A 72089-nucleotide genomic window follows, 5' to 3' on the forward strand; every position below is an offset into this window, starting at 1 on the left:
AACCAAAGCCTGACCCAGACTTGGCACTGAATGTCGCTCCACCAAACGTTCTGCATCCAGGTAGCGAGTCAGTTGCATCAGTCCAGAGACAGTCATGCTTCCCAGCTCAACATCCTTTTTATCAACGTGTCCCCAAATCTGAATAAAGAAAAGCATTTCCAGTCGAAGGTGAGGGTCAGGACATAAATGAGGATTGGCGAAGACTTTAATCGTCCAGCCTGTTATGGCCGGGTGTGCCTTGTACAGTGTGCTTTGTGGCATGTTGGGCTGCCACGACTTCACCAGCATCAACACTGTCTCCACCGTCTGTTGCCACAGCCCCGTCACAGTCACGTCGCGACGTGCTAACCCCTCCAACGCGGCACTGGCAAGAAACAGCTTTCCAATCATCATAGCACGTGGTTGGGTCAAGTACAACGTGTATAATGTCAGTATGCCAGTTCCCAGCGTACGATGAAAATGTTCGTCACTTTGGGCTGAGATTAAATCATCCCTGAAGGTGGAGGACATATGGAAGGTTTTTCTGGGATCCTCCATTATTGCGGGAGTAGTACCGACCAGGACAACCTTCCCTCAACCGCTCAGGAGAAACACTTATTGGGGTTATATAGGGCGGTGTGAGGGAGGGGGAAGGGGAGGGAAGGAGGGTATGACGTCACTTGACAGGTACAGGTCACGGCCCCTACACTTACCCACACACAGGGTCTTCACTCATCCACGCATTCTCACCTTGCTTCCTGATACATGATGAACTGGATATCTTTTGACGAATTGGCCACAGCTGGGTATTTAAGTCACTTCCATAAAATGTGGCAGATACGATCAGTTATCGTATTTTCCCACATATATTGCGCATTCTTTATTTGGCATGTGATATTTATGGAAAAAATTACTGTTTAACTCATTTATATTCGACATCCACCAGTTATGAGGGAAAATAACTTTGCATTAACTTATTTGAAGTGGAAATACACGAATGTACTAATCTACCAGATCCTTTCATTCACTAGTAGCCGATCAGCTGTTTTTTGTTGTCATCTGCTGATGCTGTTAGCGTGATGCAATCGCTCCGTGCTGCACGTGTGTGCATATCTAACCCCCAGAGTGCTTTGTTTGTTCATTGTTTATTATGTGTTTATGATAATGCACACTCATCTGTGTGCGTTATTGAATTCTTAAATAATAAGTAGTAAGGCCATCAAATGATTTTCTTCTGATTGTTTAGTGGCTTTGGTACCAGTCACCACATCCCGTAGGCCTGCCTCACACCATCACCTGCGTGGTATAACGCGTAGCCTGATTTTGGACACAAATATTTAAAGGAAGAAGTGTGCATATTATGGCGGAAAATCTAACTGTCCATTTATTTGCCAGACGCCTCAATCCCGTAAGGGATGACTACAAACAAATCGCCTCCATGTCGTTGTGTCCAGCGCCATTTCACTGCCCTGCTCCCAGGTCACACACCCCTCTGTCATATACTTCACTACTCCATCCATCCATCTCATCCTCGGCCTCCCCCTCCCTCTCCCCTCTTCCACCGCATTTGGATTAGCTCTTCTTGTTAGCCTCTCGCTCTCCATCCTCTCCACATGGCCAAACCACTTCAGTGTATTTCTCCTAACGCTTTCTATCACATCCACATGCACACCACAACGCCCTTTCACTTTCTCATTTGTCAGTTTATCTATCCACGTAACTGCAGATGATCCTGTCAGATAACTCATTTCCTCTGCTCTCTTTCTTGACTTGTGTCCTTCAAACAAGGAACATTGAATATATAGCTCTGGCTGGCTACAAACATACCTGGGCATAATTCAATTGTCTTGCAGTAGCCAGATTGGAGTGTATATGTGATATCTGGAGAGTCTGCTTTACTATCCTTGTCTTACTCTTGTTTACTGCAGAAGCTGCCTGGCATGAGTCAGCCCGTCTGTTGCAGTATTGTCAGTTTTAATGTTGTACAGCTGACGGTTAGTAACACCTTTTCAGTTCCGATCACGATAGCAATATCCCATATTTCACCACCTCTAGCTATACACCCCCACCCTCCCCTTCACCCACCCCGAACCACCCTGTTATGTTATCCTTGTCTTATTATTCAGACCTAGTCACACGTGCACCATCCAGCCTACTGTAGCTGTGCTCTTTAATTTTGTTCACACACACACACACACACACACACACACACACACACACACAGTTATATATCTATATATTTTTCAACATATTATCCTGACATAGTTATTAGCTGCAAAACGTAACTCTACCAAAAGAAAAATACAATATTATACAGTGAGTATAGCGGTAACAGGGAGAAGTGTCGGGGAAGCGCCTGCCCTAGGGTGGAGTGAGGAAAAGGCTTTCCATGCCTCGTGTCTAGCTGGTCAGCTGAGCTCAGTAGAATGGAGACATGTGGCAACGCTGGCATTTTTCCCTACTATTTCTTTAGGTAGCGCGTAGTACTGCCTGGAATTAGTCCAGTCATCATCTGGAATGTATCTTGTCTCACAAGAATCCACCAAATGCTGTGCACTCTTTCTGATAATGAATTAAATTTAATGAGAATAAAAAAGGCTTGCTAAAATGGCTGCCACAAAACTCCTGAAATCAGCCCCTCACCTTCTGCTGCTGTCACCAATCTGATGACCATTGTTGGAAAGTTTTATATATTGGCTTCAACAGTTTATGGGCGTCTATAAAGTGAACTGGACACAAGATTACACTAAATATAGGTGTAAATATTGATGTTTACAATAAGAAATGTTTGCTAAAAATATATAAATAGTGAAGCCTTAGATATGACATACAGGAAACACCCAAAGCCAAAATCAAAGCATACAGTCGCAGAGACAAAGCGGCCTGGATGTGGAGTGAGGTGGGATGGGTGAGGTGAGGTGGGATGGTGGAGAGAGAGAGAGAGAGGGAGGGATTACACAGGATTACACAGGAAAGCAAACATCAACAGACCTTATGGTCCTTTCGAGGCTGCTTGTTACAGAGAAAACTATGACTACCAGATCTAACTCTACATGCTGAAGGATAAGGATAGTAAAGCAAGAAGGCTTCCCCCACCACCAAACCCTCCAGGAAAAAGTGAGAAAAACCACCATGCAGCATGGAAAAACTGACTTGGAAATTTTATAGGAAACACTGGAAAGGAAAAGTCACATTCTATAATACTTTATCTATAAGCTACCCGATTGAGTAACCTGAAAGAGAAAGTAAACAAATAAAATAATAATTACGGCATGACATTATAAACCGGTACATTGAGTTAATGGGAAGTCTGTGGACATAACGTGGAAGCTACACACTGCACAGTGTGGATGTTTAGAGGTGGTGCGGCAGCCTTGCCTGGTACTTTTAAGGTAGGCAGCAGTCAATCAGGCCCTAGTTCCGTTCGCTCCACTGAGACAAGGAACTGTCCCATGTGGGATAAGTACACAAGTTTCATCCTGAAGCAGTGACCCCTGGTACATTAAAAAAATCCCGATGGTGGTCACTTGACTATAGTCTGACAAATCTAAACGTAGGGTTTTGGTGGAGTCAGCGCCTCCCTGCACTGTTGCCACGTTTCCGAGCTGACCTCTCCATCAGCGATGACCTTGACACTGTTTCCCTCTTGTGATCTCCGTTTTTCTAATACCCCCTATACCCCTGCCACCAACACCCCCTATACCCCTACCCCCAACAACACCCGCTATACCTCCACCACCAACACCTCCTATAAATATAGACCCCCACCATCAACACCAGTATAATAATTAGCCGTTGATAATTGCTATACTTTTATTGAGAGCATACATTCTACCCTATTGCTCAAACTCCCTAATCTTACAATCCCATCTGTCTTAATCCTTCCCACTGCCTTCGTTCCTAAATCCCTTAATTGATCTATTTTTAACCTAAGTGTCCCCACACCTTTTAAACCATTTACCTCTCTGTCACTATTCTCCACCATATGTATCAACTTGTATTATATTGTGTATAGAACTTTCATACTGTATGCTGTACTACTGTATAATGTATAAGAATACCCACTGTTTAGTGGAAATAAAGTTTTATTATTATTATTATTTCTCTCTCTCTCTCTCTCTCTCTCTCTCTCTCTCTCTCTCTCTCTCTCGCTAGATTTTGTTATGTGTCATCCATGGTTTTTTACTTCCATTTTTATGTATGGATTATAATTTTGACTTTATTTCCGCACCACCCTTGAGGTAAAAGTCACGGCGCGTTTTTTTTTATAGAGGTTTCCCCAATAGGCCTAAATCCTGTAGGGGGTTGGTGACCTCCCATAGCGTACACACAAACACGTGTCGCGTGAGTGCTGCCACCCCAGAGCTGTTTGATATATTTATTTTAATTATGAAAGGATCGCCTCTTCCCACTTTTATCCCTTCAAATTTTCTTGAAATTATACTTGCTAAATTAATTAGCAATGTTAGAAGTGTTGGGGAAGTAAATAATAATTAGAATATTTTTAGAGCAACACTGCCAAATTTTTATGCCACGTTTCTCTATTATCGTATAATATAGTATGCAGAATAGTTTTATTCTTCCTTGATACATGTCAGCACTTTCATTACAGTTATATTAGTATGAGTTATGTTTATGTATCATTCCTACTACACAAACCACAGGCGTTATACATCGTAGGGTTAGGAAACATGGCAATAGTGTAGGGAGGGGGTGACTCCACCCAAACCCTATGTTTAGATTTGTCAGACTATAACAGGGACCCTCAGTGATCCACAGCCCATCACAGGTCGAAAGTGAGAGTAGTGACCGTTAACTCAGGGTTATCTGTGCAGATCCTAATCTGTGCTTACTGTGTATTACCTCATTTGCTTTGGATAAATCGAAAAACGTATAATGATGTGACGTGACGCTACGTAAAGTTTACAGGGTGTCCTGTAGATACGTGGAGGGAGAAGGGGAAAGGGAGAGATTCAGGAGAAGAAAGGGAGAGAGAGGGAAACAGGTAGATAGAGAAAGGGGGAAGAGAGGAAGAGAAAAAAATAGATGTATGAAAAGAGAGGAGAGAGGGAGAAAACAATACGACATGGAAGAGATAATGCTGATGGCTACACCTTACGGGATTAAGGCACCTGAGTATAGGCAGATCTGATAGACAATACACACACACACACACACACACACACACACACACACACACACACACACACACACACACACACACACACACACACACACACACACATTCTCTCTTTCAGTTAAATCTATCTATGTATCTATATCTGTCAATCTATCCATCTGTCTATCTATCTTTACAGTATATATGCTGATATCCACCTAGAAAAAGGAAACGCGAAATATCCCGAGTGCTTTCATGTAGTCACATCTTCAGGGAGGAGCAAAGTGAAGGAGGTGGAAGCCAAATGGTTTCCTGTACACCAGGAAACCATTTACTACGCTGGGTGGTAACCATATGAACAAATTATGGCGCCTGGTGGTTTAGTGGGTAATTACGGCGCTCCAATCGGATTTAGCCGGTGAAGGTTTATATCCAAGGGTGGTTGGGGTTTATTGCTCACGTAATGCCACTCAGGGATGGGTGAGGCTGGTCACTGTCATCTTAAATGTCAGGACCAACTTGCCTAGCCCCGGGCTCCTACATTCCTCATTGGGCAACGTTGGATTGGAAGATGGGTGGATGGATGGATTTATTTCTAGTTAAATAAATATAGAATAAATAGTATTACGTACATAAAACATAATTGTTTAAGTATAGCTTTATGGCTAAAAGTGAATTATATACCGTACGATAAGCACAACTGAGGAATGTCGTAGGATTAAGTCTGTTAAGTATGACTGTGTCTTTGATTAATTCACATGGCTACATTTGAGAGAGAGAGAGAGAGAGAGAGAGTTGGTTAGGCCCATGAGTGGCATTTCCCATCGTCGCACCTTCTTAATCTTTCTTAAAATTTTCTCCTCTTAGCCCTCCTTATGGTCCTTTCAATTTATCCAGATCGTTTAGGCGTTGTCCCTCACGGGACTTCCCCTACGTGCGACGTTGCCAATTATCGGATTAGAGACAAGGGTTAACCCTCACTCCCAGCTCAGTCTCTCTCTCTCTCTCTCTCTCTCTCTCTGCATATAAAATCAACATTTTATGGAGATTTATTTCTATAAAAAGTCTATACGGTTTTATGGATTATTAGAATTTGAGGAAAAGCCTCCTGACTTCGTCTGTCTGTCTGTCTGTCTGTCTGTCTGTCTCTCTCTCTCTCTCTCTCTCTCTCTCTCTCTCTCTGCATATAAAATCTGCAGTTCATGGTGATTTATTTCTATAAAAAGTCTATACGGTTTTATGAATTATTATAGTTTGTTCTGGTGACTTTTGTGTAATGCAGGCTTGATTGAAGGAAGAGCAAATTCGTCTGACTGTTACTTCACTCACGTTGGTGGCCTTTGCTGTTCCAGCAACAGCTTTTGAGGGAACAATTATAGGTCCCCTGTTTGCCTTCTCTTCTAAAAAATACTTATTTACGCTGTAAATAAGTTCTTTTTCTCGACTGTGGAGCAGACGAGGGTGAGTAGTAGGGGTAGGAGCTTATCTTTGATGGCGGTCAGAGAGGCAGTGACCTGCGGATTGACACCTGACCTACCCTCACTGACTCACCTACAAGCGCGACAACGTTGGAAAGCAACGTTGCCAAGTGTTGAGGTATTTATAAAAAGTCATTGTTATTATTAAAAACAATAGGCATTTTCTTACACTATATAGCCATATTAGAGAATTTTATATATATATATATATATATATATATATATATATATATATATATATATATATATACTGTAAATAAATTTCATTTAGAAGTAGTAAATAGCTGACATGAGACAGAGAGGTGTGTTTTGGTAAAGATTCGGCAGAGTCGCTCGAAGGGGAACTCCCGTGAGGGACAACGCCAAAACGATTGGATAAATTGGTAGGACCACAGTGTATATGCTGATTTGTAAGGTTTTGTACATGATAGAGAGAGAGAGAGAGAGAGAGAGAGAGAGAGAGAGAGACTATATTCACACCTTTCAACTGTTTCAAAATACATAAGGATGGGAGAGAAAGGACAGGGTACGTTTCTTAGACGTCTTTTGGTTATACTAAGTGGATGGTTTAGAGAAAGTGAAATATAAAGATGAGACATTCTTTGTTTCTTGGCGTAACAAACAGTAGTTATATGTGTTGGCCTGAAGTTGTGTATTTAATTCTGTGAAGTATCTTGGTGCCACATACTCCCGCTCAGGTGGTGACACTGTCAGGTCGCCGCCAGGTAGGTCTCGAAGACGTATTCTAAGTTGTATGGGAGGTTTCGTAGCACCCCTTCCCTAGCGATTTATTTTGCACATTACACGATACTGTCCTGTTATTTGCCGTTGATGCAAATCCTGTTGATAATAAAGCCACACAAACAATATATAAGAGAATGTTAAAGTGTAATATGCAAAATAAATCGCTCACCGTACCTTCGTCTCAGATCTCACGCTCTTGTTCCCGCCACTCACAAGAATCTGAACAGAAAGTGTATTGATTTGTGTCGAAGGAAATGAGTTTTGCGTATAGTAATTATCCTCACTTGATGTGTTCATTATTGCAGTGCTTAATGGGAAGGATGAGGTGATGGTAGTAGGGTCTGTTGAACAAGGAGGAATGGTGTGTGTGTGTGTGTGTATAGATGGACTGATGGACGTCCAGAAGATGAGAATAACCAAAATATTCCCAGACAATACAATCATTAAACAAAGTGTGTTTACATGTGCATGAGAGAGGCATGTCTAGACCTCTGTGATAGTGGTTGTGTTAGTGTGTTGTAGTGATCAGCGATAGTGCTGTGCTAGTGATCCGTGAGTGTGTGTGTTGTGGTGACCCGTAGTGACCCGTGATAGTGTGTGCTACCTTGTGTGAACTAGTGCGTAATGGCTTCCTCGGCAGAGAGCTGTGTCCCCACTGCAGGTACTGAAAAGGACTACCTTGAATTAAAGGAGGAACTTCTCGAACTGAAGCGGGAGGTACAAATTCTCAGGCAGGAGAAGGCACAAATGAGGGAATTGTTGGAGGAGATGTTGGAGGAGAAAGAGAAAAAGGCTGAAGGTTGGACACTAATTAACAAGGGTGCAACGAAGTTCACTCTTAAAAAGCAAACGGAAATTAATACAACTAATACATTCGACACACTACGGGACGAATGTGAAGGGAAGGCAGAGAGGGAAGTAGAGGAGAAGGACGGTGAGAGAACTTCCAGTACAGGTAAGTATAAACAGAACAAGAAAGGTAAGAAAAATGTTGTTGTTGTTGGAGACTCCCAGGTGAGATATCTGAACAGGGCCATGTATACTCCACTCGCTAAACATGTGTGTCTTCCAGGGGCCAGGGTGGCTAATGTGGTAGATAAAATTTCAAATATCGTAAAGGAAAGTGGTGACAAACCCACTGTGTGCCTCAGTGTAGGAGGCAATGATATTAGTAGCCGTAAGAGTGAGGTACTGTGGAAAAGGTACAAGTTGATGTTAGAAAAGGTTAGGGAGAGGGGAGGAACCCCTGTAGTGCTTGGTGTTTTACCAAGGTGGCGGGTTGGAAGGGAATGGTTGAGCAGGGCAATAGGGTTTAATTGCCGCCTTGAAAGGTATTGCAAAGATAATGCAATACCTTTCATAGACAGCTGGGACCGGTTTTATGGACGAAGTGCCTTGTATAGTTGGGATGGGACTCATCTTAGCAGGCAGGGAGTTACTGTTTTAGCTGGAATGATAGATAGGGAGTTTGGAGGGATTTTTTTCGAGATTGAGAAGTAGGTGTACAGGAAGATGCAGCAACTACAGTCAGAAATCATTATTACCATGTTTGGATAGATGCATCGATACTTGCAAAATTAAGAACAAAAGTTCAACCAATAGTGTAGATACATCCACTCAGGCACCTCAAATTGAGCAGGCGATGATAGATGATAGAACAAGCAATGATAGAAGGGCGATAAGCGATAGTACAAAAAATTGTTATATTAGTAAAGTAAAGAGTTTCCCAGTTAGTAATAAAATAAATAACAGTAAATGCCAAGGTAAAGGCATAACTACTCGTAATAATCTGAAAGTGTACTACACAAACAGCCGGAGTTTACGTAATAAAATGGATGAACTGAGGGCTTTAATTTGTACAGAGAAAATAGACATTGCCGTTATTAGTGAAACTTGGATGAATACAGACACTCGAGAATTTTTAGCAGAATATCAGATAAAAGGCTATAATATTTTTGTGTCAAACCGTCAGGGAAGAAAGGGGGGAGGGGTAGCTATTTATGTAAAGGATTCATTAAACTGTTACAATAAAGCAGACATTAAAGTAAATAGGGACACAGAAAGTGTCTGGGTTGAAATTAGTAACAATAGGGAGAAATTATAGTGTTCCTCCTCGTAACATAGGGTTTGGGTGGAGTCACCCCCTCCCTACACTATTGCCATGTTTCCTAACCCTACGATGTATAACGCCTGTGGTTTGTGTAGTAGGAATGATACATAAACATAACTCATACTAATATAACTGTAATGAAAGTGCTGACATGTATCAAGGAAGAATAAAACTATTCTGCATACTATATTATACGATAATAGAGAAACGTGGCATAAAAATTTGGCAGTGTTGCTCTAAAAATATTCTAATTATTATTTACTTCCCCAACACTTCTAACATTGCTAATTAATTTAGCAAGTATAATTGCAAGAAAATTTGAAGGGATAAAGGTGGGAAGAGGCGATCCTTTCATAATTAAAATAAATATATCAAACAGCTCTGGGGTGGCAGCACTCACGCGACACGTGTTTGTGTGTACGCTGTGGGAGGTCACCAACCCCCTACAGGATTTAGGCCTATTGGGGAAACCTCTATAAAAAAAACGCGCCGTGACTTTTACCTCAAGGGTGGTGCGGAAATAAAGTCAAAATTATAATCCATACATAAAAATGGAAGTAAAAAACCATGGATGACACATAACAAAATCTAGCGAGAGAGAGAGAGAGAGAGAGAGAGAGAGAGAGAGAGAAATAATAATAATAATAATAAAACTTTATTTCCACTAAACAGTGGGTATTCTTATACATTATACAGTAGTACAGCATACAGTATGAAAGTTCTATACACAATATAATACAAGTTGATACATATGGTGGAGAATAGTGACAGAGAGGTAAATGGTTTAAAAGGTGTGGGGACACTTAGGTTAAAAATAGATCAATTAAGGGATTTAGGAACGAAGGCAGTGGGAAGGATTAAGACAGATGGGATTGTAAGATTAGGGAGTTTGAGCAATAGGGTAGAATGTATGCTCTCAATAAAAGTATAGCAATTATCAACGGCTAATTATTATACAGGTGTTGATGGTGGGGGTCTATATTTATAGGAGGTGTTGGTGGTGGAGGTATAGCGGGTGTTGTTGGGGGTAGGGGTATAGGGGGTGTTGGTGGCAGGGGTATAGGGGGTATTAGAAAAACGGAGATCACAAGAGGGAAACAGTGTCAAGGTCATCGCTGATGGAGAGGTCAGCTCGGAAACGTGGCAACAGTGCAGGGAGGGGGTGACTCCACCAAAACCCTACGTTTCGATCTGTCAGACTATAGTCTTAGGAGCAATTTACAGATCTCCAAAATTAAGTAGAGCTGATAGTAAATACCTCTGGGAGGAAATTAGGAAAGCATCACAGTCCAGCTTAGTAATAATTGTTGGGGACCTTAATCTGCCAAGGATAGATTGGAGAAATCAGACAGGAGATGCAGAGTCAGAGGAATTTCTAGAGGTAGTACAGGATAATTTCCTTTATCAGTATATCAGGGAGCCCACCAGAGGTAATAATATACTAGATTTGGTTTTAGCTAATAAAGAAAATATCATTAGCGATATAGAGGTTGGTGGACGACTTGGTAATAGCGATCATGAAGAAATTAAGTTCAAATTTATTTGGGATGTCTGTTCCACTGAAAATACCTCCACCGTTCCTAATTTTCGTCTAGGAGATTTCGATGGCTTAAGAGCTTATTTTCGAACGGTATTCCACAGGGAGATTAGCTATTTGAGGGAATGTCAGGTTAGTGGGGATCCCCAGGTCATAGGTCAGGCGCAGGAAGCACGTGGGGACGTCCGTCAGGTGTCTGTGAGGGGGGAGGTGGTAGATAGGAATGTAGTCCAGGTGACGGAAATTAACTCAGCTCCAGTACCAAACAGACGTTCGACCAGTGAGAAGTATAACGAGTTAATAAATATAATATACGGAGGCCAAGATAGATATATTCCTTCAAAACCGTTTAGAACTAACAATTCAGAACCAAGATGGTTAAACAACAGATTAAAATCTCTCATAGGCCAAAGGAAAGGAATATATAGAAAAATATATAGAAAAATAAAACGTGGAGACGAACACTTACGTAACCGGTACACAATTTTAAATAGAGAAGTAAAGAGGGAGATAAGAAAAGCAAAGAGAAGTTATGAAATTAAGGTTGCAAGTGAATCAAAAGTAAACCCCAAGGGTTTTTATCAAATGTACCGAACGAAAAATAAAGATAGGATAGGACCACTCAGAACAGAATCAGGTGACATTACCAGTGAAGATAAAGAAATGTGCTCCATCCTAAATAATTATTTCATATCAGTATTCACCAAGGAAAATCTAAGCCTGGTCCCTCAAGCAGCAAATATTTACCATGAGAATACGGAAAATATTCTTAGTAAAATAACCATTAGTAAGGAGGACGTATTGAAAGAAATTAACAAGTTAAAACCTCAAAAATCGCCAGGTCCGGACGATATATATGCAAAAATTATAAAAGAAACCAAAGAAGAATTATGTCAGCCACTTTTAACGTTATTTAATGACTCTTTAAGTTCAGGAGAAGTTCCAGAGGCGTGGAAAACCGCAAACGTAGTGCCCATCTTTAAAAAGGGTGATAAATCAGCTGCGTCGAATTATCGTCCGATAAGTCTAACGTCAATAGTAGGAAAAATGTTAGAGTCAATTTTGGCAAATAAGATTAGAGAACACTTAGAAAGATTTAATCTTATAAACGAAAGTCAGCACGGATTCAGGCAAGGACGATCCTGCCTCACAAATTTGTTGTCATTCTACTCGGAGGTCTATGAGGCAGTAGATAGCGATAAAGCTTACGATGTTATTTATCTGGACTTTAGTAAAGCTTTTGATAGGGTCCCACACGAAAGGTTAGTTAGAAAGGTTCGAGCACACGGTATAGACGGCGATATCTTAAAATGGATAGAATCCTGGCTGAAAGGACGAAAGCAGAGAGTATTAATAAATGGAACTAAGTCGGACTGGGGATTAGTAACTAGCGGTGTACCACAGGGTTCAGTACTCGGTCCCTTATTATTTATCATATATATAAATGATCTAGACTTAGGAGTCAATAGCAGAATCAGCAAATTTGCCGACGATACAAAAATAGGGCGTATCATTAACTCGACTGACGATTGCCATTACTTACAAAAAGACCTCGATACATTGTCCAAATGGTCTAAAACTTGGCAAATGGAATTTAACGTTGAAAAATGTAAAGTACTTAACGTAGGCAAGACCATTGGTGATACTAAATACAGCTTAGATAACAAAGAAATTAGCAAATCGGAATGCGAGAGAGATCTAGGAGTTATGATTAGTAACGACCTTAAACCTAGGCAACAGTGCATTAATGCGAGAAATAAAGCAAATAGGGTCCTAGGATTTATTTCGAGAAGCGTGAGCAATAGATCATCTAAAGTAATACTGAAACTTTATCTAGCATTAGTAAGGCCACATTTAGACTACGCAGTACAATTTTGGTGCCCTTACTATAGAATGGATATTAATTCGTTAGAAAATGTACAGAGAAGAATGACTAAAATGATACATGACGTCCGGAACCTGTCATATGAAGACAGACTGAAAAGACTAAATCTGCATTCGCTAGAGAGGCGTAGAGTAAGGGGAGACTTAATTGAGGTGTTTAAGTGGATGAATGGTATAAATAAGGGAGATATTAGCAAGGTACTTAAAGTGAGCATACAGGATAGAACTAGAAATAATGGTTTCAAACTAGAAAAATTCCGTTTCAGAAAGGAAATCGGTAGAAATTGGTTTGGTAATAGAGTAGTAGACGAATGGAATAAGCTACCTAGTAAAGTAGTTGCTGCCTCTTCCATTGAGAGTTTCAAGCATAGGCTAGATAAGCATATGACAAATAAGGGGTGGATATAGAATAAAGAAAATATTATAACCAATACTAATTCAAAAATAAATTTTCTTTTCAGGTTACACTATGATAGTCTCTATTCTCCTTTCACACTTTCCTGTAAAATGTCCACGCCAGTTTTTCTATACGGCGTGGTGTTCTTTCTGACTTTTTCCTGCCGGCTTCGGCTGGAGGGTTTGGAGGGCGGGGGAGAGCCTTCTTCTTTGCTATCCTTATCTCATTCTAGTAGTTCAGTTACTCTTCTAGGAGCTGCCTAGCATGGGCCAACCGGCCTACTGCAGTTATCCTCTCCTTATGTTTTTATGTTCTTATGTTCATTTGGTGCTAAGTTATGAATACAACAATGAAAAGGTGACATACATGGCACCTAGTTGATATTGTCATTCAGTACGTTATAATTGCTTGACAGCTACAGTGTCATCTGGAATATTCAAACAGTGAACATGGATGACTGTATATGAGTGAGTAAAAGGTAAATTACGGAAGTAGTGAATAAGTAATGTGATGACACACAGTGAAGGTGAAGTTGATCCAAGACTACGACTTACCTGGTGTAGGTGGCGGCGCCCTCCAGGCCTGTATCTGATGCTGGAGGCTGGGCAGGCGTGTGAAGGAGTCCTTGGTGAGCGGGGTGCGGGTGAAGGGACACTGGCAGGAAGTCAGCAACAACCTCAGCAGTGTGGCCTCGTCCACGGTCTGCCCACAGGCTACCAGCAGCACCGGCCTCTCCATCACGGCCTGCGTCAGGCTGTCCACAAACTGCTTGGGATAGTCCTCTCTGTGCTCATCCTCAGCCGTGGGCTGTGGCAGGTGTTGCAGCGGCCGCCCCAGTGCGGACGAGTGTTGTTGCAGCAGCGCTAGGGAGTGTCCATGACCATGGAACAGTGCTGAACACACCGAAGGTCTGTCCCTGGACATCACAATGGCTTGTAATACAATATCGATTTTGATTAAGAGCCTGGCACAGCTGTTGGGATGATTTAACTGCAGGTCGAAGAGGGTTGTCGTGATGGTGGTGGTGATGTTGGCGATGGCGTTTGCAGCCACCGCTGCCAGGCCGCTACAGTTGTATGCTGTCATGTTGCATCCAAAGATCATCAGTTCATGCACCAGATCCAGTAACACTTCAAGGGAAACTAATGAATTAGTAGCACTCAAACAGCCGGACGCAATTTTTGATTCTACTAACGTAGCTGCTTTGCTGACTTTTTCAATAACTTGGGCCAACCATTTGGCCTCCACGTTCACTGTCAAACTACGGATCTGAAGGATGGCCTTGGAATATACGCCGTTGAGATGACCATTGCGGTTGAGATTCCTAAGCACACGAACCAAAGGCTGCCCCAGACTTGGCTCTGAAAGTTGCTCCACCAAACGTTCTGCATCCAGGTAGCGAGTCAGTTGCATCAGTCCAGAGGCAGTCATGCTTCCCAGCTCAACATCCTTTTTATCAACGTGTCCCCAAATCTGAATAAAGAAAAGCATTTCCAGTCGAAGGTGAGGGTCAGGACATAAATGAGGATTGGCGAAGACTTTAATTATCCAGCCTGTTATGGCCGGGTGTGCCTTGTGCAGTGTGCTTTGTGGCATGTTGGGCTGCCACGGCTTCACCAGCATCAACACTGTCTTGACCGTCAGTTGCCACTCCCCCGTCACACTCACGTCGCGACGTGCTAACCCCTCCAACGCAAGACTGGCAAGAAACAGCTTTTCAAACATCATATCACGTGGCTGGGTCCAGTACAACTCGGTTAGTAACAGCATGCCCTGTACCAGTGAACACTGAAAATGTTCGTCACTTTGGAGAGACAATAATTCATCCCCGAGAATGAGGAGCGTATGAAAGATTTTTCTGGGAGTCTCCATTAGTGAGGGAGTAGTACTGACCAGGACAACCTTCTCTTAACCGCTCAAGAGAAACACTGACCTGATCACAGATCACCTGACCTGGGCCTGGGCGGCTGGAAATTCTCGGATCCGAGGTTATCGTACAGCGTGGCCAAAATTATAGTATTCTCCCTAAGATTATCGTACAACCATTTATTTAAAAAAAAATTAAGCACATTTCTGCCATTTAGTGCTTAAATATCATTATAATTTATCTCCACATAGTGAAAAAAAAAAATGTATTACCTTAGCGTAATACCGTATGATTTCTTGGCTGTGGTTCATTAACATGCGATATTTCTGAATTGAGAATTTAGCAATGTGTGTAGCCAATGAAAACTCTCTATAAATGTTCTTATGTCGGTATCTTCTTTCTTATTGGTCTAGCTTCAGCAAAAGCTGACTATCAGAAGATCTACCACATCACTTATGAGGTCACGACCCCGCCTCATGACCCCAGTTTTCTGTTTCTTTTCAGTAAGGTGACCCTAACCAATGAGAAGCTAGCTTCATGCTGGTTTATATCCTTACTTCATTCCTATTGGCTCGTTGTCCGGCAAAGCTAGACTGTTCGACAGAGCTTAATCCCCCGACCCCAGTGGCTCTCATGGTCTCACCCTCCCTGAGTCCTCCTCTCCCTCCTCCCCTGACCACCGGCATCTCTCTCCTCCGAAGCAAAGGCATATCCCCCCACCCCACCGACCTCTTTCCCTCCCATGTCCACCTGTCTCTCCCCTCCCCCCACCTTGGCAGGTCGGTATCACTCAGCTGGGAAGCTCATAATGACTCATCCTCGGGCTCGGGCTTAAACCCAGGCCACTCAAGCAGGGCTCAGACAGTTGTATTTCAATTTTTTTTTTTAATTAAATAAAAATTATAGTACTTTCAGATGTTATTATAGTACACGTACACAGCACTGGAATTATAGTACAAATACGATAATTATCGTACTATTTCCATCCCTGGGCGGCTGGGCTGTGGCGCTGGTCCCTGGGGTGCGACTTAGTAGGGCTTGTAAAGGGCAGTGTGAGGGAGGGGGTAGGGGAGGGAAGGAGGGTATGACGTCACTTGACAGGTACAGGTCACGGCCCCTACACTTACCCACACACAGGGTCTTCACTCATCCACGCATTCTCACCTTGCTTCTTGATAAAGGAGTACATAGGAGAAAAAAGGAAAGCAGACAGCAAGAGGCAAGGATTGAACTGAACGTCTTTAGAGGAATTTGCCACAGCTGGGTATTTAAGTCACTTCCACAAGAAACTATGATCAGTGCATCACCATCTGTACAAAACACTTGTTATTCAGATCTATAAAAGCACACTGCACAAGGCACACCCGGCCATAACAGGCTGGATAATTAAAGTCTTCGCCAATCCTCATTTATGTCCTGACCCTCACCTTCGACTGGAAATGCTTTTCTTTATTCAGATTTGGGGACACGTTGATAAAAAGGATGTTGAGCTGGGAAGCATGACTGCCTCTGGACTGATGCAACTGACTCGCTACCTGGATGCAGAACGTTTGGTGGAGCAACTTTCAGAGCCAAGTCTGGGGCAGCCTTTGGTTCGTGTGCTTAGGAATCTCAACCGCAATGGTCATCTCAACGGCGTATATTCCAAGGCCATCCTTCAGATCCGTAGTTTGACAGTGAACGTGGAGGCCAAATGGTTGGCCCAAGTTATTGAAAAAGTCAGCAAAGCAGCTACGTTAGTAGAATCAAAAATTGCGTCCGGCTGTTTGAGTGCTACTAATTCATTAGTTTCCCTTGAAGTGTTACTGGATCTGGTGCATGAACTGATGATCTTTGGATGCAACATGACAGCATACAACTGTAGCGGCCTGGCAGCGGTGGCTGCAAACGCCATCGCCAACATCACCACCACCATCACGACAACCCTCTTCGACCTGCAGTTAAATCATCCCAACAGCTGTGCCAGGCTCTTAATCAAAATCGATATTGTATTACAAGCCATTGTGATGTCCAGGGACAGACCTTCGGTGTGTTCAGCACTGTTCCATGGTCATGGACACTCCCTAGCGCTGCTGCAACAACACTCGTCCGCACTGGGGCGGCCGCTGCAACACCTGCCACAGCCCACGGCTGAGGATGAGCACAGAGAGGACTATCCCAAGCAGTTTGTGGACAGCCTGACGCAGGCCGTGATGGAGAGGCCGGTGCTGCTGGTAGCCTGTGGGCAGACCGTGGACGAGGCCACACTGCTGAGGTTGTTGCTGACTTCCTGCCAGTGTCCCTTCACCCGCACCCCGCTCACCAAGGACTCCTTCACACGCCTGCCCAGCCTCCAGCATCAGATACAGGCCTGGAGGGCGCCGCCACCTACACCAGGTAAGTCGTAGTCTTGGATCAACTTCACCTTCACTGTGTGTCATCACATTACTTATTCACTACTTCCGTAATTTACCTTTTACTCACTCATATACAGTCATCCATGTTCACTGTTTGAATATTCCAGATGACACTGTAGCTGTCAAGCAATTATAACGTACTGAATGACAATATCAACTAGGTGCCATGTATGTCACCTTTTCATTGTTGTATTCATAACTTAGCACCAAATGAACATAAGAACATAAGAACATAAGAAGAGAGGATAACTGCAGTAGGCCGGTTGGCCCATGCTAGGCAGCTCCTAGAAGAGTAACTGAACTACTAGAATGAGATAAGGATAGCAAAGAAGAAGGCTCTCCCCCGCCCTCCAAACCCTCCAGCCGAAGCCGGCAGGAAAAAGTCAGAAAGAACACCACGCCGTATAGAAAAACTGGCGTGGACATTTTACAGGAAAGTGTGAAAGGAGAATAGAGACTATCATAGTGTAACCTGAAAAGAAAATTTATTTTTGAATTAGTATTGGTTATAATATTTTCTTTATTCTATATCCACCCCTTATTTGTCATATGCTTATCTAGCCTATGCTTGAAACTCTCAATGGAAGAGGCAGCAACTACTTTACTAGGTAGCTTATTCCATTCGTCTACTACTCTATTACCAAACCAATTTCTACCGATTTCCTTTCTGAAACGGAATTTTTCTAGTTTGAAACCATTATTTCTAGTTCTATCCTGTATGCTCACTTTAAGTACCTTGCTAATATCTCCCTTATTTATACCATTCATCCACTTAAACACCTCAATTAAGTCTCCCCTTACTCTACGCCTCTCTAGCGAATGCAGATTTAGTCTTTTCAGTCTGTCTTCATATGACAGGTTCCGGACGTCATGTATCATTTTAGTCATTCTTCTCTGTACATTTTCTAACGAATTAATATCCATTCTATAGTAAGGGCACCAAAATTGTACTGCGTAGTCTAAATGTGGCCTTACTAATGCTAGATAAAGTTTCAGTATTACTTTAGATGATCTATTGCTCACGCTTCTCGAAATAAATCCTAGGACCCTATTTGCTTTATTTCTCGCATTAATGCACTGTTGCCTAGGTTTAAGGTCGTTACTAATCATAACTCCTAGATCTCTCGCATTCCGATTTGCTAATTTCTTTGTTATCTAAGCTGTATTTAGTATCTCCAATGGTCTTGCCTACGTTAAGTACTTTACATTTTTCAACGTTAAATTCCATTTGCCAAGTTTTAGACCATTTGGACAATGTATCGAGGTCTTTTTGTAAGTAATGGCAATCGTCAGTCGAGTTAATGATATGCCCTATTTTTGTATCGTCGGCAAATTTGCTGATTCTGCTATTGACTCCTAAGTCTAGATCATTTATATATATGATAAATAATAAGGGACCGAGTACTGAACCCTGTGGTACACCGCTAGTTACTAATCCCCAGTCCGACTTAGTTCCATTTATTAATACTCTCTGCTTTCGTCCTTTCAGCCAGGATTCTATCCATTTTAAGATATCGCCGTCTATACCGTGTGCTCGAACCTTTCTAACTAACCTTTCGTGTGGGACCCTATCAAAAGCTTTACTAAAGTCCAGATAAATAACATCGTAAGCTTTATCGCTATCTACTGCCTCATAGACCTCCGAGTAGAATGACAACAAATTTGTGAGGCAGGATCGTCCTTGCCTGAATCCGTGCTGACTTTCGTTTATAAGATCAAATCTTTCTAAGTGTTCTCTAATCTTATTTGCCAAAATTGACTCTAACATTTTTCCTACTATTGACGTTAGACTTATCGGACGATAATTCGACGCAGCTGATTTATCACCCTTTTTAAAGATGGGCACTACGTTTGCGGTTTTCCACGCCTCTGGAACTTCTCCTGAACTTAAAGAGTCATTAAATAACGTTAAAAGTGGCTGACATAATTCTTCTTTGGTTTCTTTTATAATTTTTGCATATATATCGTCCGGACCTGGCGATTTTTGAGGTTTTAACTTGTTAATTTCTTTCAATACGTCCTCCTTACTAATGGTTATTTTACTAAGAATATTTTCCGTATTCTCATGGTAAATATTTGCTGCTTGAGGGACCAGGCTTAGATTTTCCTTGGTGAATACTGATATGAAATAATTATTTAGGATGGAGCACATTTCTTTATCTTCACTGGTAATGTCACCTGATTCTGTTCTGAGTGGTCCTATCCTATCTTTATTTTTCGTTCGGTACATTTGATAAAAACCCTTGGGGTTTACTTTTGATTCACTTGCAACCTTAATTTCATAACTTCTCTTTGCTTTTCTTATCTCCCTCTTTACTTCTCTATTTAAAATTGTGTACCGGTTACGTAAGTGTTCGTCTCCACGTTTTATTTTTCTATATATTTTTCTATATATTCCTTTCCTTTGGCCTATGAGAGATTTTAATCTGTTGTTTAACCATCTTGGTTCTGAATTGTTAGTTCTAAACGGTTTTGAAGGAATATATCTATCTTGGCCTCCGTATATTATATTTATTAACTCGTTATACTTCTCACTGGTCGAACGTCTGTTTGGTACTGGAGCTGAGTTAATTTCCGTCACCTGGACTACATTCCTATCTACCACCTCCCCCCTCACAGACACCTGACGGACGTCCCCACGTGCTTCCTGCGCCTGACCTATGACCTGGGGATCCCCACTAACCTGACATTCCCTCAAATAGCTAATCTCCCTGTGGAATACCGTTCGAAAATAAGCTCTTAAGCCATCGAAATCTCCTAGACGAAAATTAGGAACGGTGGAGGTATTTTCAGTGGAACAGACATCCCAAATAAATTTGAACTTAATTTCTTCATGATCGCTATTACCAAGTCGTCCACCAACCTCTATATCGCTAATGATATTTTCTTTATTAGCTAAAACCAAATCTAGTATATTATTACCTCTGGTGGGCTCCCTGATATACTGATAAAGGAAATTATCCTGTACTACCTCTAGAAATTCCTCTGACTCTGCATCTCCTGTCTGATTTCTCCAATCTATCCTTGGCAGATTAAGGTCCCCAACAATTATTACTAAGCTGGACTGTGATGCTTTCCTAATTTCCTCCCAGAGGTATTTACTATCAGCTCTACTTAATTTTGGAGATCTGTAAATTGCTCCTAAGACTATAGTCTGACAGATCGAAACGTAGGGTTTTGGTGGAGTCACCCCCTCCCTGCACTGTTGCCACGTTTCCGAGCTGACCTCTCCATCAGCGATGACCTTGACACTGTTTCCCTCTTGTGATCTCCGTTTTTCTAATACCCCCTATACCCCTGCCACCAACACCCCCTATACCCCTACCCCCAACAACACCCCCATCAACAACACCCGCTATACCTCCACCACCAACACCTCCTATAAATATAGACCCCCACCATCAACACCTGTATAATAATTAGCCGTTGATAATTGCTATACTTTTATTGAGAGCATACATTCTACCCTATTGCTCAAACTCCCTAATCTTACAATCCCATCTGTCTTAATCCTTCCCACTGCCTTCGTTCCTAAATCCCTTAATTGATCTATTTTTAACCTAAGTGTCCCCACACCTTTTAAACCATTTACCTCTCTGTCACTATTCTCCACCATATGTATCAACTTGTATTATATTGTGTATAGAACTTTCATACTGTATGCTGTACTACTGTATAATGTATAAGAATACCCACTGTTTAGTGGAAATAAAGTTTTATTATTATTATTATTATTTCTCTCTCTCTCTCTCTCTCTCTCTCTCTCTCTCGCTAGATTTTGTTATGTGTCATCCATGGTTTTTTACTTCCATTTTTATGTATGGATTATAATTTTGACTTTATTTCCGCACCACCCTTGAGGTAAAAGTCACGGCGCGTTTTTTTTATAGAGGTTTCCCCAATAGGCCTAAATCCTGTAGGGGGTTGGTGACCTCCCACAGCGTACACACAAACACGTGTCGCGTGAGTGCTGCCACCCCAGAGCTGTTTGATATATTTATTTTAATTATGAAAGGATCGCCTCTTCCCACTTTTATCCCTTCAAATTTTCTTGCAATTATACTTGCTAAATTAATTAGCAATGTTAGAAGTGTTGGGGAAGTAAATAATAATTAGAATATTTTTAGAGCAACACTGCCAAATTTTTATGCCACGTTTCTCTATTATCGTATAATATAGTATGCAGAATAGTTTTATTCTTCCTTGATACATGTCAGCACTTTCATTACAGTTATATTAGTATGAGTTATGTTTATGTATCATTCCTACTACACAAACCACAGGCGTTATACATCGTAGGGTTAGGAAACATGGCAATAGTGTAGGGAGGGGGTGACTCCACCCAAACCCTATGTTACGAGGAGGAACACTATAGTTATACATGTACCATCCAGCCTACTGTAGCTGTGCTCTTTAATTTTGTACACACACACACACACACACACACACACACACACACACAGAACGTCTTTAGCACAGTGTAGAGTGATACAGAAGTTGGCGGACGGTTCGGTAATAGCGATCATGACGAAGTCAAGGTCAAATTTATTTGTATGTTCTGCTGAAAACTCTCGACCCTTACCAAAACTTCGTCTACAGTCCTGCCAGTATATGCTGAGCGTTTGGGCCTTGGTCTTGCTGGGGCTTCCCCCGTGCGCGTTATGCCAAATCAGGCCCAACACACATCACTCTGTCTTATAATTATGTCAGCTATTTACTACTTCTAAATTAATTTGTATATATTTACTTCTCTAATAAGATTGTATAGTGTTACGAATGTATTTTTTTTTTATTATAGCAATGATTATGTATAAATACAATAATACTTGGCAGTGTTGCTGTCCGACGTTGCTTTCCTCCGAGCATGGGGACAGGTGACATGGTCAGGGATGACCGTGCTAATCCAAAGGTCAGGTGGATTAGGCCTCCAGGGGAAACCTCTTAAAAAAAAAAAAAAAAAAAAAACGCGCCTTGACTTTTACCCCAGATTTGGTGTGGAAAGAAAGTCGATGCAAGAGAACAAAAATATTTTGTGTATGAAAAGTGTCTCATTCATATTAAAACATAAAATGTTGAGAGAGAGAGAGAGAGAGAGAGAGAGAGACAGACAGACAGAGAAGCTTCTCCAGTTTGAATAATTCATCATACTGTATAGCCTTGTTATATAAATAAATCTACACAAAATTGATAACGTTCCTTTTATTATGCAGATAGATAGATAGATAGATAGAGAGAGAGAGAGTGTCTTCTCAAATTCGAATAATTCATCATACTGTATAGGCTTATCAGCACAAAATGTATAGCGTTCCCCGTATATAGTATGCAGAGAGAGAGAGGGAGAGAGAGAGAGAGAATTTGATATTTGACCCAGTAGGGAATTGACCCAGTAATCCGACAATTGACCCTGTATGAGGTTTGGCAGGACCACATGTAGGGTAACTCCCGGATAGGCCAGCGCCCAAACGCTCAGCATATACTGGATGGACTATAGGAGATTTGATGGATTAAGAGCTTATTTCAGAACCGTAGTCCGTGGGGAGACTGGGTACTTTGGGGAGAGTCATGCCAGAGGCGAGGGACTGGATTTAGGCGGGAGGGAGCGTCTGGGCACTGGGGAGGCTTAGGTCATAAGTGAGGGGCAGGAAGTGGGTGGGAATGTTCGTCCTACCTCTATGGTTCGTCTGGTCACTGGGGCAGCGTAGGTCATAGATGAGGTGCAGGAAGTGGGTGGGAATGTTTGTCTGGTCACTGGGGCAGCTCAGGTCATAGGTGAGGGACAGGAAGTGGGTGGGAATGTTCGTCTGGCCACTGGGGCAGCTCAGGTCATGGGTGAGGGTCAGGAAGTGAGTGGGAATGTTCGTCAGGTCACTGGGGAAGCTGAGGTCATAGATGAAGAACAGGTGGGAATGTAGTTCAGGTGACGGAGATCAACTCAGGTCCGGTACCAAGCAGCTGTTCGGCCAGTGAGAAATATAATGAGTTAATAAATATAATACACAGAGGCCAAGATAGATATGTCCCTTCAAAACCGTTTAGAACGAATAATTCAGAACCAAGATGGCTAAACAACAGATTTAAGTCTCTCATAGGCCAAAGGAAAGGAATATAAGAAACAGATTTGAGTGTTGCAGCTACACGAGGCTTACATGAAGAAGTGTTACTGCCAACTTTAATATATGGATGTGAAACTATGGCTTGGCATGAAAATGAAAAATCAGGAGTGAGATTAGTGGAGATGGGACTGCTGAGGAATGTATGTTGAGTACAGAGAGTGGATAGGATACGAAATAATGTGATTCATGAAGGATGCTGAGTGAGGAAGTCTCTGGACACCAGAATCAAAGAGTGTAATGAAGTGGTATGGTCGTGTGGAGAGAATGGATAACAGTAGAGTGGTGAATAAGGTACATCTGAGTGAATTTGAAGGAGGGAGGGGGCGAGGTAGGTGAACGAGAAAGTGGAGGGATATGGTGGATGAGTGTGTGAGGAAGAGAGGTATGGAAGTCGGTGATGCAAGGAAACTGACAAGAGATCGAGCTGGCTGGATGAACGTTGTGAGAATTGCATGATCAGGGATTTGACACCCCCTTTTAACGTTACAGCGTCCAGACTGACTCTATCGCATACGATTTTGTGAAGCTACAGAATGTGGTGAAAGTTTTTGGCGTATCAGATAGAGCCAGAATTCCGGGGGCTTGAATGAGGAGTGAATGGAAGCATGGACCATTGGATTGGGCAAACTTTGGCTGTCTGGATGTTGCTACTCCCCACCCTGCCCTAGGGTGGGAAAGGAGGTCCGGATGATGATAAAAAATTGGAGAGGAACACTTACGTAACCGGTACGCGATTTTGAATAAGGATGTAAAGAGAGAGATACGGAAAGCAAAGCGAGGTTATGAAATTAAGGTTGCTATAATCGATAGAAAACCCCAAGGATTTTCATCAAATGTACCGTACGAAAAATAAAAATAGGATAGGACCTCTCAGAACAGAGTCGGGTTAACATTAACAGTGAAGGTAAAACAATGTGCTCCATCCTGAATAATTATTTCATATCAGTATTTACCAAGGAAAATCTAGACCTGGTCCCTCAAGCAGCAAATATTTACGATGAGAATACGGAAAATATTCTTAGTAAAATAACCATTAGTAAGGAGGGCGTATTGAAAGAAATTAATAAGTTAAAACCTAAAAAATCGCCAGGTCCGGACGATATATATGCAAAAATTATAAAAGAAACCAAAGAAGAATTATGTCTGCCACTTTTAACGTTATTTAATTACTCTAATTTCAGGAGAAGTTCCTGAGGCGTGGAAGACCGCAAACGTAATGCCCATCTTTAAAATGGGTGATAAGGCAGCTGCGTCTATAATTATCGTCCGATAAGGGCGCGTCCACACGTGCTCACGAACATATTTTGACAACACGGCAGGCAACATGTTCGGGAACATGTTTGCAGCAGTATTTGGACAGATGTATGCAAACATGTTTCAGTGCAGCTTCTAACACTGGCAGCTGAGGCGATGGGATAAGTGTGTCCACACCAGGCAGCTGAGACTTCATCATGATGTTGCCAACATGATCTGGACGCTACTGTTCCCAACATGTTTGCAGCGCGTTCGTTACTGTGTTGCTTACACGTTGCCAGCACTTGTTCAAGCACACGTGTGGACGCGCACTAAGTCTAACGTCAATAGTAGGAAAAATGCTAGAGTCTGTTTTGACAAATAAGATTAGAGAACACTTAGAAAGATTTAATCTTATAAATGAAAGTCATTACGGATTCAGGCAAGGACGATCCTGCCTCACAAACTTCTTGTCATTCTACTCGGAGGTCTATGAGGCAGTAGATAGCGATAAAGTTTACGATGTTATTTATCTGGACTTTAGTAAAGCTTTTGATAGGGTCCCACACGAAAGGTTAGTTAGAAAGGTTCGAGCACACGGTATAGACGGCGATATCTTAAAATGGATAGAATCCTGGCTGAAAGGACGAAAGCAGAGAGTATTAATAAATGGAACTAAGTCGGACTGGGGATTAGTAACTAGCGGTGTACCACAGGGTTCAGTACTCGGTCCTTTATTATTTATTATATATATAAATGATCTAGACTTAGAAGTCAATAGCAGAATCAGCAAATTTGCCGACGATACAAAAATAGGGCGTATCATTAACTCGACTGACGATTGCCTTAACTTACAAAAAGACCTCGATATAATGTCCAAATGGTCTAAAAACTTGGCAAATGGAATTTAACGTTGAAAAATGTAAAGTACTTAACGTAGGCAAGACCATTGGAGACACTAAATACAGCTTAGATAACAAAGAAATTAGCAAATCGGAATGCGAGAGAGATCATGGAGTTATAGTTAGTAAAGACCTCAAACCAAGGCAACAGTGTATTAATGTGATAAACAAAGCAAATAGGGTCCTTGGATTTATTTCGAGAAGCGTGAGCAATAGGTCATCAAAAGTAATACTGCCACTTTATCTAGCATTAGTAAGGCTACATTTAGACTACGCCGTGCGATTTGGTGTCCTTACTATAGAATGGATATAAATGCATTAGAAAATATACAAAGAATAATGACAAAAATGATACATGATGTTCGGAACTTTTCATATGAAGACAATGAAAAGGCAAAACTTGCACTTACTAGGAAGGCGTAGAATAAGGGGAGACTTAATTGAGGTGTTTGAGTGGATGAAGGGAACAAATAAAAGGGATATTAGCAAGGTACTTAAAGTAAGCATACAGGTAAAACTAGAAGTAATGGTTTCAAACTAGATAAATTTCGTATTAGTAAGGAAATAGGAAGGAACTGGTTTGGCAGTCGAGTAATGGACGAATGGAACAAGCTGCCTAGTGAAGTAGTTGCTGCTCCATCCAGTAAGAGTTTCAAGCATAAGCCAGATAAACTTATGACACGGGTTGGATACGACAAAAATAATTCGTAATAACCAGTACTAATTAATTTTTCTTCCTATACAGGTTTCACAGCGATAGTCTCTTTTCTCCTTTCGCGCTTTCCTGTAAAATGTCCGCGCCTATTTTTCTCTACTTCGTAGTGCTTCTTTTGACTTTTTCTTGCCAGTTTCGAATGGAGGGTTTGGTGGGCGAGGGAGAGCCATCTTCTTTAATATACTTGTCTCATTCTAGTAGTTTGATCACTTGTTGGAGCTGCCTAGCAAGGGCCAGCTGGCCTACTGCAGTTATCCTCTATTCTTGCGGTCTTATGTTCTTATGTAGGCGATAGTTTGCCTATGGCCACACTGTACGGGACAGAACTGAAGGTACACACACACACACACACACACACACACACACACACACGTCGAACAAACAATAACTCTCGCTCTCGCATTTCAAGCGCGGGTGTAAAAGTACGTCTCATATCTTGAGAGGGTTGCGATAAGTGATGCATTATGGTGTGTGTATATTGCATCAGTGCCACACCTCACCCACTCAACCCTCTGTGTGTTGGTAAATTTACACCCACGCTGGACATGACACTGACGACACCTCCCCCCTCACACACACATACACACACACACACACACACACACACACACACACACACACACACACACACACACGTCGAACAAACAATAACTCTCGCTCTCGCATTTCAAGCGCGGGTGTAAAAGTACGTCTCATATCTTGAGAGGGTTGCGATAAGTGATGCATTATGGTGTGTGTATATTGCATCAGTGCCACACCTCACCCACTCAACCCTCTGTGTGTTGGTAAATTTACACCCACGCTGGACATGACACTGACGACACCTCCCCCCTCACACACACACACACACACACACACACACACACACACACACACACACACACACACACACACACACACACACACACACACACACACACACACACACACACACATCTTTTCTCCCCTCCCACCACCCCAGCCCCTCCACCCACTTCCGCTTCCGTGTTTGCCAGGGTAATGGTCAGGTTGTAAGGCTTCCGGCATCTTAAGTGCTTGATGGCAACTTGCAACTTTATCCAACAGTTTGTATGGTAAAGTTGACGCCAGAATTACACTTTGGGGAATATATGTTATACCCTTTTATCACCATCACGCTTTTTGTTTATCTGTGTCGCAAGAGCCCTGGTTGACGTATAAAGGTTTGGTAGATGGATAAATAGATAGATGGATGGATAAATAGATAGATGGATGGATAAATAGATAGATGGATGGATAAATAGATAGATGGATGGATGGAGAAGGTGACTGATGGATAAACTTTCAGACAGACGTTCATTTGTGAAGGATAAACTCATTAACAACACTGATAGGACGCAGACGGATGAGCACAGAGACATGGCTGTTTGAGAGGGATTGGAGGGAAGGAAGGAAAGTAGGGAAAGAAAGGGAGAGAGGAAGAGGGAGAGGGAAAAGAGAGGGAGGAGGAGAGAGATAAAAATCAAAGGACGAATGAAGGAGAAGGAGAGAGCAGGCATAGAGGGAAGGAGAGAAGATAGAGCAACAATGGGGGCGGAAGGACATTGGAGAGAAAGGAGAGAAGAGGGAAAGAGAGAAGGAAAGGACTAGAGGTGAGAAGCATTGGAGTGTGGGAATGAATGGAGGCAGATGCTCAGACAGATAGATAGATAGGTGGAAAGAGAGAGAGAGAGAGAGAGAGAGGTCATGTCATAAAAACTTCGTGCACCAACTCCTGTTCTCATCACAACTCTCATCTGATTCCAATTTTTCTCAACACTTCACACATTTAGATCTATATTCTCGTTGGCTTAGGAGGCTCCTATGACCCACTCTTATGAATAAAATCGTGTGGTGTTAGCTGGAATAGTATCGTTGAGCTGTCCCCACCATGAAAGGGTTAATGGTACCCAGTAGTAATATTCTTAGGCTCTTATACTCACCTGAAGAATATAGTCTGACCAGCTGGAAGAGATAACTAGAGTTGTATCGATCATGAGTTGGTTAATGGTGACAGCATTAACTCTCAGGCTCGTATAACTCACTCTCAGGTAAATATAATCGTCTGGCGGGAGCTGGGATAGAACACTAGAATCGTCCTGGCCATGAGAGGGTTAATAGTGCACTCTCAGTCACATTAGAGTCACAGGTGAATAAAATGCTGTTGCTGCAGCTGGAATGTAATACGAGAGAAGACGGCACCATGAGTGTTAACATGGTAGGCAATGTCAAACCCTGGAGTTGGCTGGCGTATTTGTTCAGTTTATTATTGATACCCACACATGATTTTCTGCCGCCAGAGGAGGACGCGGTACTTACGAGGTGAAGCTGTGTCTAAACCGCCCAGTTCGAAAAATCTCTCCTAAACAGAATGAATGCGTATAGAGATATCCAAAACGAAATATTGGTGACGTCCTCGGGCAGAAGAGAATAACAGCGTATCAGGAATTGTCTTACGAAGTTATTTATGATGGCGATCCTATAGACGGAATCACAGCCAGAATGTCAGAGAAACGTTTACTGAAAATCTCTGTGGTCTGTTATCGATGATCTTTGGTTTTTGGATAGCTGAATGTGCTTGAGTTAGTGACACACACACACACACACACACACACACACACACACACACACACACACACACACACACACACACACACACACACACACACACACACACACTCTCTCTCTCTCTCTCTTTCTTTCAGTACACTAGCCGTCTGTGTGTGTCATTTGTATTTTCTGTCTAACCATGTCCTGTCCTTGTCTATATATCTGTCATACCCTGTCCTCAGTTCTCCCCAGTCTTCCACCCATCTGTCTGTCACATTTATATGTCTTCTGGCCTCTTCTCATCTCCATCTGTATCTCTTCCGTCAAGTATTTATCTCACCTACATTTCTGTCTCCTACATATTCTTTTGTTATGACAACAAAAAGTGCAAAGGCCGAGGCCTGTCGACTACACGAGGGTCATTTCTGCACAGACTTAGTTTTTGCCAAGTGCCAATCTTCTCACACACTGCCACACCCAACCATTGTATTTACATCCGGTTCATTGTTTTTACTGTTGGCTCAAACGGACAGCGGGGAAGGCCTCATTATTTACCCAGGGTATTGCACACAACTGTCCATTTTACCATCCAGGTCCCTGTTTACTGTGTAGCTACCAACACACTAGGGTAAAGTCGCTGTCCGCAGCACAAGGCAGTGAGTGGTTAACACTACCTTTGGTAAGCCTTTACTTGCTGTCGGAACGTTACGTGTCTCTAAAAAATACATTAATTCATCCATCCATCCATCATCCACTCATTTTTGTTGCCTCAGGAGGGGCGTAGGAGTCCGGGACTAGGCATTTTAAGGCGAGAGTGACCAGTCAGCTTCCCCTGTGGCCTGTAAACCTTAACCATCCCTCGTATTCTCACTAGGTTGGAGCACCGTAATCTATTATACCATCAGGCGTACATGTACAGTACTTATATGGTTACCACACAACGTACTAAATGGTTTTCTGTGCTACAAATAACTGTTTGGCTCATCACTCGGTGTGGAGGTACACCTGAATGTAACACTACATCAATGGTGGGGTGAGGAATTAGTCAAATGTAAGGTGTAGTGGTGATGGGTGTATAAAACCCTGGGTGTTGGCCCCGAACAAATGGTGTGCAATATCAAATATATTGTTTGGATTTGATCAGCATGTTGTGTGGGGGTGAGGAGAGGAAGGGTTGTGGGAGGAGGAAGGGGGGGAGGAAGGAAGAAGAGGAGAGGAATGATAAAAGGAAGGTGGTAGGGAGAAAGTGAGAGGAGGGGGAATCGGAGGGAGAGAGAGAGAGAGAGAGAGATGGGGAGAAACAGATAAACAGTAGAAAGGGGAGAATCAGAATATGAGTTAGTGTGTAACAAATGTGTGTGAGAGAGGGGGAAAGGAAAAGAGAGAATGCGGAAGCGTTGTGTGTGTGTGTGTGTGTTTGTGTGTGTGTGTGTGAAGCCAGTGGACCAATGCCAGTTGATATCCTTGCCACTTATGTTACGTAGCTGTGTTTATTTAGCTGAATAAAACACCCTGGCGATAGCAGGCAGCGAATAAGAACCACGTCATCGTAGAATAATGGATTAACGTCTTCAATATGGCGATTTATTTTCTTGTTATCTCCAGACTGTTGTATTAATTTTATTCATCTTAGGAGAGACTTAGGAGTGGAGGGGTAAGATGCAGCCTTTTATGATTTTATACTGTCTCAAGACGATTTTCTTCAGGTCAGGGGAGACTTCTCGATCTGGTGGGGTTAGATACGGTCGTCATTAACCCCTGCACCAAGGGTTCCCAACCTTTATTTACCCATTACCTCATTTTCCACACCTCCCTTCACTCATTACCCCTCATTGCTTATGTTTCCACAATTGCATTTTAGCTGCTTAACATTTTGATGCCTAGATTTTAGTTTGAATGTAGGACTTAATTAAAGGTTAGGCTAAAACCAAGAGAGTTATTGCAAGGAGTAATTTATTTTTATTATTAACACTGATACCAAATAAACATGACTTTAAACATTCATCTCTGAATTTTAGTATAGGTCTGAAAGTCTATCATAACTGGTATGATTTTTAGATTTTTTTTTTTGTTACCTCCCCCATTACCCTTCACAAAAGACCAAATTACCCCACTTGGGGTAATTTACCCCAGGTTGGGAACCCCTGCCCTACACTAATCACTCGTAGGATACACAGTTACTATTAAGAAGTCTGGTAGCAGCAGGAGTAATATAAATTCTGACTTCCTGGGACCGAAGTGAAGGAGAATAATTTATATGACAAATGTCATTGAACTAAAAGGGCACCTGACATATATTCACGTGTGTGGCGAGGTTGTTCTCCTCCTCCTCCTCCTCCTCCTCATCATCATCATCATCATCGTCGTCGTCGTCGTCGTCGTCATTCAGTCTTCTAACACATTCAGTGGAAGGTATCGATAAACAGTACAGGACAACAATCAGTATATTACCAATAAAAAGAACCACCTATCCATTGCCTCAGTGTAAATTGTTGGTTCCAGCTCACAGGCCAGACCATCCACACAACACTGTGATGGACGATGCTGCTGGTATACATTGGATTCCCTGTGACTACCACATGATGCCATGTGACTACCAAGTTGTTGAAGGGGTGCAGCCCTGGTTATGCTGGGTACAGTGCAGAGAGAGAGAGAGAGAGAGAGTCAGTAGGTTTATTATAACGTGGCAGTGCAGTTCATGTCCTCTCAGCACCAAACTAGAGTGGCAGCAGATACGAGTGAGGTGAATAAAATCGTCGTGCGTTGGCTGAAATATGATACTAGAGTTGTTCCGAGCCTGAGAGGGTAAAATTATGTCAATATCAATACTGTAACCTGCTGTCAGTGCCAAACCAAAGGAGTGCCAACAGACACGACTGAGGCAACCCAGTGGCACCCTGCCCAGGTCACCTCACCTTACCTGGCACACACACACACACACACACACACACACACACACACACACACACACACACACACACACACACACACACACTCTCTCTCTCTCTCTCTCTCTCTCTCTCTCTCTCTCTCTCTCTCTCTCTCTCTCTCTCAGCCAACAACGCCGTAGCCAATTACACGTTGCCAATCATGTAGGCTTGAGTGCAGACGGCATCGGGTCGCACCAGAACATCACATTTACCAAGTATATTCTGTTGCTCAGCTTGTATTTTCCACGGTAGGCTAGGTGAGGCTGGGTTAGGTTAGGTTTGGTTCGGTTTGGTTCGGTTCGGTTCGGTTAGGCAAGGTTATAGTAGACGAGGTTGGAGGAGGACATATTTGTGAAGTGAATTGATGCTGTTGGCCACTCTGCATTTTCTGGATTAGCTTACGTTGTGGTACAGGTCAGTATTTCACAGCACCGTGAATAGTGTAGTGCAGTGGTTCTTAAACTTTCTCGTGCAGCGGACCCCTTTTATTAAAACTAATAATTAAAACTAATCATGTGGCGGACCCTTAATTATGAGTAGATTTCCCTCCTACCCTACCTCTTGAGTTTACAGGTGTTTGTAGGCTATAATATACTAAAATTGTTACTGAATTATTTATTACTGGCTTAACTTGAACATAACTGTACAATTTTACTTCACATAACTGTCATAACATTATTCATTTTACATATGTTTTATCTGACACTCAAAATAGCCTGTGGACCCCTTGGAACGTTGCACGGACCCCTGGGGGTCCGCGGACCACACTTTAAGAAATACTGGTATAATGGAAGATAAACATATTGAATTGCAGTTTTGACGGTGGGTATAATATTTTTCAAGTTATGATACCTTACTAGGTCCAGGTTAGGTAAGGAGGACGTGGTGATTGAATACGGTAGTTAAAGAAGTGATTTGCTGTCCAAAACGACACTAGTTCGATCCCTGGCTGGGGCAGGGAGCAGTAATGGTTTGAATTACGCTAAAAAGAAAGTAAACTTACTTTTTCACAGGACCTAGTACCATGACATAAAACATCCCCACTAATTCAACCACACCATCCATGTATGAGGCACCAATAACACGTATTCAGTATGGACGGTGGGCACGAGAGCTAAAGTGACAACATGTGAAGGTGTGTGGCACATAGGAGGACTGCTGGACCTCAGAGAACGAACTGTCAAATGTGTGCCTAGCCTCACACACACACACACACACACACACACACACACACACACACACACACACACACACACACACACACACACACTATTGTATCCTGGCAGAAATAGAATAGAAGTATTTGGGTGTAATTCCTCCATTAGAACAGTTTTAATTTCATAATACGCTAATTAAGATATTCAGTTTTGGTATTTCAATATGCCTTGCACTGAGAAACTTAGACCTGTATTATTGGTACATACGATTATTTATGAACAAAGGAGTTGTGTGTGTGTGTGTGTGTCAGAGAGAGAGAGAGAGAGAGAGAACAAAATAACTCAAATAGTTTTCTTCTTATGTCATCCAGTTTGATAGAGTGAGTGATAGGTAGCCAAGAGGTTGATCCATTATTTTTTAGAACAATAGGATAAAGGTCAAGGTCACAGGGGTAGGTCAAACGCAGTATCAACCAGCAATATCATCTTAAAAAGGATTTATGGGATTTAAGCTTGAAGGTAATGCAGAAAAGAAGGGGTTAGATTTTGAGAGCAGTCACACAAAGGTCATAGGTACAGGCTAAGCTTAAAGTTCAATTCGTATGTCTATTTATGCAAGCAAAATTCTGTAGTTCACTTTGTCATCTAATAATAGTTTTTGACGTAGAACTTTTTTCCATACAACTGAGAAAGAGAGAGAGAGAGAGAGAGAGAGAGAGAGAGAGAGAGAGATTGTGTAAAGAAAAAGTTACTCCTGACAAAATTCTCACATCCCTCTGGCAGACCACGACACACGATGCATGAGTAAGTTGTGTTGGATAAAACCTTTGTCCTGCCCTGCCTGCACCTCCATCATACATTCACCACCAGTCATGCAATGTATGGCGAGGGTTAAATAACCCTCTCGATGGCCTCACCCTACCCACCTTTTAAGCCATCGGGAATTATTTAGCTGCCCGTAACTTGCACGACACCATCTGGTTTTTAGAGATAGCACTCTCTCTCTCTCTCTCTCTCTCTCTGAATTTCCTGGTAAGTTTCAGTACAATTACAGTACGTAGTTCATTGTATTGCCTTACTCTCTTTACTGTACCTTGGCCTAAACTTGCCATCTCTCCACCTCCAGTGATGAGTTGTAACGCTAGATTAACACAAGAATCACGAAGAAATGTTGTGGAAAGGATATAGAGACGTAGCAGTGTCTATTTCCGCCACCGAGCTACGTGAACTAAGCTACAAAAGGACACAAATCTGGGCCAAGTTACGGTAAAAGAACCATAGTCGCTTCACGGAATTCGTAATGCCTCTTTCTTGGTGATTTATTTTGCCTAATGTTTCATGGTATCCCCCTCTACGTCAGTGAAGTAGGCACTGTCGATATGATATTCTGTTCACTTTAACTAGGCTTAAATTTTGCCATCTCTTCATCTTGAACGCCGAGCTGTAAGAAGAGATTAACACAAGAATATGGTGCTGGTGACGAAAAGGTGCCGTGGAAAGGATGTAGACCTGTTTTAGCCTTTATGGCAAACGGGAGAAAGGCTGCAAAACGACGAAAATCTCCGTTAAGTGAATGAACTATAGACATGAAAAATTAAGGCGTTTTACGAAAAAAAAAAAATAATAAGAAAAGAATATTACAAAGTTCTATCTAGACTACAGTCCGAGGAGAGAGAGAGAGAGAGAGAGAGCAATAAAGAAAATGCTAATGTAGATAATTAAGAAAGCAAGCAGTAATGAAGAGAATTATTATAGCAGGTGATTATTGAACAGTAGAAAGGAAGAAAAAGGTAAGGAAGATAAGGGAGAGAAAGAGGGATGAAAAGGAAGAGATAAAAAAATGTAGGACAGAAGGTAAAACCAAAAGGGATTATTGATAGAGAGAGAGAGAGAGATAGAGAGGGGGAGGAAGTTAAAGTAAGAAGTTTAGTAAGGGAAGAAAAATAAGGAGAGGAATTTTTGAAGGAGAAAAAAGATCATGAAATGTAATATGAAGGGAAAAATGGAAGAAAAACACTAAGATAGTCATGCTTCTCATCATTATCATCATCATCATCATCATCATCATCATCAGCAGCAGCAGCAGCAGCAGCAGCAGCACTCATCTTCTCCTCCTTGATTTTTATTTTCATTATTTTATTGTTGCTGTTGGTGTTCTTGTTCTTGTTGATGTTCTTGTTGGTGGTGCTGGTTGTACTGATGTTAGTATTGTTGTTGTTGTTCTTGTAATTGTTATTGTTGTTGTTGTTGGTGCTGGTTGTACTGATGTTAGTATTGTTGTTGTTGTTCTTGTAATTGTTATTGTTGTTGGTGGTGGTGGTGGTATTCTTGTTGTTCTTGGTATTGTAGTTGTCGTTCATATGATTGTTGTTGTTATTGGTGCTAATCTCCTTCTTACCTCCTCGTCTTCATTCCTCCTCTTCGACTTCTTTCCTCCTCTTCGTCTTCTTTCCTCCCCTCTTCGTCTTCTTTCCTCCCCTCTTCGTCTTCTTTCCTCCTCCTCCCCATCCTCTTATTCTTTCTCCCTGTTCTTTTTCTTCTTTTTTCTTCTTCTTTCATTCTCATATAAATTCCTTCTCTTCTTCTTTCCTTCACTTCTTCTTTCTTCCTCTTCTTTCCTCCTCCTCTTCTTTCCCTGTCTTCTTCTTTCCTTTTCTTCTTTCCTCCTCCCCTTCTTCTTTCCTTCTTCTCTTCTTTCCTTTTCTTCTTCTTTCCTCCTCTTCTTCTTTCCCTCCCTTCTTTCCTCCTCTTCTTCTTTCCGTCTTCTTCTTTTCTCCTCCTCTTCATTCCTCCCTCTTGTTCTTCAGTAAGCATTATCATCATTACTTTATTATTATTATTATTATTATTATTTGAATTCAATTTGTTCCTTTCTTCTTTCTCCTCTTTCTTTCTTATGTTTTCCTTTTCCCTTTATTATGTTGCCATCGAAATAAGGACAAGTTCCCCTCTCCCTCTTACTATGATTTGTTGTACAAGCCGCCTCGTAACGCCCAGGACACAGAAGGGAAGATAATACAGCCGGGATTTCCTCTTCCTTATTCCCTTTTCCCTTAAGACATCAAGGGAGTTGGTTTGTGTCAAGGCTTCTTTTGTGAACAGGGAACATAATGATGAAGATGATGATATTATGTGTCTCTTAGTTGTAGTTGTTGCGATGGTGGTAATAATGATGATAGTTATGATGATGATGATGATGTTAATGATGGTGTTAGTGGTGGTGATGATGTTGGATTTGATGATGGTAATGGTGATGATGGTGTTACTGTTGGTGGTGGTGGTGTTTGATATGATGGTGTGATGTCGTCAATGATTATGATGGTATTGTGATGATAGTGTCAGGTATTAATGGAAAAATATAGTGATGAATGATTAGTAGTGGTGATAGGTGTAATTATGATTATAGTGATGATAATGATTATGATGGTATGATGACTGAGGTGGTAATGATGATGGAAGCTATCATAATGGTATTTGTTTCCTGACAGTAGGGGTTTTAAATGACTTAGTAAATAATTAGAAGCATAATGAGTCATGTGTGTGGGGGGGGGGGAGCTATGTACACCTCGTGACAGTTGTGCAGGACAACTACTTTGAGTTTTACCCACTTAAACCTTTCAGTACCATGACGCATTGTTTTATTTTTTATATAGGGAGTGAGCTGGTGAGGTTAGATACACAGGTAAGCTTTAATTACTTTATTTCAGGACTTATCCCTTAAACTTGATGGAATTGTCTGGAACTCTCCCGAGTGAAAAGGTTAATTACAGTCTCTCTCTCTCTCGCTCTCTCTCTCTTTAAAAAAAAAAAAAATCTTTTGGTGTTAATTAAACTTGCTGGGTGTGGCAGTAGCTGTAGCAAGGGTTGTTCCAGAGTTTTTTTTTTTTTTTTTAAATACCTGACTGCCTGGCGGTGGTGGCCCAGTGGTTAGAAAATCGTCTGCTGCCCGAATGGCCGTGAGGTGTGTTCCAGGGCGAGGCAGGGAATATTGATTATTTGATTGTCATTATTACAGACTTTACACACACACACACACACACACACACACACACACCTCTCTCTCTCTCTCTCTCTCTCTCTCTCTCTCTCTCTCACCTCAGAATTAAGAGACGTTCATATCAGTAGGTTACCATGGTTACGATGGTGCAAGAGGATGATGGGATCCGGCTGTGGTGGTGGTGGTGGTGGTGGTGGTGATGATGATGATGATGATGATGATGATTAACTATAATTTTTTTCCGCAGGTATGTTGCTGGTGGGTAATGCAGTAACGGGAATTATGAGTGTAAAGGTAAGTGTTTATGTTTATGTTGTGTTTATTATTATGTAGTGCAGGAGAGGGATGACTTCATGTGGTGGCATTGATATAGCCGGCCGCTGGAGCTGCCCTTTTATTACACACGTCCACCAGTTCCCTATCTGTCCCCCGACTGCAGAAGAAGGGCAGTTTTGGCCTGCAGTGCACTGGGTTCACGTTCAGATGAGCCTGGGGTTGCAGCTGCTGCTACAATTACCACTGGTGTGTTGTTTATATCGCTGTAAATACCGACTTCCTTGGCATCAGTTACATAGGAAAGGATTATAGAGGTGTAATGTGCAGAATAAATCGCTAAGGAATAGGTGTTACGCAGACATCCAAGCCACTCAGAAAACGAGCCAGAGTACAAACGGAAAAGCAGTAGGAATGGAAGTGGGTGAAACGAAACGCCAGGTGAACGATGCGTAGAGAAACAGGGGTCGGTGATTTGTGAAACGTCATGTATGATTTGTGAAACGCGATATGATTTGTGAAACGCTGTTAATTTTAACAGCTGTGAAGCTGTAGGGGTTTGTGAAACTGTCAGTAATTTGTGTTACGCAGTTGATAAGCAATAAAGCGCGTAAAAAAATGTCTGAAATGCTATGAATCTTTATGAAGCGTGACCGATAATTTATAGAATGGTTGAATATTTATGATGCTCAGTGAGTGAATATAACCACAGAGGACGAATGTTTGTGAAATGTGTCGATTATTTTGTAAAACACGATGTAGTATTTGTGAAACGCGATCACTGAATATAGAAAAGGGTCTATAATTAGTGAAACATGGACGATGATTTCTGAAAGGCGTTGTGAGTGAAAGGAGGCTATGAAGAGGCTTGACTGAACTGACGTGGAGAGAGTGCGGTGGAGGGAGGGAAGGAGGGAAGAGAGGAAGGAGGAAAACAGGTAAAATAGGTAGGTAGCTTGGTAGATAATAGGTAGACAGGTAGGTAGGTAGGATAGACAGATAGGTAGCTTAGATAAGGAGGTAGGAAGGTAAGTAGGAAGGAAGAACAGACATAGGTGGCCTAGATAAGGAGCTGATGTAGGTAGGTAGGTAAGTAGGATGGACAGATAGGTAGGCTAGATAAGGAGGTAGGTAGGTAGGTAAGGAGGGATGGAGGCAGGGAAGGAGGAGGAGAGTAAGAAACAGAGAAGACAAGGAAGAGACAGAAGAGCGATGGAAGGAAAAGATAGAGGGGAGAGAGCAGGAATGTAGAGAGGATGAGAGAGAAGAAGGAAGAGGAGAGAGCGAAGAGGATAGGGAGGGAGAGATGGAAGAAGTGAGGGAGGATGAAGAGGCATGATTGACTTGCGATGAAGTTGGTGATGGAGGGAGGGAGAGAGGGTGGGGAGAGGGAGAGGGAAGGGAGTGAGGAAGACAGGGAGGGAAGATGAAAGGAAAGAAGTGAGGAGACAGGAAGAAAAGGAGGAGGTGAGGGAGAGAAGGGGGGTATAAGGGGAAAACAAAGAAGGAAGAACAGAATGAAATGAGGAAAGAGGAAGATAAGAAGGGACCAGGAAGAGGGAGGGAGGAGGGAAAGGAGACAGGTAAGCAGGGAGGATGAGAACAAGGAAAACAGAGGAGGGGAGAAAGGGACAGAAGAGGGGAGGGAAGGTAGAGGAGGATGAAGGGGAGAATATGAGAAAGAGAAAAAGAAGAAGTAAAAGGAAGGAAGGAAACTGGAGTGGGAGGAAAGTAGAGAAGAGGGAAGAGCTTCAGGGCGAGAGGAGAGAGGAAGGAAACTAAGAAGAGAGAGAATAATTAGGGAGAGAAAGGTAAGGACAAGGAAGGGAAGAGGAAGGAGGAGGAGAAGAGAGGGGCAGTGGGTGGTAGAGGCAGAGGGAAGGAAAGGAGAAAGAAGATGAAAGAAGAGGATAAGGGAGAGAGGAAGAAAAGAAGAAAAGGGAGATGAAGGAAGAGAAGAGGAAAGTAGAGCAGGGGAGAGGAGAAGAAAGAGGGAAAGAGAGGCAGGAAATAAAACAGAAGATGAATAAGAAAGAGATGCAGAAAGAGGAGAGGAAAAACAGGAGAGGAATGAGGGAGAAGAAAGAAAATGGAGGAGAGAAAAGAGAGAGAAAAGTGGGAGAGACAAGGATTAGATAAAAAGGGAGAGGAAGGGAGAGGAAAACATAGCCGTAGGGAGAAAATCTAGGGAGAGGTGAAATTAGAGAGGGACAAGTTTGGCGGAGTTATGGTTTGGAGAGAGAGAGAGAGAGAGAGAGAGAGAGAGAGAGAGAGAGAGATCTGTCATTGAAGTGACTGAAATAACTTTGATGGTTGTGGCAAATAAACTGAACCAGAAAATGACGTAGCAGAGAATATGAGATTCTTATTATCCCAAATCCATTCAGAGCGATGACATACTTAACTCCTTCAGCCGAGGATGTCATTTTTTTTTTTTTTTTTTTTTAAATCACTGATGATTAGTTGTCCACACAATGGTGGAAACCTACCGTGTTTTGCTCGGTTATTGTCCATTCTTCCAAACATTGTTGGGTTTAGTGCCAGTCCTTCAGTACTTCACCAGTCCGCATCACACTTTGTGCAGTTGTTCCATCGGGAAATATCCACAAACACCTTCTGCATTCATTTTTGGGTTTAAATCTTTTCAGTGGGTTTATGGTGTCAAAGACCAAACCATACAAACACAAGTTTATGGTGACAAAAGCCAAACCATACAAACACTAATTTTGGATCCTGTGTTTTTGTATGTTCATTAATCATCATGGTATGTAGCTGTGTGGAGACCATCCTGCATTCCCTTGGCAGTGTTGGCAGTCATTAATTTACTGTTTCACAGTGATGATATATTTTTATTTTATTCAGCCTGTCACCAGAGGACTCTAATCGTGAAAGGCGTCTAATACTGATCCTCTCTCTCTCTCTCTCTCTCTCTCACACACACACACACACACACACACACACACACACACACACACACACACATTTACTTTTACCTTCATACAGTGCAGTTGAAATCATTATTACTTTCAATAAATACACCGCCACATTTCATGTATATTTGTATAACAACTGAAATAGTAACACACACACACACACACACACACACACACACACACACACACACACACACACATACACACACTTCCCAATATGCAAGATTGGACAAGTACCCTCAAGCAGTGTTTACATAGGACATGGGCCCGTCTCGGAGTGTGACTGTCCGTTTTCTTTTCCCTTAAAATACACCAACGCATCACATTTTTAGCCATATTCTTGCCATCTGCAGGCGATTGTATTCAGATTAAGAGAGACATTTAACACTGAATGGGTGTGATATAGCCACCATTTACCCCTTCAATCCCATCATGTAATTTTTGTTGCATTCACATATCCAGACGGTTTTATTCAGCTTTCAAGAGAGTATTCTAACTGGAGGGGGTTAGATTTAACCTTGGCTGACTCTTTCAGTATGCCAGACTTCCATCCATCCATCCATCATCCAATCCTTTTATACCCATTAGAAGCGTAGGGTCCCGGGGCTGGGTAAAGGTGGAAGCTGAAAAATATCGTCTGAAAGTAGCAAGGAAGACGGTATTACCCCCACCGGATTTATACGTACGCAGTGAGCAAAAGAATTTAGGCTTGATACCCAGGCCGAAGTTGATATGTATTGTTTATTTGCGCCATTCTGAGATAGGTATATGCATTTTACACACATACCGGTACATATAATTCTGCATACCGACATAAATGATCACTGCCCAGGTTTATCAAGTTATAAATGGCGGTCATGTTAACACGCCAGGGATTTACGGTGAACTAAAGTTGGTTATAAATGAGTCTGAGGTGGGGTTATTGCCTCATGCTACCAGGTCATAATCTTTTCTTCTTTAACGTGACCCTAAATTGCCATCTCTTCATCTTGCTTGCCGCGTTGTAACAGTAGGTTAACTCGGGAATATGGTGCTAATCATGAAGGAGTGTTGTGGAAAGATTGTAGAGCCGTAGTATTGTCTTTTCGTGCCACTGACATACGTGAAGCAAGCTCCAAAAGGACGAAAATCTGGGCCAAGTTAAGGTGAGAAAGGACTATAATAACCTCAACTGATACCCGACCAGTTACATATATATATATATATATATATATATATATATATATATATATATCTATATATATATATATAGTGTATGTATGTATGTATGTATTTGGAGGGAGGCGGTGTCCAGGCAGCCAGGAAATCCCCCTAAGTAAGTCACTTTCATGCGCCACATTTTACATTTCCTACCTGTAATTAAATGACGAAAATTAAAGTATACTATTTTCAGCAAATGCACAAATGTGCTTTTGGGATGGTACTATATTATGTAGAAATGTTATATATACAAAAACCGTGAATTGGGTTTGGAGAGATGGGAGAAGAGTAAAAAACATATTGGTGCAAATATGTGCTGAGATGCTAATGTATGATATGACTGAAATACAGGAGGAAAATGTTACGAAATAGAGAGGAAAGGGGCGAAGTGGGCTGGATGAACTTGAAGATCCACGATGTATAGGCAAAATAAAAACTGCCTAAAGCTAAAAAAAAAAAAACTATACGTGTGATAATTTAAGCTAGGAAACTTAATATTTATAAATAATTATGTATTTACTTATTTGCGTATATTAAATTTGTTAAGTCAAGTTTCCTTTGACACTTTGAATAGGGTATTTAAGTTGTGCCGACTGTGAGAGAGTTAATGATCCCAACTGGATAAAAATTAGAGCTGGGGAACAGTATGTTTAAAAAGTTTGGGAATTAAAAAAAAAAATGCTGTGGAAATAGAGAGGGGGAAGTGGTTTAGTGAGGCTGCAGATCCCTTAGCTTTATTTTTAAAAATAATGCAGAAAACATACAAGTGATTAATTAAGCCAAGAACGGTAATCTTAAAAAATGATGGAAAAATGTAAGAAAAAAATTGGGGAAATAGAGGGAGAGAGGGAGGGCTTATGGTGAGTGAGGTTGAAGATCCATCGAGTTATCCGCCTGAGTGACTTCCTAAACACTGAGAAGCGAACACATCTGGCGTATGACCTCAGGCTGGCACTGAGAGAGAGAGAGAGAGAGAGAGAGAGAGAGAGAATGTTTAAATAATCTTCAAACTATACTGGATGTTTTTTACGTGTGTGTGTGTGTGTGTGTGTGTGTGTATGTGTGTGTGTGTGTGTGTGTGTGTGTATGTGTGTGAAATATCGGTGCCAAAAATATTTCAGCCGTCATACTTTTTTTTTTTTTTTTTTAGTTCCTTATCTGTGTATCAAGCCGTTTTTGAAAATCTGGTATTATTATTGTATTTTATTCGGATTATCCGGCATTTTTGAACGCTTTCGTCTATACTGTCATTGTTAATTTTTATTTTATAGTTTCGCTCTCTTTTCACCAGGAAATTTTACTCAGCTGATATTTTCATCGCAGCTTAAATATTACCATTCTGCTCAGCCACTGCCAAACTGTTTCATTATTTATCTCTCTATTTGCAAATTAATTCCCAGGATTTTATAACAACCTGTGGCACTGTGTGATGAGTGTTTTTTATAATAATTTCCGTCTTGTATTGTTAAAAAAAAATATATATATGAACTGGCATTGTTGAGTTTTTGACGTGGCATTTCTCCGTACCTGGAATTTTCCAGGCACACATACACGCAAACGCACATTCGTACGTACATGGCTGCGTACATACACGTTTACGCACTGTACATAGACATACACAAACATTCTATACATATAGCAGAGAAGGAGACATGTACGAGTATGAATAAAGTGATGGAGACACTGTACCCTAGATAGGTGGATTGGTAGTGTACCTAGAAATAAACAAGATAGATAGACATATAGGTTCGTAGATAGATAAAAAGATAGACAGGTTCGTAAAGAGATAGAAGTAGACAGATAGGTTCATAGATAAATGTATATATTCGTAGATAGATGGATAGGTTCGTAGATATATAGATTTGTAGAGAGATAGATAAACATAGGTTCGTGGACAGATAGGTAGATAGGCATATAGGTTAGAAGATAGATAGTTAGAGATATACTGTAGATTCGGGGGGGGGGAGAGAGAGAGAATAAATACTGTATGTGAATGTGTATGTAAATTAGTATAATGTATGTGTGTGTGTGTGTGTGTGTTTGGTTTAATGTTTGTATGCGCCTATGTATGTTTGTATGTGTTCATTCACGCATTTGTATTGATGTGTGTAATTTAGTGATGGTCGGAATATTCTCATTCGCAAATATTCGCGTATTTTTTCGATATTCGCATTTGCATTCGCAAATATTCGCGTTTTTTTCGATATTCGCATTTGCATTCGCAAATATTCGCGTATTTTTTCAATATTCGCATTTGCATTCGCAAATATTCGCATATTTGTTCGATATTCGCATTTGCATTCGCAAATATTCGCGTGTTTTTTTCAATATTCGTATTTGCATTCGCAAATATTGGCATATTTGTTCGATATTGGCATTTGCATTCGCATGTTGTCATGCGAATGTTTTGCAAATATTAATAATGTCACTTTATTTATAAAAGTTATAGAAAATCAACTAAAGAGTTAAAAGCCTGAGTTGAACGAGTGTTGACGGCTAGTGTTGCCAAGCCAGCAGCTGTGCCAAGCCAGCTAGGGCTGCATGCTGCATCATGCTGTGGTGACAGATTCACAGAAAAGTCTGGATTTCTCCAGATCTTTTTCGTCTAATGACAGATTTTCAGAATTTCTCATTAAAAAGTGGGTAATAGCCAGATTTTTAACTCGATTAGAAAAAGTACTCTAAATCTCAAGATTTTCTGAGAGAGAGAGAGAGAGAGAGAGAGAGGGAGAGGGAGAGAGAGAGAGAGAGAGAGAACACCTGTCTGACGTTACCTGTTTTGGGTACATTCGGTGTTGGTCCAGGACGCGTCTGATGTCCCCGGGGGATGCATGTCAGAGTTGGGTCCTCGTCCCGCATCCTGGTGACATTGAAAATCGGCAGATTTGTTCATTCAATTTTCAATGGCTGAAACTTAGTGAAATTAATTTGTACCAGAGAATATGAACAACTTACGTTTCTGTGTCATCAAACAAAATATTCGCATTCGCGAATATTGAAAATTCATATTCACATTCATGAATGTTGAAAAACATAGTCGGTCTATCACTAGTGTGTATGTGCTGGTGTCTGTTGGTGAATATGAGTGAGCGTGTGTCTGTATGGGTATGTGCGTGTGTGTGTGTGTGTGTGTGTGCGTAAGAGCTGCACGTGTATGGGTATGTGTGTACGAGTGCGTATGAGCCGTGCAGCATATGCCAAAAGAATAATGCATAGAGGGAGAGAGAAGTTTAGACGTGACGGTGTTTCTGTAATGGAGATTAATTGCTCAATCAAAAAGTCCAGCGCAGTTAGATGAGTCCGATTTTTTTTAGCCTGTGTGTGTGTTTGAGAGAGAGAGAGAGAGAGAGAGAGAGAGAGAGAGAGAGAGTTTATGAACCGTTTTTGCATATAACAGTGTGTGTTTTGTTACGTTTACCAAAAGGAAGGTATGTTAGTAGTGTGTGTTCTCACCAGTGCTCGTTGCCATGGCCTCACGCCTTTATGTGTTCTCACCAGTGTTCGTTGCCATGGCCTCACGCCTTTATGTGTTCTCACCAGTGCTCGTTGCCATGGCCTCACGCCTTTATGTGTTCTCACCAGTGCTCGTTGCCATGGCCTCACGCCTTTATGTGTTCTCACCAGTGCTCGTTGCCATGGCCTCACGCCTTTATTTCTAGACCAATTGGCCTGGAACCTACTACACCTGTACCTGGGTCTGGTACACTCCTGTCAAGACAACTTTCTCGTATTTTCAGTTAAGGCATTTGGGATGAAGTTATAGCCCAAAAAGTGTAAACAGGCGGGAGCAAAACCACCACAAGACGGACGGGGAACCACCACATCCCAAGACAGTCATCCTATAAGCCGTCCACTTTAACTTGGCATAACATTCCCGTGTCGCCGTCTTCGGTGCTCAGCCAGAACAATGATAATCAGGAATAACTGGTTTGGAAATGATGTAGAACTGTAGTGTTGTCTTGTTCGTTCACAATGGTATGGGAAGTAAAGCGGCAAAATTACGTGTGTGTGTGTGTGTGTGTGTGTGTGTGTGTGTGTGTGTGTGTGTGTGTGTGTGTGTGTGTGTTGCATCCAATCCATATTTTATATACGAGTTTGTCATGCGGAAAATGTTATAATGGTTGCTTTGTTAGAAAATGTTTTGTGTTGCTATGAGAGAGAGAGAGAGAGAGAGAGAGAGAGAGAGAGAGAGAGAGAATCAGCCTGCTACAGGATATTACGGTTTCGTTTCATAACATGGACCTAAATAACTTATTAAATGGCTATGAATATGTGCACACTATTAATACACGATTAACACACACACACACACACACACACACACACACAGTCTGTGTGTGTGTGTGTGTGTGTGTGCGCGTGCGCGTGCGTGCGTGCGTGCGTGTGTAGGTCTTAGAGAAAATCCGTGCCTCAGTCTCTCACAATCTGTTTCCCACACTCCTCATTAAGGGGCTCAGGCTGGTGCTGGTGTAGGATATGTGCTGTGTTTGTGCTGTTGTGGTGCTGATATGGTGTTTTCTGTTGTTGTTGTAGTGCTGTGGTGATGGTGATGAGGTGGTGTTGTGGTACTTTGGGTAAGGGTGTGATGTGCTGTGTGCTGTGGTGGTGCTTGTATTACCGGTGCTTTCTTAGTGTGTTGGTGTTTTGTGGTGGTATTGTTGTGTTGTGGTGCTGATTAATTGTGGTGTCCAGTTGTGTGATGTCGTGTGGTGTACTGCATTACTGTTATTGTATTGTTGTGATGTTGTGTTGAATTATTTGTATTATGGTGATTATGTGGTGTGGTGGTTTGGTCTGGTGTGGTGGTGTATATTATTGTTAGTATATCACAATGGTGTAATGGTGTATTATACGTGGTGTTGTGGTATAGTGTTCCAGGAGTTGTGGTGTGGTGTAATAGTGGTGTAGTGCTGTTTTGCTGTTATTGTTGTTGTTGCTAAACTCCGGTCTGTCTGACCGAGCAGACTTGCCGACCACAGGTAAGTAACTAGTTCTGTGGGGTCGTCCTATGAGTATAGTACAGTACATGTACCGGGTACGGATCCAGTGTCCGCTGGTGATAGATGGAGCCTCACCAGGGTCAAACCAGTGTCCCTCCCACTGCGAGATGCAGGGAAATATGAGGTTTGGGTCCCGGGTGGACGCTGCAGCTGCTCCACCCTGGATGAACAGCTCCTCCTCGTGTAGGCTCCTCGTCAACGACAGTTGTTTTTCTGTACTGTGATGTTTTTTTTTTTTTTTTTTTGGTATAGTGCTGTTTATTTATTGGGGTTTTCATGTGGTGTTGTATTGGTATTATGGTGTAGAAACTGTCCCCTCACTCCTCATTTTCAGGGATTAGGTTATGCTGGTGTATTAACCACACTGAAAGGCATAAATATCGTGATGGAGTCCGTTAGTATGTATCCATGTATATTTGTAGGTTATGTATATGTATATATGTATGTAAGTATAATAAAATATTTCATTAATGTCTGATTCAATTTGGATCAAAATAGGTACATCCTGTGTGTGTGACTCTTTTAAAAAGTGATTTCGTTTTAATGCAGATTGCTGAAAGGTGAAGGTCAGGTATCAGGGTCATACTTCAGGGTGGTGCGTGATGTTATCAGATAAGTGCCTGCTTCGATTCAGACCATGCATGACAGGTACATTATGTGTAAGGATGGCAGGAAGTGATAGCATCTTCGTGCAGGTCGAACAAAGACCAAGATCACAGGTCAAGATCAAAGATGGGCCGCGGCGTGCCTTTGTTTTCCCGACACTTTTGGTGTGATGGTGGGGTGTTGTGGCTTGATATTTGGGGTTATCGGAATTTAGGTATTTCTGCGCTTTAAAGATGGCGCACGCTGTCACATGTCACATCTTGAACACTTATGATCACCGTCTATATTAGATACATATTAGGTTTGCTTCGTTTTAGAGTGGTGTGATGGTTTTAGTGGTGATGTTCTTTGTGACGTGTCAGTGAGTCTTGCACTATACCACACAAGGTTATTTTAGCCAAATTCCAATCCCCAAATTGTTCGCAGCACCGGCATTGGATATTTTTGTCTTTTCGGTGAGCAGTCAACTACTCTATTCACTTAACTCGTCGTCGAGTTACAATCCCTCCGTCTTGAACATTGAGCAGTTAAATCATATTGACTTTTGAATATGATGCCAGTCACGAACAAGTGCTATGACAAGTATGCGAAGCGATAGTATTGTGTTTTTGTACTATAGAGCAATGTGAACTAACCTGCAAAAGGACAAAAATCTCCACCTTGTAAAAATGATTGAACTATATCACATAACCATCACTTCCTCTGGTCCCTGCAAACGCATTGTGTAAATCATCTGTCTAAACTATAGTCAGGTCATGTAATCTGGCGACAGAAAGGCTGTATATTGTGATAACAGAATTGCCGCCTAAATAATGATCCATAAAACATCATGAGAGGTTGAGAGCAGCGGGTAGTTGGATAATATGTAATTTTGGCAGTTTTACTGTATTGTTTCCACTGCTACACGATTGTCTTTAACCTATGAGAGGATCCTTATAGTGAAGGAGTTAACACGCAGGCCCATATACTGTAACTCACTCTCAGCTCAATAAAATCGTCCAAGGTTAGCTTGAATAGAATATTAGAGTTGTACCGACCATGAGAGGCTTAATAGTGACAGTATAATCACTCAGGCTCGTATACTGTAACTCAGTCTCACCTGAATAAAATCATCAGAGATTTGCTGGAATAGAACACTGGAATTGTCCCGACCATGAGATAAAGCTGTGTGTATCAAGTTAATTTTCTCTGTACTGGTTGTTGTGGAAGCCAGTGGTAATTTGCTTCATTATTGTTTCTCGTTAACGATGCAGATGTTGAAGACGAGTCATGTATTCTCTGATTAACCCTTCGCTTCTATGAATTTTTACACTTACCCAGGCGAAGTGAGAGCGTGTGTGTGTGTGTGTGTGTGTGTGTGTGTGTGTAGTATACCAAACAACTTCTGTACAGACTCTTCTTTTTTTCGTCTTTTCATCACTGCTCTGTTTTTCTCGCCTGTTCTCTCTGTCCTTTCCTATCCTCTCTCCTCATCCTCTGCTTTCACTTATTTCTTCTCGTCTCTTCTTTCCTGTCCTCTGTTCTCCTCGATCTTCTATCTCTACATCCTATTCTCTCTCTCTCTCTCTCTCTCTCTCTCTCTCTTCCACTCCTCACTCTGCTTCTCTCCTTTCCTCTCCTCCCTCCTCTCAAGGTGGTTATAATCGCCTTTGACAAATTTCCGTAATACCATTGGGTCTGAGGAGTGGAGAGAGAGAGAGAGAGAGAGAAAGAGAGAGAGAGAGAGGGGGGGGCTAAGAGTGTTCCAGGTATTAGAGGAGACACATTAGCTCTCCACGCTCTCATTACCCTCTAAGAGCATCACACACACGCACGCACGCACGCACGCACGCACGCGCGCACACACACACACACACACACACACACACACACACACACACACACACACACACACACACACACACACACACACACACACACACACACACACACACACACACACACACACACACACACACACACACACACACACACACACACACACACACACAGCCAGGCTTCATCAGTAACATTTTCAGAAGCGTGACATCAAAGGCAGGGACGCCTCACGTGCCTTGGTTGACTCCTGTGTTGATAACCAAGGAACCAACACACACCCTGTGTTTTAGTCTTATTGCCCACCACACCCAGCAGTATACAGGCTGGTCCATAGCATTCTCGTGTGGTGCGGGGACGGCTCCAGTGTTGGTGTGAGCAGCACAGATAGTGTGGGTCCTTTATGCAATGACTGATCAACGATGCAATCACTGGATGTAAAAGCACACCAAAGCATTAGTTTGGGTCCTTTATGCAATTACTGATCAACGATGCAATCACTGGATGTAAAAGCGCACCAAAGCATTAGTTTGGGTCCTTTATGCAATTACTGATCAACGATGCAATCACTGGATGTAAAAGCACATCAAAGTATGAAAAGGATTATAAGAAGTAGAACATTGTTGGGGATGGACACTGGTACGTTGGCTGAGCCGTCCTTGCAACACACAAGAATTGAGATGCGCTATGAATGACCCAGCCTGTATTTACTGACATCTAAAAGGACCTCTGCCTCACACACCAGGGAAGTAACACACACACCCTTTATTCAGATTAGTTTTGTTTTATCTCCTCATCACGTGTGGAACAGTGTGTGTGGTGCATTTCACTATGCCCATATTACTGTGGCCTAATATTTGCCGTCTTTCCATCTTGTATGTTGAGTTGTAGTGGTACATTTGCACTCAGATATGGATGCTACTAGTCACGTAAAAGTGCTGTGGAAATAATGTAGAGCCTCAGTAGTGTCTTTTTCTTACACTGAGCTACGTGAAGTAAGCTTTAAAAGGACGAGACCCTGGGCAGAGTTAGTATAAAAGGACCATAGGCATGCTGTTGATAGTTCTCCCACTTTCATACTGTCATTGTTTATTCGATCTATAGTTGCCCCATCCGTAGGTAAGAAAAAAAAAATGATGATGATGATGATGATATGACAAAAGAACGAAAGGTTTAGAGCCTGCGGAAGTTTTGAGTGCATGAGGTAGGAGGAGGATGTTGGAGCGAATATAAAGAAGTTGTGTTGGTCTCCCTCTCGCTAAATTCCGGGCGGAGATGGTGGAATAGGGCGGGGTGAGTATACCTTGTGAAGATTGTCATTGTAAGGGGCGCTGTATTATAGTTTTTTATTTAGTTTGGTTCAGGCTTTAGTCCTTTTGCAGCTTATTTTACGTAACTCAGTGGCAAAAAGAGGCAATGCTGCGACTCTACATCCTGTCATAGCACTTCTTCATGACTAGCATCATATAATAGTGCTCATCTCTTGCTGCAGTTCAGATTTCAAGATGGAGAGATTGCAGTTTTGGAGAGATTGCAGTTTTATGGCAAGTTGTAGTGAAAGGCGTATAGGGATGGGAACACATATCTCTCAGACAGTTGATGGTGTGGGGCAGAACACTGGGTGGGTGGAGAGGAGTGGGTGGGACGGGCGGAGTTGTGCTGGGTAAAGGGGCGGAGGTGAGATGCCTTGTGAAGATGTGCAATACAAGTTGGCCATTAAGGGCGTGGTGATGGTATATTTCAATACTTTCTCGATCAACAAACCAATAGACTAAGCACGCGACACTCACAAAATAATAATAATAATAATAATAATGATAATAATAATAATAATAATAATAATGTGTTGGAACTATAAAGGTGTAATTTAGTGCGCATTAGGTGGCAGGATGGAGGCGGAACGAATATAACGAAATTGTGTTGGGCTGATTCTGTCAAAGGAAGCGAGAGAGAGAGAGAGAGAGAGAGAGAGAGAGAGAGAGAGCAGTGCATCGCATGAAGATGGACGTTATAAGTTGGCTGGTATGGGCGTGGTGAAAGTATATTTCAAAACCTTCACCAAACACAAAGAAATAACAAACTAATCACTCACCATTCATATAAATAAAACAGTAGTGGTGGTGAGGTGTGAGGGTGGAGGCGGAGGGAATATAACAAAGTTGTGTTGGTCTGCCTCTGCCAAAGGAACACTGAGGAAAAAGACGCCATGATTGTTTTACACTTGAATTAAGACAGAAATTGTGTTGCCTCCTCCTGTGTTGTGATAAAATAACTGGCTTCTCCCTTTCATCAGAGTCACACCTCCAATTAGGAAAGATGTGTGGATTCATTTTAACACCTTGCAATTTCTTGACAATATTATACGTCTGGAGACGCTTTTCGACCTGGATGGGTTAGATACAGCCTTCACTTACCCCTCTTTAATAGAACAAGTCTTTCGGAAACTTAAGGTAGTCTAGGTAGCAAAAATAAAATACAAAGCAGGTCATGGGACTGAACAGAGTAAGGTTAATGGAAGCACAGGAGAAGTTAGCGAGAATCTGTACACTTGATTCAAATCGCACTTTGTACAGAGAACATGTGTTGCCTCCTCGTCTGTTGTAATAACTGGCTTCTACTGTTCAACACTCATATCTTAAATTTGAAAAATTGTGTGAATGCATTTTAACCTCTTCCTATTTCCAGACGATATTATTTATATTTTTCCAAGTGGATGGGTTACATATAGTCTTCATTAACCATTTCTTATACTACAGACCCTTCCTGAATTGACTATAACCACCTGGAGACAGCTGGCATAAAGCAAAGAAGACATAATTGTAGTGAAGGGGTTAAGACCAAAGGAAGAAGCACAAAGACTTTCTGATTGCTGTACACATGAATTAAAATTGATGGTAGTCTCGTAGCAAATTTTGACGGGGAGAATGCATTTTATGGAAGCCTCTAAAACTGCAAAAAAAAAAATAATAATAAATGAAGAAAGAAAAAAATAGAGGGATTAGTATATACTTCCATTATGTATAGAGAAAGTGTTTCCTCATCATGTTTCTGATTAGAGACTTATTCTACCCTTTTCATGATAAGTCAGTACTGACATTCTGACACAGTGATAATGCATTGTAAGAGAGAGAGAAAAGAAGACAGTTGAATATTTTATTATATATCTGAATTATGTAGAGACTGCACTCCTTCTCCATCCATTTTTTATCATATAACTTGCAATCCTTTCCATTAGTTATACGAGAGAGAGAGAGAGAGAGAGAGAGTACTGTACACATATTAGAATTACAAAGACAGAAGGTGTTTATGTATTGCTTTCCATCCACTTCCACTTGACTATATTTCTCTCCTTTTCTGGTAGTCACTGGTTTTCCTGGTAGTCACTGGTTTTCCTGGTAGTCACTGGTTTTCCTGGTAGTCACTGGTTTTCCTGGTAGTCACTGGTTTTCCTGGTAGTCACTGGTTTTCCTGGTAGTCACTGGTTTTCCTGGTAGTCACTGGTTTTCCTGGTAGTCACTGGTTTTCTTGGTAGTCATTGGTCACATTTTGTCTGGTAGTGAGAACGCATTTTAGGCGCCTCTAATAACGCAAAAAAATATGTAAATTAAAAGATTACTATATGCATTACCTGCGGACCTATCGGACCCATGTTCAAATCCCCGCGGGGGCATGGAACAGTTTAAGGATTTGATTTTCATGTAAAAGCAGATTGTACTGATCTACCAGAAGACCCGCCGACATGTCGTAAAAATACCCCCGCTAATAACAATACACCAGTCCTGTATGAGACAGCCCTAGCATGTATTCAATATGGACGGTGGGTGTTAGGGCCGAAGTGGTGACATGTAGAGGTGTATGATATGTAGGAGGACTACTGGGCCTTGGGAACAGACTGTGAAGCCTATGCCCAGAGTCGAACACATTAAGAAAAAATTAATCACAAAGAGAGAAAGTGTATATATTTTGCTCTACTTTCATTTCCAAACAAGTATCTTGCCCTCCATTTCATGACATCCGATGCATTTTGTGAGGCAGTGGCAGTACATTTACAGGCGCCTCTCCCGCTCCTAATTGAACCCTTTTTACACCTGCTTCACTGCCTTGTTCCTTTGATCACCACGGTGTGAACCTATCTGATTGTGTGTGTGTGTGTGTGTGTGTGTGTGTGTGTGTGTGTGTGTGTGTGTGTGTGTGTGTGTGTGTGTGATATCACTCAGAAGGAGTTATTTACTCACATTGAATCATACAATTATTCCTGTTTCGAAGCATCCTAATGTTAATCCATTGTGCTAGGAGGGTATTTCTGTTTCGTTCTGGCTGTCTCCAGTCGGAAATATTCAATTCAGGGTGAGTCATAGGAGGCTGAAGGTGTTAATACTACCACCATATAGCAGTTACAGGTGTTCCATAAACGACCGTCAAAAATAAGGAACTTGTTTATACCTTGGCACACCCAGTTTTAATAATATGGCCGGAATACCTTTGTCACTAACTCCTTTCTCTTTCTGCAGGTATGTGTGTGTAATGACCTAAGTCCTGCTCTCTGCTTCTCTGCATTACTCGGGTAAGATCATCTGTTGTTTCTTTGGCAGTTATTCATTGGAAGGATATACAAGAAAGGAGGGTTAAGAGGTTTTGGGAATAGGTATAAGTTTAGGGTAGGACAAGGTAGGGTAAGGTCGCGTCCCCACCAAAGTTTGCTGGCGCGGACGGACACGGTATAGTAAGACAGAATGAAAGTAAGATAGGTTAGGTTAGATCAGGTAAGGTTAGATCCAGCCACACTGTCTCTCCACCGTAACTGTCCAGCCAACATAACTATGTAACCAGCATAAACCATCAACCATCGTAACTGTCAGATGTCACGGACCATTGATTATCGATATGCGGTAGATGGATGTTATACCTTACCTTACTCTGCATTGCCAAGATATGCCAAGGCCTTATTGCTTTTTGCATATTATTATTGTTTTTAAGAACTCCAGAATGTGGCGTTCCTATTGATGTAGGTATTATTGTTTTTTGTTTTTTTGTTTTTTTGAGGGGGGGGGGGGAGTTCTAGAAGGCTGGCATTCCAAGACCTTTCCAGATAGAGACATTAAATATTCAGGAGTGATCAATTTTGGTTGTAGGCTGCTTGTCGCACATTATTTTTTTTCCTAGCACTAGCACCGTCTATGCTATTTTTGTTATTTTGTTTTCCATTTTTTGCTCTCTTACGCAGCAAAAACTACAGAATCGATTGCTTTGCCGATGTTCCAGTATGTAGTGGTCAACGTATACTAGTGCACCTGGGTATTGATACTGAGATGCAACAAATGCTTTTTGAGATATTGAGGGAAATCAAAATGGCGCCTCATGCCTGAAAGTGCTAAATCGGAAAGTATCTGGCCGATTTTGACCAAACTCGGTGGAAATGTAGTGGGTCATGAATGAACAGGATCTACTTAGTATAATTGACCTTGACCTTGATGTTAAAGATCACAGATCAGAATCCGTAAAATATTTTGAGTCATTCCAAAAGTCCCTTAATATTCGGTCTACAGTGATAACAAGTATTTAAGAATCCTAAGAGTGTCTGATTTTAAAGATTTCGTAACAGCATTTATGACAAATCAATATTTTTTGACGATTTTTGGACCTACCATCAAAATACTGTGTATATTTCAAAGACTACACCATAGTTGATGTACAAGTGTGAATTTCTTTTTGTCATTCTAATCTGGAATGTGGCATTATCATCTGGAATGTGGAGTTCTCTGAATTTTGCTTCAGCAGTTTCAGAATTATAGTTGTGATTAGTCTCCACCTACTACATACAGTAGGTGAAGACTATTGTTTTTGCTGGTATTATTCCGGCCTCAGAGTCTCGCGATGATTCCAGGTTAACCAGAGACTGAGGAAGGAATCTGAAGGACGCAGATTATGCGTCCTGGCATAGGCCATTGGTGATAAAAACATTCCAAGTCCTTTATGCACAGTTGAAGGGCATGGCAGAAAGAGTCATATCAGTATTATGAGTGAACGAGATAAGTTGGTCGTGTGTACTGGAGATTTTAATTCGACCTGCACAAGGAATCTGAAGGGTGACCTTGGACCAATTTCCACTAAATTACTACAGAATATACCCCACTATGACCTGTGAACACTACTGAGGTGTCCTGTTCATGTCTTAGTGACCGGTAGGCAAGAACCTTCATCCGGAACAGTAGGTGGAGACTAGTGACTCCGCAGGACAGTTACAGTGTTCTAGTTATTATCAATATTATAATTATTATTAAAATCGTCATCATCATCGTTATTATTATTGTTATTACTACGACAATGACTACTACTACCACTACTACTGAGACTGCTACTACTACTGCAACTACTACTGCTACTACTACTACTAATAATAATAATAATAATACAGTACTACTACTACTACTACTACTTCTACTACTACTATTAATGTTTGGTTGGGGCAGCCAGCAATCACTTGCTTGATGTAGTGCTACCTTCTGGTACTTTGCACGTGAGCTACACACCAAAAGGTGTGTGTGTGTGTGTGTGTGTGTATGAGAGAGAGAGAGAGAGAGAGAGAGAGAGTTATAACATAACGCACGCCACATTCCGTTTGGCTTTGGCGTTCCTGTGGAAGTATTAGGGAAGGATTGACGAAAATTTACGAATCTGTTTTCAAATCTTTGCATGGCGCATTGATTTCCTTTACACTCACCCAGACGCATTATCAGACCAAAAAAAAAAAAAAAAGTAAGAAAAAGAAAATGGGAAGAAGGGGAGATGTAATACGAATATCTTTTTGCCTTTTCAAGCCGGGCGTAATGTAGTGTACAGAATGCTTATTGAATGGACCTGTTGTACTATCTTTAATTTATGGATCCTTTTTAATTAGGCGTAAAATTACCATTTTTCCATCATGAATTTGAACTGCAACAATAGATGTACACTAGAATATGGTGCTGGCCACAAAACGTTCTATGGAAAGGATGCAGAGCCGTAGTATTGTATTATTATATCACTGAGCTGAGGGATACAGGCCACGAAAGGACGAAAATCTCTGCCAAGTTAAGATGAACTCGACTCAGTCTAACCTACACTACCCTAATCTAACCCAACATCCTAATCTAACGTAACCCAACAGTATAACCAAACCTTGTCTAACCTGATATAACCAGACTTAGGTCATATTTGCTATAGTTCAGTAATTTTAACTAGGCGGATACTTTCGTCCTTGTGCAACTTATTTCCCATACCTCAAAGGCACAAAAACACAATGACTCGGCTTTACGTCCTTTGCATAGCGCTTCCTTGTGACTAACATCATATTTTAGTATGAAATTCATATTACAGCCTAACATTCACGATGGAAAGTTGGTTAATATTCGCCTAGTTATTGTGAACAGAGTATAGGTGAGACTAGGGACGAGCTGGTTTAGGGGGCCGGATCGACCTGTTGCCGATGATTCTGTCCCGCTTTGGTAGACCTGATTTCTTGGGGATGCCATATGTTGCTTGCCTGTGACATTCCCAGGTTAATATTGTCATCACATGCACAATCAGTAGTAACAGTAGTAATAGTAGTAACCCTAAGCTCATGTTAGTGTGAAATTACTGGACTGCAGGTTAAGTTGCCTCTCTCCTGCAGTGCACCATCCTTCTTTCAAGGGACAGGGAATGGTTTGAAGGAGAATATACTAGTGCCATCACGTAAAGGTGTCCCTCTCCAGCACCATACACATTCACATGATATATATCAATCTTTTGGAAACATCACTAAATACAGTGGTCATTTAGGATACCATCGCACCTGTCCTGCGCGATGTACATATATTTTTTTTAATCAAGTGTACAATCCTCCTGCGCCTCGTTGTTCACAGAGGCAGTCATTAATGTAATTAATCAATTAATCCCCTTGACAGATACACCGTACCTAATATCCTATCGTTACTACACACACCCCGCCCCTCTTCATTCCCATCCCTCTCCCCCTCCCCCCTCCCCTCCCGACAGAACCCCCCTTCGCCTATCAGACTTTCACCCCTCCCCTAGAACTGCAATAAGGACCTGGATGATAAAATTGACGGTTGTGTGTCGTGGTGTGGGGGAAGACTGCATTTACTCTAAGGCTTCTTCTCCCTCCCTCCACCCCCACTACTTGCCATTAATCAGTTCAGTGCTGGAGAGGAACGCCTTCACGTGGTGGCGCTGATATAACAGGGCAGTGGAGCTGTCCAGATATGCAAACTCCCTCAGCTCCCTCCCTATCCCCTGACAGGAGGATGATGGACTGCAGGAGGACCTTCTCATCTTTTGTTTAAAAAAAAAAAAAAAAAACGAACTGAGTAAAACCATGTGGAGATATCAAGAATGAAATAAATAATATATACGTCATGATACTGGAGAGGTTAACACTCCCCCCCACCATCATCCCTCCAGCTCCTCTCGTCACTGGTTGGTACAACTCTGGTTTTGTATTATATAGAATAACATTAGACATTTTTATTCAACTGAGAATGAGTCATAGGCACATGAGTGTTAAATCCCCACCCACTCCCACCCACACCTCTCATACCACATCCACCCCACCTTTCCCTCCCACTCCCACCCCCACCACTCATACCACATCCACCCCACCTTTCCCTTCCACTCCCACCCCCACCTCTCATACCACATCCACCCCAGCTTTCCCTGCCACTTCCACCCCCACCTCTCATACCACATCCACCCCAGCTTTCCCTCCCACTCCCACCCCCACCTCTCATACCACATCCACCCCACCCTTCCCTCCCCCTCCCACCCTCATCTCTCATACCACATCCACCCCACCTTTCCCTCCCACTCCCACCCCCACCTCTCATACCACATCCACCCCACCTTTCCCTCCCCCTCCCACCCCCACCTCTCATACCACATCCACCCCACCTTTCCCTCCTCACCCCCACCACTCATCCACATCCACACTCACACCCCCACATCTCGTACCACATCCACCCGACCTTTCCCTCCCCCTCCCACCCCCATCTCTCATACCACATCCACCCCACCTTTCCCTCCCCCTCCCACCCCCACCTCTCATACCACATCCACCCCACCTTTCCCTCCCCCTCCTACCCTCCCTCCCATCAGCTGGACTTGGCCTGAACCCCAGTGTCTATGATGTTAAGCCTTTGGTGCGGTGATGGCAGAGGCTGGGCTTGGCCAGAGGCATTCAGTAGTAGAGAGGGAGGCAGGGAGAATTGCACGGTGAGATTTCTTACCCTGTTCTGGTGATATTATTATTATTATTATTATTATTATTATTATTATTATGACAGTGATAAACTTTAATTATACCTCATTGTAGTAATTGGGTTAATCTGGATGGCCGAACAAACTGATAATAATAAGAATAAAAATTCCATCCATCCATCATCCAATCCTACGTTGCCCCATGAGGAGCGTAGAAGCCCGGGGCTAGGCAGTTGGTCCTGACATTTAAGATGAGAGTGACCAGCCTCACTCATCCCTGAGTGGCATTACATGAGCAATAAACCCCAATCACCCCTTGGATATAAACCTTCACCGGCTCAATCCGACTGGAGCACAATAATTACCCACTAAACCACGAGGCGCAAAAATTTGGTTATATGGTTACCACCCAGCGTAGTAAATGGTTTCCTGGTGTACAGGAAACCATTTGGCTTGTCACTCAGTGTAGAGTCTCCCTTCTGCCTGTGGGTGACTCTACACTGAGTGACAAGCCAAATGGTTTCCTGTACACCAGGAAACCATTTACTACGCTGGGTGGTAACCATATAACCAAATTATGGCGCCTGGTGGTTTAGTGGGTAATTATTGTGCTACAGTCGGATTGAGCCGGTGAAGGTTTAGATCCAAGGGGTGATTGGGGTTTATTGCTCATGTAATGCCACTCAGGGATGAGTGAGGCTGGTCACTCTCATCTTAAATCCCAGGACCAACTTTCCTAGCCCCGGGCTCCTACGCTCCTCATGGGGCAACGTAGGATTGGATGATGATGATGATGATGATGATTAGTAGTAGTAGTAGTAGTAGTGGTGGTAGTAGTAGTAGTAGTAGTAGTTTGTTCGGTCTTACAGATTAACCCAGTTACTACATTGAGGTATAATTAAAGTTTATCACTGTCATCTCCAAGTTACTGTATTCCACACAGGAGACATTTTTCATTCTACAGTAACGGGATTACAGATTGTTACATCTGACTTTTCCAGCTGAAGAATTTCCCCTGAGCTGAATATAGTCATTTAGAAGTGATAAGAATTAAAAATACATTACAGGAATCAAGAGGATTTGAATTTCTTATTTTTGCCAGTAGGTTAAGAACGTTGAGTTTGGTGAACTTACGCTGTTTATGATTTGCAATATATATATATATATATATATATATATATATATATATATATATATGTGTGTGTGTGTGTGTGTGTGTGTGTGTGTGTGTGTGTGTGTGTTGCTTGTTGTCGAAGCTGGTGGGGTTGAGGCAAAATATATCAGTTTCAATGAATCCAGTTTTAGTATGAGACTGATCAGTGCTGGTCATGGTCAGTCTGTACATTCCTTCTGCCTCTGACCTCCAGTGTTTAAACGCATTGTGTCCAAGCATCTCGATGTGAATGCATTCTGAATTGGATGGTGTTTTTGGGGGGAAGGGGGCGAGGGGGGGAAGAGTTAGATGACATCGCCCTTGTTCCATTCTTGTCTGCATTTAAAAATAATCTTGTGCGTTTTGGTATTTTTATGTAATAGGCAGTATTTTGTACGTTTGTCTCTTGATGAACTAGGGCATAGGCTAAAGAGGGAAAATCACAGTTCACTGCATCATCTTTGACACATTACTTGATGGAACGAATCTGATAATTGTTTTCAACAGTTAATCTTAATATCCTCCCCACCCCCCTTTTTTTCCTGGCTGCCAGAACTCCGCGTTTCCAGCGTAGCCTTTTTATCAGTATATTAGACACTACAGGTTTGGCTCGTCCATCGTGCCATGATTTACTAGCGAGACGTAATGGCAGGTGATCAAGCAGCGTACCCGGTGCACATTAGTTTGGTTATTAGCACTGATGACACACACACACACACACACACACACACACACACACACACACACACACACACACACACACACACACACACACACACACACACACACACACACACACACACACACACACACACACACACACACACACACACACACACACACACACACACACAGGCGGGCAAAAACTTTATCACTCCGCCTTGTGAAGGCGGGCGATAACAATAATGGTAATGTGTTTTGGGGTATATGCCCATGAGAAAGTTTTACCAAGTTTGAAGTGAACTGGTCAAGAAATGAAGGAATGGCACCAAACTGAAAAGTGTTTGGAAGAAAGAAGAAGAAAGAAGCTGAGTAAATGCAATATGGTGTCCATCACTGTGTGGAGACCATAAAAATGACGAAAATCTCCGGCAAATTAAGATGGCCGAACTACAGGTGGGTCGTTAGGGTAAGTGGTCAGTTAGGGATGAATTGGCGGCTGTGATGTCCACCCAGCTGCAGCCTTCGTGTCATACCTGCCATTTTACCCACCATGTTTATGTACTGCCTGGTGCCGTCAAAGGACTGATTGTGGGCAGTGTGGGGATGGCAGGGAGGGTGGTTTTGAGGGGAGTGGGTGGGAGGATTGTGAGGAAGAGAGGACGGAAGTAACAGTAATGACTGCGAGCACGAAGAGGCAGTTGTGAGAGGATTGTAATTCTAGAGATGACTGTGCTATTTGGAAAGGGATTATGAGGGACATGGGAAGTGGATGTGATTGTAGGGGAAGGTGGAGGTGGAATGATTGTGAGAGGCTGTGTGATATTGTGAGCTGTCGTTGTGTCGTCCTTACCATCTTACCGACGATGTTGATACACTGATTGTTACGCCCAAAGGAGTGATTGTGAAGGGATTGTGAGTGTGGGGGAGTGTAAGGTAGGGGGAGATTGTGGTAGGGCTGTGTGGGAGAATTGTGAGAGGAGGGAAGGAGGAGGGTAGAGGCTGTTGTGGGAGGATTGTGAGGGTAAATGTTTTTGATAGTGAAGAGAAGTGTATGTGATTGTGAGAGGGAGATATGAGGGGAATAACTGCTTGGGAGTAGGGAGATAGGTGTGGAAGGTGAAAATGTATTGGAAGCTAGGGATGGGTTGATTGTGAGTGTTGTGAGGTGGGAAAGGTACTTTGAGAGAAGTGTGATTGTGGGGAGGATTGCAAGGGGGTGTGATTGTGAGGAGGGATTATGGGATGTAAGTAAGAGAGTAGAGGTAGATGTCGATGAAGATTGTTAGGGAGAGGGGATGAGGTTGAGAAGTAATTGTGAGAGGTGGGAGGTGATTGTGAAACGATGTAGCGATTGGAAGTGTGTGTGTGTGTGTGTGTGTGTGTGTGTGTGCACGGTTGCCAATCCTCAGTATCTGAGTATAATTTCTGAAGCACATAACAGAGGTAGAACGTCGGCCTCCCTATATCGTTGCTGACTCCAATATGTAATGTGGGATGAAGGATACTTAGCCTATTGTGCATCTATTTTATCTGTATTCTGTTCACTGTAACTATGAGTAAAATTGCCATCTCTCCACGGTGAATCCTGAGCTGCCGAAAGAGATCAACACTTGAATATAGTGCTAGTCACGAAAAAAAAAAAAAAAAGTGCTATGGAATCGATGTAGTGCCACAGTCTTCATTTATTCTGCCATTACATTACGGGAGCCAAGCATCAAAATGAAAGTCTCCTCCTGGTTAAACTAATTGTACAGTTGGCGGAGAGTTTCGTCCTTTTTCAGCTTATTTCCGATAGCTCACTTTCAGAATTAGGCAATACTGTGGCTCAATATCGTTTCCATAGCACTTCTTCGTGACTCACAGCATCTCCTAATGTAACCTGCCGTTACAGGTTTATCATTCAAGACAGAGAGTTGGTAAGTTTGCGCCTGTTTAAAGTAAACAATGTATAATGTAAGTGTTCCACAAATATTCGCAAAAAAAAAATATATATATATATAGTTTCATCATGTTCTTGTTTCTCCCCGACGAATTTATTCAGTTTTGGAGATTTTTTGGTGGAAGAGGGCTTTTGGTTAGGGTATATAGGTCTTGGTTAGGCTATACAGGTCTTGGTTAGGGTATATAGGTCTTGGTTAGGCTATATAGGTCTTGGTTAGGCTATACAGGTCTTGGTTAGGGTATATAGGTCTTGGTTAGGCTATACAGGTCTTGGTTAGGGTATATAGGTCTTGGTTAGGGTATATAGGTCTTGGTTAGGGTATATAGGTCTTGGTTAGGGTATATAGGTCTTGGTTAGGATATATAGGTCTTGGTTAGGGTATATAGGTCTTGGTTAGGGTATATAGGTCTTGGTTAGGATATATAGTTCTTTCACCTTAATTTGGCGAAGATTTTCGTCCCTCTGCAGCTTATTTCCGCAGCTCACTGGAAGTAGAATAAGAAATACTACGGCTGTACGTCATTTCCATAGATCTTTTTGATGACTACAATGGAGTACAAAGGAAAGCAAAAGCAACAGACGTAATAGTACTTTCGGAGCTGTTTGTTAAAAAGAAAGTATCCCAGTTATATCTGATTCTTTGAGTTGAAATGAAAGGTAGTGTTAAGGATAGTGTTAATAGCTTCCTACGGCTGTGCATTCATTATGGATAGATAACAATATTACACCCAGTTAAAGTGATCAGATTATAGTCTTAATTTGCCCCGTCACTACAAAATATTTCCCCTAACTAAATTAGTGTATAAGTAGTAAGAATAGGCGAAAAAAAAGTCATAGGATTGAAGGGGTTAAAGGTTAGCCTTCGTGTCAGATAAACACAGGAAAACAAGGACGGCCGCCCCACCACTGACCTGGGCTTAGGTTGTCCATCTCCTGCACACCACCAGCCTCCACCCAGGGGACAGAGAGGGAGTTGAGAGTTTTTATAATAGACAGTCCTATCGGTGCCACCACGTGAAGGCGTCCCTTTCCATCCCCTAATGGACAGTCCTATCGGTGCCACCACGTGAAGGCGTCCCTCTCCATCCCCTAATAGACAGTCCTATCGGTGCCACCACGTGAAGGCGTCCCTCTCCATCCCCCTGCGCCAGAGTAAATTGGAAAAGCCGGACAGAAGTGATGGTGCGTAAAGAGTCATATTTGTAGGACAGCATATTGGCCATTGTGAATGACCGGGAGAGAACAACTTAACACCGGAATGTGTGTGTGTGTGTGTGTGTGTGAGAGAGAGAGAGAGAGAGAGAGAGAGAGGAACAGGGGCGTGGCAAATAGAAGAGACAAGAAACCAAATGCATGTTGCTATGGAGGGTGAGATTCATATATGCACCGCTGCACCTCTCTCTCTCTCTCTCTCTCTCTCTCTCTCTCTCTCACCCCTCCACCCTCTTGTTATTGCAGCTGCCATCCATTTGTTTTCAGTTTCTCATTTATCCGTCTCCTTTTCATCTGCCTCTTTCTCCCTCTTCTTTCACCTCTGTGTATTCCCCTCTTCCCTGTTTCCCCCCTACGTAAAACAATCATTAGGGATTTTTGTAAGTCTCCCCTACAGCTCCTTCAGACCTGGTGATAGTCTGTGTAATTTGAAGTTTGGTCTTGTCGCTGCCACACCATTTTATTCAACACAAATTAAGATCTAGTTGTTCTGAGTGCACTTAATAGAGCTTTTGTGTGTGTGTGTGTGTGTGTGTGTGTGTGTGTGTGTGTGTGTGTGTGTGTGTGTGGCTTTTTTCTTTATCTTTTTTTTCTTAACTCAGGGGAGCCCCCATGGTACTAAAGAAGATAATGATGGCTGCATCTAATACACACACACACACACACACACACACACACACACACACACACACACACACACACACACACACACACACACACACACAATACCCGCTGCCAAATATACAATAATTCGTCTCACTGGTACGATAACCATAACAAACGGGAAGGAGTCCTTACCAAAACACAATGGATCCCACTCTCCAGGGATTCTTTGCACCTCCTCTTTATCGATTTATTTTGTATATTGTGGTAAATATGCTTTGTACGGTATTTATTTATTTATTTATTTTCGGATATAACATGCATAAATAACAGTAGACGAATAATTGCATATTTGTTGACGTGGACGCCCCTAGGTATTTTTCAGGCTAATGCAGACTTACTTTATTCAGGTTGTGAAAGTTTGACTATTCGAGAGTTTTTATTATTATTATTATTATTTTTTATTATTTTTATTATCATAGTTAATAATAATAATAATAATAATAATAATTATTATTATTATTATTATTATTATTATTATTATCGTCGTCGTCGTCGTCGTCATCATCATCATCATCATCATCATCATCATCATCATCATCATCATCATCATCATCATCATCATCATCATCACTGACTACCGCTAGTACTTTCATATTTACGGTAATTCGAATAAAATAAAGCGTTTAATAAAAGCGAGGAAGTTAAGTATATCATATGCAGTAATAAACTGAACTCCTTTTTACTCCAAATTGGCCTAATTTTACAATCTCTCCACCTTGGGTGTTCAGTTGTAGTAGATGGACAGTAGAATGGGACGCTAGTCACGAAGAAAATGCTGTGGAAAGGATGTAGAACCGTAGTATTTTCTTGTTCTGCCTAGAGCCACGTGAAATAAACTGCAAACAAGAAAATGTGGGCCAGGTCAAGAAAAAACAGGTAAATGATCTCCAGTCTTTCGAACGCAGTGTGTCCAGGCATCTCGAAATGAACGGATCTCTCTCTCTCTCTCTCTCTCTCTCTCTCTTTTGAAGGAACGGTTTGCGGGCTCCTGGCCTTTGGTTCCTTCTTCCTTGCATTAAAAGAAAAATAATACGAGAGAGGTGGTGGTCAGGGTGGTAGGGTTAGGAGAATACGTGGCTGTGAAGGTTGGTGGTATGGTATCCGTGTGTGGTGTCAGTAACGCCATGTGTGAGTTATATGATGGAGGTGGCGGAGGGTATTCCATGGGGGTATTAGGTCACGTCTGTATATACCAGACATACGGTACGGATAGCGTAGGAAATTATAATGATGATGGTACCTGTGATATTCTTCTCTCTCTCTCTCTCTCTCTCTCTCTCTCTCTCTCTCTCTCCCTTGCTCACACACACACACACACACACACACACACACACACACACAGAGGGAGGGACGAAGTGACAGTGGGGGGTGAGAGAGCGGGGTTCTTTGCCAGTATCCCAAAGTCTGTTAGGTTATCAGTTTCCTTTTGACCTTCTCAGTCCACCACTTCAGTACCAAAACACATTATTAAGAGGTCCACGGTGTCACTTGTACTTGAATAAAATTTTCTGCTGGTTGAATTAATTAGTTATAGACATACAAGTACACCATTGGAGTGAAGGAGTTGGGGAGGTGGAAATAAAAAGTGAGGTATGTCTAGAGAGAGAAATGGATTGATAAATCGGGCAGACACAGATGCATAGGAAGACTGATAGATGGATGGATAGATACAGAAGTTAAGAGATAGGCTGATAAAGGTGCATATGTACAGAAAATGGCCATCACCCGATGAGGCATTTTATGTTGATAACACCGGAGGATTATATTCACCTGTAAAAACATTGAACTGAAGGATTTGGATATAACCTTTATTAATCTCTTCTACTGAAATTCTGTCTCGAGTTGAATAAAATGATCTGATGGTAGCAAAAAAAAAAAAAAAAGGATGGAAGAAGTGAAGAAATAATAATCTTACTGTAGTTTATGCAGAACAGTTAATATTGGCTTAATTAATATAGACGTTAATCCTGGGGTGCTGTCTAAAACTGAAAAAAAAATGTGTGAAGGTAGAGAGAATAAGATTAATAAGTCGTTGGGATGAAGGAGTTAAGACGCAACTTATTATCTCTTCCATACCAGTTAATTTCTGCATATGGCACTGCTGCAAGTCTTGCAGTTTCCTTGCTAGTTAATTTCTGCACATGACACTGCTGCAAGTCTTCCCGCATCCTCGCTCGTTATTTCTGCACATGACATTGTTGCAAGTCTTACCTTTAATGTCCACAATAACACTGCTGCAGGTCGTACCGTTTCCTTACCGTTCATGTCTACAATAACACTGCTGCAGGTCGTACCGTTTCCTTACCGTTCATGTCTACAATAACACTGCTGCAAGTCTTACTGTTTCCTTACCGTTAATGTCTACAATAACACTGCTGCAAGTCTTACTGTTTCCCTACCGTTAATGTCTACAATAACACTGCTGCAAGTCTTACCGTTTCCTTACCGTTAATTTCTACATACGACACTGCTGCAAGTCGTTCCATGGCTGAATCAGATCCTGTGTCGGTATCTACAACACAAATGCAAATTGCCGGATTGCTTTGGGAGTTCCAGCCACTAACTCCACCGCTTGCCCAATTACCTCACTAACTTCAGCGCGGATCCAGTACGTGACAATCTGTCGACAGGCCGTGAATCTGAACTACAGCCTGCCGGGAGAGAAGCAACACTGTATCATCATCATCATCATCATCATATTATCATCATCATCATCATGACCTCCTTTCCCCCCCCCTAAAGAGAGGTTGAGGTAGAGTATTGAAAGTAAGGAAAGAGAAAGCACGTTAGTGGGAGAACTATCAACAGAATGCTTGGTGAAATTGGCCACACACTCATCCACAACACAATTCAAGCCCCTGGAATCCTGACTTTATTTCACAGACCCAATAATTTACACATTATCTCTGAGTGTTTCACATTACCAGCCAGATATAGTCAATAGCTTCCAACCTACAAAATATAAGTCTTCTAATTTTAAAGTTAGAGTTCTGACGGACAGACAGATATGGATAAAAACATTACCTGCACCCGACACGAGCCATGTCCACTTATGTCAGAGGATGTAGGCTAATATTTATACTAACATTAAAATCTCGTGACAGAATCATATAAGAGATGGATTTTAAATTGTAGAGATTATGTGTAGACTCCAATTAGTTAACTCCTTCACTACAACACGTCTCCTCAAAATTGAATAAGTCGTCTGGTAGTAGCAACAAACCCTTTTTCAGCACCACAGCATCATAGTGAAGAGGCTAAGCAAGGACTCATCTTCCCACGTAGGCAAGGTAGGAGGGAATGACACACACAGACGGATTGTGTTGCATGCTTGCAACTGCACCTCCAGGAATCTGAAGCTTATAACTTGCACTCCTTTGGTGCTGGTCTGAGATGCCAGCTTGGCCTCTTCAGCCCCAGGACGTGTTGTATTATATTCCTGCTGTGTAGACCACTTTATAGAGTTTATTTGAGATTTTTCCAACTGGAGGGGTTACATACGGCTTTCCCTGACCCCTTCACTACGATAAGAGTTTCTTCAGTTGATAAACCCTTGTGGCTGTAACGAGCATAAACCGGCATCTCAGTGAAGCCTATTACCCCTTCACTACGATAAGTCTTTCCTCAGCTGATAAACCCTTGTGGCTGTAACGAGCATAAACCTGCATCTCAATGAAGCCTCTTACCCACTCTCTCTTGATGCTGGTCTGAGATGCCAGCTTGACGTCCGCAGCCCCAGCACGTCTTGTTGTTAATATCTACTGGTGATTTTATTCACCACTGACAAGATTCAACTCCTAAGGTTCAGATACGGCCTTCATTGACCCTTTCACTGCCAGATACGGCCTTCATTGACCCTTTCACTGCCAGATACGGCCTTCATTGACCCTTTCACTACAAGATACGGCCTTCATTGACTCTTGCACTACCAGATACGGCCTTCATTGACCCTTGCACTACCAGATACGGTCTTCATTGACCCTGTCACTACCAGATACGGCCTTCATTGACCCTTTCACTATCAGGTACGGCCTTCATTGACCCTTGCAGTACCAGATACGGCCTTCATTGACCCTTTCACTACCAGAGGGCGTTCATAAGCTGAATAATGGTCTGGTTGTGACCAGAATAAATTAGAATCGCACGTCATCGGTAAAAAGTATTACATGTTGCCTCCTTGCAGATGCTCTGCCAGGAGTTTCATTGAAGACACCAACATATTGCTGGGTTCTCTTTGATGGTAGTCTAAGATGGTAGCTAAATTACTTCAGGCCAAGGACGTGTTTTTTTCTTTAACATAAACGAGCATCTCTTGCAGCGGCATTGTCCGTCAGTCACATCCTAAGGTGTTTGGGTCTCGAGATGCGTCACAGTCTCAGACATCAGCTAAGCTCCCTATTACGACACAGAGAATCCTGCATGTGTCTAGTGCTTTCGTATTCGGTCATTATAGTCCTGTAGTCTGCGGGTTATTACATTTATCTCTAAGGAGACTTTCCGAACTGAAATATATTTTTTTACCTTAACCCCACACAAAACGAGAGATCTGCCCGTATTGAACAGACTCCTATGGACGGAGGAAGAATACATAAAATAGGACACCATAGAAGCGACAGCGTTAAATGTTGCCGCCTTGCAGTTGCACCTCCAGGAATATCATTGAACACTACAGATATACTAACATGTTAACCCCTTCAGCCCTAGCACGTCTGGTTTTACACACACACACACACACACACACACACACACACACACACACACACACACACACACACACACACACACACACACACACACACACACACGCTACCTTATACGTTGCCCATTTTAACTTGGGCTAAAATTAACCATCTCCAACCTGAAAGTTGAGTTGTAACAAACACAAATATAGTGCTGATCACGATGAAGTGCAGTGAAAAGGAGGGAAGAAAGAGAAGTAAGAGAGGGGAGGTGGCCGAAGATGGGAGGAGGGACGGAGGAGGAACGGAGGGAAGAGTAGGGAGGAAGAGGGAGATGGGAGGAGGGAAGGAGGAAGGAGAAAGGTGGAGAGAAGAGAAGGAAGAATGACAAAGGTGGGAGGGAGGATGGAGACGGGAGGGAAGAAGGAAGGAGAGAAGTTGAGAGAAGAGAAGGTAAAAGGAGGAAGATGGGATGAGGGAATGATAAAGGCCTTGCGAGAGAGAAGGTATTAGGAAACAGAAGACACAAAGGGATGGAGGAGAGGAAAGGAGGTGAGAGAGATTAGGGAGGGAGAGAAACTTTGGTGGGGAGGGAGAGAAGGTAATGGAAATGAGAGAGAGAGGAAGGAAGAAATAGAAAGCGGAGAGGGGGGAAAGAGTCGGAAGAGGGGAGGAGGGAGTGAGAGAGAGCAGGAAGAAGGAGAGTGACAGGGTGGTGTGGGGGGAGGGCGGAAAAAGTAGAGGGTTATAAAATGAAGAGACAGCGAGGAAAAGGAAAAGGAGAAGAGGAAGAGCAGGAAAAAGGGAGGAAGGGGGCGAGGGAAATGGGAGAAAGGGAGAGACAAGGAGAAGACAGAGGGAGGGAAGAGATATAAATACAGGAGAGAGGGAGGAAAAGAGGAGGAGGAAGGGAGCGCGAGAGGTGCAAGATGAGAAGGTAAGAGTGAACTAAGGCTTGGTTGACTAACATACAACAGTAATACCGAGACAGACTTTGATGTGATGAATGACGGTGTGCAGACCTACTGTGTGGCATGGGAATAGAGCTGGCACTGTGAAGGGGACACAGTGAGAGAGAAAGGGAGAGCTTTTATCATGCATTCTACAGATGATCACAGTTAGTCTGTAGATCAGTAAGTCAGTGAAGGAGTCAGCCAGTGAGAGAAATATGCTCTTTTTTCCTATAACTTTGCCTAGATTTGGCATCTGTCCACCCTGTCATACGGTACTGTAGCCAGTAGATTATGGCACTAGGGTTTGATGATCGTCAGGAAGACTTGCTATGGAAAGGATGCGAAGTCGTAAGTACCGATATTGCCTTATTCCGTCCCTGAACTACGTGAAGTAAGCAGCAAGATGTCGACACTGTGGACCAGGTTAAAGTGAAAGAAGTGTATAGTCAGTGATGAAGATATTCTGCCGGGTACATTGAAAGGCATGAGAAGTAGAAATACAACAGTTTTACACAGTATATGCAAGGTGTTATGCCCTTCAGTCAGATCCCCCGGAAAAAAAAAAAAAAAAAAAAAAAAAAAGTTTATTCTCACCATCTCGGAACTGTTTTGCAGCTTGGGAGAGACTAACTCACGACCTGTCGCTTTCCACTGCTGGTTAATATTCGTATACAAGAGAGGCTTGGCATGTTTCTTTGCCTGTAAGGGTACAGAAGTTCTCCTGATATTTCACTTCTTCTGTATGTCACTTTCTTCTGCTGATATTCCCAAACTGAGAGAGGCCTGGTATGTTTCCTAACCCCGTAGATACAAAAGATTACCTGATACTGTATTTCACCTCTCTTGTACTTGCCACTTTATTCTGCTAGCTAATATTCCTCAGCTGAGAGAGAACTTGGTAGCGACACCTCTCTGCCCGTAGATGGTTCCCTTTGATATGTTGCGTCAGAGAGAAAGTGACGGGCATGCTCTAAGTATTGTGAACGCAGTGGAATGTAGGTAGTTTTTTTTTTCCCCCCGTTCACTGTACATATATCAAAACGCAAGAAACACAACAAGTATTTGAGTATTAACCAGCAGAGGAAGATGTCAGGTGTTGTGTTTGTGTCTTGACTTCATCCCCGTACTGAGTCAAGCAAAAGTTTCGTCAGGGTACTAAAAATACCGGCTTGCAATCCGATCCGTTCTACGCCAATATTGGAGGGTCTAGGCAGAGTATCCTCTCTCATGCTTTACCCCGTCCTCCTCTCCCCTCTCTCCTTCCTTTCCACCTACTCCTCCCCTTCTCCTCTCTCCTCCTCTTCCACACCCTCGCTCTGTTTCCCCCGTCTCTCTCTCCCTCTTCCCCTAAACTTGATTGGATCAGTTGTATAGTATGATTACATGGTGTTCTTGCCCTAGCCTCTCCTCTGCCTTCCTTCCCTTACCTCAGTACCCCTCTTAGTTGATCTCTTGCTCCCTCCCTTTCCTTTTTCTTTCCTCTCCCGCCCTGCTCCTTTCCCCCCCTTCCCGCACACTCTCTCTCTCTCCTTTTCCTATGTGAGTAGGAGAGGAAGACCAAGAGCGAGGTGGAAGAATAGGAGGTGGAGGAAGAAGTGCTTGGTGGAGAGAGCCACTTTGATGGAGATGTTATTGACTCAGAGATAAAGTGTTGGCGAGTAAATCAAGCCGTTCCTGAGAGTATCCTTTTTAGAGCGGGACTTCGAATCAATTCTCGGAACACAAGTTCAGATCCACGAACGGTGATGAACGAGATTCCAGTCAGTTATTAAGTCTGGAGTACTTTTGTTTAGCGCTAAATGTGGAGGAAAAAAGGTGTTGTGGATGTTTGTGTAATCATTGCCACTGTGAGTTATAATTGATGCAGGAGAGGAAGGACAAAGTATAAGCAAAAGGGGACATACGGTACACTTCACTACCATGACAGCTATTTTTACCTGCCTCTCAAGACGCCAGGTATATGAAAGCAACGTGATCTTTTCTTGTTGTCGTTGTTGTTGCTGCTTTTGTTGTTGTCGTGGGAGAAAGCGAAAAAATAAACCTTCACTCAAGCCATTAAATCCTACAGCAGCCATTTTTCGCAGGGTATACTCTCATGTCCCCTCTCCACCCCCACCACAATTCCAGCTCATCCCACCCATTTCTTTATCCATTTTATTTTTCCCGTAATACTTAAATTCTTGGAGGAAATTTTTTGAAATAAACCTTCAGTCAGTCAAACTACAAATCGTACAACAACGATTTTCACGAGGTGTACTTTCCCTTACCAACCCCACCCACACCAACATTTTTTTTTTTTTTTTATAAATAACAGAATGGAGGAAGGAAAAACAAATGAGTAAAAAAAATAATAATCCATACACCAGATTACTGGTGTCCTCTGTTCATAAAATATCTGTAACAGTTAGACTTGAACAGTTGTGGGTTGAAATTTGGAGGGAAACAACTCTGGGGAAGCGGAAGGTCCAGAGAGATGCAGTTCGGGGAATGAAAAGAATTCTGATAGGCAGAAGTTCTGCAATATGGCTGAGTGACATTCCAGTCATGAGCGCTGCCAATGCCCGTGCTGCACGAGGGAAGTCATGGAAGAGGTGGCACCATGGACGCAACTTCGTCTGAGCATTTACTGTCCAGTCCATCCCACCCACTCCATTG

Source organism: Coenobita brevimanus, chromosome 107 (genome assembly GCF_032717465.1).
Source record: "Coenobita brevimanus isolate Jiangsu-jjx chromosome 107, ASM3271746v2, whole genome shotgun sequence".
In the NCBI taxonomy this organism is placed as follows: domain Eukaryota; kingdom Metazoa; phylum Arthropoda; class Malacostraca; order Decapoda; family Coenobitidae; genus Coenobita; species Coenobita brevimanus.